Consider the following 72,089-nt stretch of genomic DNA (forward strand, 5'->3'; position numbering starts at 1 on the left):
TCCTTAGTCAATCATTTTAATTTCCAGCATGTGTGCCTAAAGTAAACTAGTAAAATCAGGAAAGAGAGATTCATCTCAAGGACTTTGCACCTTAAATAGCCAGTCAAATATTAAATATCGCTATAATAACAGGTGGACCGTATTATAACTAGAGTCTTAGGAGTGAAATGACATCTCGCTGAAACGATGTCAAGAATTTCATTTAGTCCTTTTTATAGTGGAGACCATCAATCTGTCTTAATGTCCATTGGAGAGAAAATAATTTTCTTTTCTTCTTATGCAGTAGGATAAATAACATGAGTTCAAAGCAAAATAAGATGAGAATGTGCCTGTATTTGTTTTCTCATGGTTCAATTTCTTCTTGTTTAATTTCATGTTGAAGAAGGCACAGGTCTAATTAAATTAAGACCATTTCTGTTTTTAATGTGCATTCTTACAGTCAAACCAGCAAAATGATTTTAGTTTTCAAAGTTATTATATTCCAATTGATCTTCCAGGCGTTGGGATTATGATCTGATTATGAAGATGTATGCATTTATCAAAAGCCGGAGCCATCTGTCTCAATTCTATGTAATGTCATTACAGATTCATCATGTATCCAGTCAGAGTGTGTGACAGGGGACCCAAGTAACTAGCAGTTCTATACTTATTATCACTTTGCACTGCATATGGCTGGACATGAGGCTGTCGAATTCCACTAATCTACTTTTGAAGTAAAAAATCATCATCCTGGGCTAATCCTCCAAACTCCTGAATAACCAGGCAGCACTGATACCTACAGTACAGGCACAGGCTTTTCCACAGAGAAACCTACATCATTTTGCCAGCCTGCAGACAGATTCTGCCCTGCAGCTGCAGCTGCTGAGTGGAAGCATAAGTATATTGATATGTGGCATACAAAGGGCATTGCGCAGGAGCAAGGGGTAACCATCTGAATTGGGAAATGAGCAGGGTTTAATGTACATAATCAGGAAGCTTTCTAATTCAGAAAGACAATCACAAGTCCTGCAAGGTCCAGTTTATTTAGAGATTAGAGGCTGCATCAGACCAGGCCCAAATCTGAGGGCATTTATCCTCGGGCTTGTCAGAGTAATTTACAGTGGCTGATTACTTTACAACGGTAGTGCGGAGAAGTAGCTAACTACACAATAATATTCGAAAAGGGCTTGATTAAATAACCAATCATCACTCTTTATGCTTTGTTTATATGCTGTACCCTTTCCCCTTTCCCTTTTAGCCGTTGGGTTAAAATCGCAAGATCTCTGGGACAAAGCCTGGGAACAGACCCTCAGCTAGTGTAAACTGGCTTTGCTTCAATGATTTACTGGGGTAATCCTGATTTACACCAGGTGAGGATCTGACCCTGTACCTTCTCCTATGTTGCTCTGCACATTCCCGGAGCTACTAAAAGCAAATAAATTATTAATACTAGCAAAGCAATGAGCCTGCTAGCCTGCTCATTATTATTATTATTATCCATAAATATTGAATCCGTTTCACTTGCAGGATCAGGCCCAGGTGAATACTCCATAAATATTAGTAGAAACTTTGACATTCATTCATTTTGACTGTGTCCATGCCCATTGTGGTCTATTCCTTAAATATTGGAGTGAGTACATTTACAGGCAGGACTAATTGTCACAATGGGCGACTATTGAAGAATATTTGAAGAAAATGATTTTTTTTTAATTTTAGGGGCAGGAATATTCACATTGGCACCCTAGGAGGTAGGCTCATCCTGCAGGGGAAGCACAAAAAGGTTGTGTGATCTGTCTATCAAGTGAAATATTTCAAATTGTACTTTTTGCATATCTGAAGCAATATTAGAGAGACAAGGTGGGTGAGGTTTTATCTTTTATTGCACCAATTTCTCTTGGTGAGAGAGACATGCTTTCGAGCCACACAGAGCTCTTCTTCAGATCTGAGAAATTTACTCTTGCCTGGTCCACACTATAAAATTACATCAACCTAACTTATGTCGGCATACAGGCAATGCAGATATTAAATCACTTGTGTGTGTGCATACTTGGCTCCTTCTATCAGCAGTGAGTATCCTCACCAGGAGTGATTGTATCGATTAAATTGTCAGTGTAGGACATTGTGGGATGGTTCCTGAAAGCCAGTAACAGTCAATGTAAGCAATGAAGTGTCTACTCTGACACTGCATTGACCTAACTATGTTGACCTTGACTCTACGTCACTTGTGGAGGTGGAGTTATTAGGTCAGCATAGCTGGTCAGTTACATCGGCGGGAACAAACTTAAGTGTAGACACTTCCATAGGTATGTCAGCGTTAGCTGCCTTGTGTTGACTTAACTCTATTGAGTAGACCAGGAAATAGAGAAGCAATTACATCAGACATCACAGTAATTAAATTGGCTGTTTATGTCCACATTACCCTCCTTCTGCTGGCAATGTGCATCCTCACCAGGAGCGCTTGCATCTGCTTTAGCGGGGCCTTGTTGGGGGCTGACCAAGGCGTCGGGGCTCTGGCGGTCCGATCCATGTGAATCTGAAATCTTCAGCTATCAGCACCAAGTGGCGGGCTCTGGTGGTCAGCCCAGAGTGGTGGCAAGGTTGACAGCTCAGGGTGTCAAAGGCAGCAACAGGTGATGTAAGAAACACAGTGGCTACACAGACACTGCATCAACCTAACTACAGCGACCTGAGTGTTACACCTCTTACGGAGGTGGAGTTATTAGGTTGGTGTAGTGGGTGACTTACATTGATGGAAACTACATTTTAGTGTAAACACTTCCAGAGTTAGATGGATGTAAGTGTCTCACATCAGCCTAACTCTGTAGTGTAGACCAGGCTTTAGAGTAAGTTTCCCCCAGCTGAAGAAGAGCTCAGTGAAAGCTTGTCTCACTGACCAAGAGAAGTTGGTCCAATAAAAGATATCACCTCCTGCGCCTTGTCTCTCTGAAATCCAGAGACAACATGGCTACAACAACACTGCATGAAGCACTATTAGTCATTTGGGAAGGGCGTGGCTGCTTTGTAGCACCCCTGTTCACTGTTGGCACTGCCTGCCTCAGTTTCCCTTCTGAAAATTAGTCTCCTCAGCTCTCCACACCAAGTTTTGGTGTAGCTGTGGCCTAGCCCACCAGCCAAGTCACAACAAACATAGCCCTGTCCAGGGTGCAAAGAGTCCAAACCGAAAACTCCCCAACAAAGGAGCAAAGTGCCCTTCACCTTGCCCTGGGGGTTTTCCTTCCAGCCCCTCTTTGGTGCTCTGTGCCTTGTGTTCTATCTGGCTGTATAGAGCCATGGACTGGTGTGCCCTTTTCCTTGCACTCCTTGGCTCAGGGCCTACTGCTCCCTGTGGTTCCAACTCCAGACTGATCTCACTCTCAGTCCTTTGATAAGGCTCAGGTGTCCATCAAGCTATCACCAGATACTCCTTAGTTCTGCCCCTTCAGGCTGGGAAGCAGCTAATTAATTATGGCATAGGTATGACTGACTGTAGCTACACTTAAAGGGGCCAATCATGTTGTGACATGCAAGGAATCCTTAGGTCACTAGGAGATAGGATTTATGCCCAGCTTTGCTACTAATTAGCTGTGTGACCTTGGGCGATTCAATTTGCTACATTGTCTCAGTTTTCCCATCTATAAAGTGCAGATAATGGAACTTGCTTACCTTTGTAAAGAGCTCTGTGATAAATGGACAAGTTCTATATAAGAAGTATTAATTATTAATTATTTATTATTATTATTATTATTATTATTATTATTATTATTATTAACTGACTCATAGAAACCATGATGCTTTATGATTCAACAGACAATTCATGAATAGAAAGCAGAGCTAATTCTAACAAACAGATGGCTGTCATTCATGGTATTACTAGTATCCTCAGGATGAAGAGTAACATGGACCTCTCAGACTTTTATGAGCTGTGACCTAAACAGGTATCATAAATGAAGGGCCTAAACAGGTGAAAACCCAGGTACTTCAGAAAGTCGTAATGTTGCATTAGTAGGTTGCACTCTTCTCTCCCCGTTAGTACAAACCTAAGGTCCAGTCACAATATAAGGGGTCTTGTGTTATAGAAGAAACTGGATAAAATGTTGAACAGCACCTATATGACCTTAGGCACCTAGGTGCCTAAGTTTATTTGACTTTCAGTGGGACTTAGGTTTCTAAGTCACTTCAAACCTTTTGAAAATGTTATGCACCATCGTTCAGGTGAGATGTAAAAACAAGTCACTGCCCACTTGTTGCCATGAAATGCCCAGTGACATTTTCCACAACAGTCAGGTTAACCATAACATAGCATTCACGTTCCAACTTGTATAACTGCATTCCCTCTGCTTTTCCAGATCAATGTGATTTTTTTTTTAACCTCCTGCACTAAACTGCTGTACAGCATGGTTCTAAATTGTCAAACATTTGCCCTCTTTCCTCCCAAATGTAACTACATTTTACTGGCTGAGCAAGTTATCCTGTGTATAGTTTGCACATCAGTTCCTTGACTTTGCAAAGTGATTCCCATTCTTCTGGGTGAACGGCCCTAGACATGTTGCAGCATTAATTAATTTTTTTAGCTAAAAAATGTGGTTTAAGTTTTGCCCATCTGTGCACTGCTCCTAATGAGTTTCTCCTTCGATTAAACATTGCAATGAACCCTTTGTGTGCCTTCAGACCCAACACCCACATGGGTCAGACTTGCACAGCTGCTAGACACTGACCTCTTTTGAATTTCTGAGCCCTATTGTGGGTCCTGAGCACCTTTGAAAATCTGCATACAGACTAATAGAATCATAGGGATGTAGGGCTGGAAGGGACCTTGAGTGGTCATCAAATCCAGCCTCCAGCACTGAGGCAGGACCAAGTAAACACACACCATCAAGTGTTTGTCCAACCTGTTCTTAAAAACCTCCGATCCTGGAGAGTCCACAACCTGGAAGTCGATTCCAGAGCATAACTACTCTTATAGTTATAAAGTTTTTTTTCCTAATATCTAACCTAAATCTCTCTTGCTGCAGATTAAGCCCATTACTGCTTGTTCTACTGTCAGTGGGCAGAGAATAATTGATCAAACTCCCCTTTATAACAGCCCTTAACATGTAAAGGCTATAATCAGGTCAACTCTGGGTATTTTCTTTTGAGACTAAACATGCCTGTGTTGGCCTTTTTTTAAAAAACAAACTTTCCTTATAGGTCAAGCTTTCTAAACATTTTATAAGTTTGATTGCTCTTCCCTGACTGGTTTTTGAATGTTATAATTCTTGGCGTCTGATTTGGACACAAACCAGTTGGAAACACTTCAGTCTCCCTGGTCAATCGATTACAGACCTAAAAGTCACAATATTACAACAAAACAACTTCAGAAACAGACTCCAATGAGAGACTGCTGAATTGGAATTAATTTGCAAAATGGACACCATTAAATTAGCCTTGAATAAAGACTAGGAGGGGATGGGTCATTACACAAAATAACAGTAGTTCCCCATGTTTATTCCCCCACACACACTGTTCCTCACACCTTCTTGTCAACTGCTACAAATGGACCATTTTCATTACCACTACAAAAAGTTTTTTTTCCTCTCCTGCTGGTAATAGCTCACCTTAACTGATCACTGTTGTTAGAGTGTGTATGGTAACACCCATTGTTTCATGTTCTCTGTTTATATATATCTTTCTACTGTATTTTCCACTGCATGCATCCGATGAAGTGGGCTGTAGCCCACAAAAGCTTATGCTCAAATAAATTTGTTAGTCTTTAAGGTGCCACAAGTACTCCTGTTCTTATTGTGAGACTGTGTCAAAAGCCTTACTAAAATCAAGATATAGCACATCTACTTCTTCCTCCCCATCACTAGGCCAGTAACAATGTCAAAGAAGGAAATTAAGTTGGTTTGGCCTGATTTGTCTTCACATATCCATGCTGGCTATTCCCTATGACTTTATTATATTCTAGGTGCTTACACACTGATCTCTTAATAATTTGTTACAGTATCTTCCCAGGTGTCAAAGTTAGGCTGAGAGATCTCTAATTCCCTGGGTCCTCTTTGTTCCCCTTGCTAAAGATAGATACAAAGTTTGCTCTTCTACAGTCTTCTGGGGCCTAACCTGTCCTCCATGCCTTCTCAAAGACAATTGCTAACAATTCCAAGACTGTTTCAGCCAGTTCCTTATGTACCCTAGGGTGAATTTCCTTAGGCCCTGCTGACTTGAATACATCTAAATATTCTGTAACCTGTTCTTTCCCTTTTGTGACTTGTGTTTCTTTCCCCTTATTGTGAATATTAATTGGGTTGGGAATCTGGTCACCATTAACCTTTTTAGTGATGAATGAAACAAAATAGGCATAAAACAATTCACCTTTCATGACGTCACTAGTCATTAGCTCCCCTTCCAAGCTAAATAGAAGACCTACACTTTCCTTCATCTTTCTCTTGCTCCAACTGTATTTAAAGAACCTCTTCTTATTGCCTCTTATGTCCCTTGCTAGGCATAACTCAATTTGTGTGTTAACCTTTCTGATTTTATCCCTGCATCCTTGTGCTATTCTTCTGTACTCCTCTTTAGCAATTAGTCTGTTTCCACTTCTTGCAGGATTCCATTTTGATTTTCAGGTCATTAAAGAGCCTCTAACTATTCTTATTTTTCCTTCTCATTGGGATATTTCACAGTTGTGCCATTAATATTGTCTCCCTGAGAAACTGCCAGCTCTCCTGAACTCCTTTATCCCTTAGATCTGGTCTGTGATGGGATGTTAGATGGGGTGGGATCTGAGTTACTACAGATAATTCTTTCCTGGGTGCTGGCTGGTGGGTCTTGCCCACGTGCTCAGGGTTTAGCTGATCGCCATATTTGGGGTCGGAAAGGAATTTTCCTCCAGGGCAGATTGGCAGAGGCCTTGGAGGTTTTTCGCCTTCCTCTGCAGCACGGGGCATGGGTCACTTGCTGGAGGATTCTCTGCAGCTTGAGGTCTTCAAACCACAAATTGAGGACTTCAATAACTCAGACATAGGTTAGGGGGTTGTTATTGAAGTGGATGGGTGAGATTCTGTGGCCTTCATTGTGCAGGAGCCCAGACTAGATGATCATAATGGTCCCTTCTGACCTTAAAGTCTATGAGTCTAGATTTACTAACCTTACCTACCAGTGCTCTGAATTTGTTAAAGTCTGGGTTTTCTTGAAGTCCATTGGCCTTATTCTCTTGCGCTCCCTCCTTCCTTTCCTTACAATCATGAAATCTATCATTTTGTGTTCTTTCCACCAGATTGCATTCCATTTTCATATTTACAACCAATTCTTCCCGGTTGGTCAGAATCCAGTGTAAAATGGCTGTCCTCTGGGTTATTTCCTCCACTTTCTAACACAAAAAGTAGTCCCCAGCACATTCTGAGAACTTACTGGAAATGTGTTTTGCTGTATGCTGTATGCTTGCCTTTAATTAAAATAGAAAGATTTTCCCCCTCTTTCCTGAGCTTTTCTGTTCCTTCTGATAATTATAGCTAGTACATACTAAAATTAAGCCACACAAGCACATCTCTAAAATAAGTGTTTGAGGCAAATTGTAACATCTCCTTGTCACTTTATGGATATCTGTGTTGTCACTCAATTTATGTTCTAATACTACATTATTACCTATTACCATAGTTGTTAAAAACCTTACTTTTCATGCCAGTGAAAATGAAGAAAGACAGAGGTTTTGACATAAATATTGTTATAAGAATCATATTAATTTGACAGAATATTACTTCTATATGACAGACTGTGAAATCCTGAGTGACCATTATAGAAAGATCTGTTAACAGCATGCTCATCCTTCCCTTGTGACTTGGAGGTACAGGCTCCATGCCAGTGGCTGGAGAGAGACAGGAAAATCGGAAAGAGGCCAGTGATTGTCATCATAAAAAGAAATGTTTCCCAGAGTGCAACACTTTTGAAGGGACTCCGAGCCAAGATTTTCAGAAATAGGATGCTAAAAACTGATGCTTTGTCTGTTTAGGCACCTCATTAAGTAACCGTGGGTGAGATTTTCAGAGCAAGCTACATGATTTAGGATCACAAGTGCTGAGTGAATGGGACTTGTGCTTCTACGTTAACTAATTCTGACTAAAACGTACATCCTGATCTTCATAATGCAGTTGGACCTCTCCTACTGGGGAAGGTCCAGTTACCTCTGTGAAGTAGGATACACATCTAACTGTGGGTGAAACCCATGTCCCACCATTGTCTCCAACTCAGGCAATGAATAAACTTGTTCTGCATGTTTGATCAAGTATTTCAAGGATGTTCATGAACAAGCAACTAATAGATTAAGACTGAGCGAAGGCATGAGGAAGGTTGTAAGGTGTTTCCCATTAGTCAACTGTTGCTGAATCTTTATTTTATTTTTCTGTGACTTAGTCTGATAACATTGTTGCCAATGCCCTGTGCCCCCATACATTCTGAGTCAGCTGCAGGTACAATCTCTTTATTGGCATCTTTCATAGCGCTGCTGGCAGGACGCTGCTGTGTTTTGGTCTGGGACAGTATTCTGCAGTAGCAGAGGGATAGCCCTGGTGTTCTACAGCTATCTACTCCTCTTCCATCTCCATTTATCTCTTACACTAGTTGTAAATCAGCATGATTCCCACGGACTTCAGGAGAAGCACTGGTATTTTACAGCAGTGAAAGAAAGATTAGAAGTGAGTCCTATGATCTTACGCAAGAATTTGTCCCCTCTCACCCTGTCTGCTAATGCCTCAGGAGAGGGCTTGGGAACAGTTTGCTCAGTACTGCCACTCCAAAACTTCAAAAATCAGGTCTGACAAAATCATGAGATTGGCTTAAAAATCATGAGATTTAAAAATAATAAATCTAGGATTCTTTTTATTTGCCTTTTTGTGCTAGAATGATTTGGGGTCCTGTTTTCAAGCTGATCATTGCAACCAGGAAGGACAGAAATTTCCTTTTTTTTTTTTTAAATGAAAGCCAAATTTTTCAGGTAATTAACCAGTTTCATTAGCTGAGGCTCAAACAAAGCCATCCAATAGTGTGAGACAAGAGTTGTATATACTGTAGCCTTCCATTGATCTAACGGTACAAATGAATGGCAGACATTGGCCCTGAGATAGTGTTGGGGAAATAATTTTGTAACATGATCTTTGTTTTTTCAATTTTCAAGCAGAGTCCTCAGTTTGCAGCATTTATTATTTTTTGTACTGTGGTATCACCCAGAGGCTGCAGCTGAAATCAGAACTCTTTTATGCTGGGCGTTGTTTTTGTGCAGATTAAGAGCCCATCCCCTACCATGAGAAGTTTACAATCTGAAGAGAGAAAGGTTGGAAACAGAAGCACAGAAAGAGGAAGGTCACACAGAAGAGGTATATACAATCATGAATGGTGTGGAGAAAGTGAATAAGGAAAAGTTATTTAATTGTTCCTATAATATAAGAACTAGGGGTCACCAAATGAAATGAATGGGCAGCAGGTTTAAAACAAATAAAGGAAGTTCTTCACACAGCACATAGTCAACCTGTGGAACTCCTTGCTTGAGGAGGTTGTGAAGACTAACACTATAACAGGGTTTAAAAGAGAACTAGATAGACTCGTGGAGGTTAAGTCCATTCAGGGCTATTAGCCAGGTTGGGTAAAGAATGGTGTCCCTGGCCTCTGTTTGTCAGAAGGTGGAGAAGGATAGCAGGAGAGAGATCACTTGATCATTACCTGTTAGGTTCACTCCCTCTGGGGCATCTAGCATTGGCCACTCTTGGTGGACAGGATACTGGGCTGGATGGACCTTTGTTCTGACCCAGTATGGCCATTCTTATGTTCTTAAGATCATAGATAAGACTAGAAGCTAGATCTCCTAATTCTGAATCCAGGGTCCAATTCACTGGACCACATAGTGCTTGTGATAAATGCCTTTTCATCTGTGTTAGGTAGGTCTCCCCCCTGCATAGTAGTACAGGGCTTGGATTATCCACATTTCTCCAATCAGTGGGTATGCGGCTCGGTGTTATTCTATTTCATGCATCCTCATTCACAATGTGATGCCACAAAGTCAGCAAACTTTGAGAAAGCTAAGAAATATAGATCCTTGACTGGCTGTGTTGTTAGTTGAGACTCGTGGCAGTTATTCATTGGGGAATTGGGCTCTGACAGTGATTTATTTGTCAATGCACTGCCCTGACAGCCAGATCAGTGAGCGAGCAAACAAGAAATAAAAGACCACAGGGGAAAAAAAGGTTGGGTTTGAAATTGTTCTCAGAATTTTTAATAAAAAAATCAATTGCTAAGCAAGGAATTATTGTGTAGTGTCTAGGGCTAGGCACATTGAGTTGAGATGAGAATCAAAGTCATTTATCTTCACGTCAGCAATTGTGAACGAAAACAGGAGAACAATATTTTTTACTTGAAAATTCTAGGCCGATTGGATGGCTAATTTGATTTCAGCACTAACAACAAACTGCCTCAGTTACCAGCACTATGGGTTTGCAATTTCAATTTGCGCATAGCTACATGGCCTACTTCTCAGAAAAGTTTCATTTCACAAGCTCCCGCTACAAGCGATGAAAACAACTAAAAACTAATAGACAGCTGTGGGTAAGAAAGATGGTCTTTCTGGAAAGACCCTGGGCTGGGCCTCAAAAAAGCTGTGTTCAATTCTTGTCTCTGTTGCATTGCGCCAAGCATTTTAGCTCAGATCCACAAACTACTGAGGCTCTTACCTCCCATTGATGTCAACGGATGTAGTGTTGTAGCCATGTCGCTCTCAGGATATTAGAGAGACAAAGCAAGTGAGGTAATATCTTTTATCGGACAGACTTCTGTTGGTGAAAGAGACAAGCTTTTGAACTACACAGAGCTCTTCCTCAGATCTGTAGAAGAACCTGACGAAGAGCTCTGTGTAACCTGACAGCTTGTGTCACTCATCAATAGAAGTTGGTCCAATAAAAGATACTACCACACTCACCTGGTCTCTCTAATTGATTACTCTGGAAGTTAGACGCTTCAGTATCCTTGCGGATCTGGGCCTTGACCTCTGAATTCCCTACCTGTAAAACGAGGGTAATAATACTTCTTTTGTCTATTTTGGCTGTATACTCTTTGGGGGCAGGAATTGCCTCTTATCTAGTAGGTGTTTGTACAGTGCTTAGCCCAATGTGATCTCTAGATGCTCTCGTCATATTATTAATAAAAAGCGGGGCAGGGTGCAGTACCACAAATGTAACCTCTTTGGAGCAGATATGATCTTTGAGTTCTGTACTTGTACAACCCCAAGAACAATGAGTGGTCCTGGTCCATGATTGGGGCTCCTAAGCGCTCCAGTAAGACAAATATATAATAATACTAATAATTTAAAACTGATGTGAACAGAAATTGCCAACAGATCCCATCATCTCTAGCCATCAATCAAATCTGGGATAGTGGGACATGCTAAGATCACATTTGCTACTCCTGAGTCTCTGACCAGTGTCACTGCACACGGCCCATCAAATGAACACTTCCTTAAAAAAACAGCCTAATTATCTGAACCTAACTACTGGCACCTTTTGCGATTCACCTACAGGTTTATAGATTTTAAGGCTATAAGAGACCATTGTGATCACAACACAGAGCTGAGAATTTCACCCAGTGAGTCATGCATCAATCCAATAATGTCTATTTGAACTAGAGCATCTCTTTTAGAAAACCACCCAGTCTTCATTTAAAGACTTCAAGGGATGGCTTATCCATCTCACCCCTGGTACCTTGTTTCAGTGGTCAGTTACCCACACTTCAAAATGCGTGCCTCAGGTCTGATTTGAATTTGGACCTGGCTACACCTACATAGAAGTTGCATCAGTTTAGCTAAAGGTGCAACGTTAAATCAATTTTACCTTGACAGTTGTAGTTTTGTGTGTGGACACTCATGCACCAGTTTAAATCAAGCTTACATCAGTTTATTGTGCCCCTTTCATTTAATAGGGGCAAGCTAAACAGCCAGGTTTAAACTAATGTAAGGGTGTTCATACACAAAGTTGTTCTGGAATAACGAAACCAGTTTAACATCACACCTTTATTTAAACTGGTGCCATTTCTGTGTGTAGACCAGGACCTTGTCTAATTTCAACATCCAGACCTTATTAGGCCTTGGTTTGCTAACCAGGGCTGTCAAACAATTTTTAAAAAAATCACAATTAAACACAAGATTAAGAAAAAGTCACAATTAATCGCAGTTTTAATCGCACTGTTATACATATAATAAAATACCAATTTACATTTAATATAAGTATCTTGGATGTTTTTCTACATGTTTAAATATATTGGTTTCAATTACAACACAGAATACAAAGTGTATAGTGCTTGCTTCATATTATTTTTCATTGAAAATATTTGCACTGTAAAATATATAAACAAAAGAAATAGTATTTTTCCGATCACTTCATACAAGTACTGTAGTATAATATCTATATTGTGAAAGCGCAACTTACAAATGTAGAATTATTATTATGATGATTATTATTTACATAACCGCATTCAAAAACAAAACAATGTAAAACTTTAGAGCCTACAAGTCGACACATGAAGGAGCATATGAATGTTTAACATATCTGGCATGTAAATACCCTGCAATGCTGGCTACAACAGTGACATTGTAAATAAGAAGCAGGCAGCATTAACGCCCATAAATGTAAATAAATTTGTTTGTCTTCACGATTGGCTGAACAAGAAGTAGGACTGAGTGGACTTGTATGAGGTGAATTGAAAAATGCTAGTTCTTTTTTACAGTGCCAATATTTGTAATAAAAAACAAATAATATAAAGTGAGCACTATACACTTCATACACTGTGTTGCAACTGAAATCAGTATATTTGAAAATGTAGAAAAGCATCCAAAAATATTTATCATAAATGTATATTGGTATTCTATTACTATTTAACAGTGCGATTAAAACAGTGATTAATTGTGCCTTTTTAAATATCTAGTTAATTTGCTTTGTGTTAATCACGTGCATTAACTGTGATTAATAGACAGTCCTACTGCTAAATTAAAGAGCCCTTCAGGATCAGAAATCTCCACAAGTAGGTACTTTTGGACCTGATCAGATCACTGCTTAACCTTCACTTTGATAAGCTAAATTCTGCGCTTCTGAAGTTCTAGTCACAGACTCATTATTTAACACATGGGCCCCTAAATCCCCTAGGCACGAGTTGCTGCACACATAGTCCAAAGAAGTGTGCTATGCACCAAACCAGGCACACCACAAAGCTGACCCTGTGTGTACTGCAGTGTAGGCAACACAGAAGTTGAACTTGGGACAGCCATAGTAGCCTGCAGAATGAGGGAGCTGCCAAAGATACAGCAATCCTGCTGTCATTCACACTTGGTGTAGATCTGGGGTGACTCCACTGAAGTCAGCGAGGTGGCTTGAGAATGACGCCAGTGTAGCTGAGAGCAGATTTTAGACCAATATGTCCAGGAGATGGAATCCAGCCAGCATATAGAACCAAAGTGCAAGGAAAGCATAAATGAAAGCTGTCACAGCCAGATGTTAAGTATATTGTGTTGTGCACGTGCACTATTGTTACTATGGCAACAGTGGACTGCTGAGGGGGCGGTGCTTATAAAGGGAAGCTAATGGGACTGTCAGGCAGGAAATCTCTGATGCAACAGAACAATACTGGCCTTCAGACATGATAATGTAAGGGGCTGGATGTCCAGAGCAAGCACAATTGTGCCACACCGTGCATAGATTGTGTGTTGGCAGACAGTGGGAAGGGAAACGGGGCATCCGACACAACCCATCAGCCACTCTTCTGTGGGGAAGGTACATATTGAGCGTAGCATGGGACATGGCTTCTCTTTCCAAGACAGCTATTGTTAACCTCTCCCCCATGGTTATGGGCATTGGTCACTATATCTCCCACAGCAGTTGGAGACTAGCTCTTGCTGTTACATAAAGTCGGCTAGGTGAGAGCTTTGCCACTTGTCCCAACAAAACTATCCCTGTCCCGAATCCTTCCAGCTTCATCATCACTGTGGCTTTTGTGCTGTGTTAGTAGAGTCAGCCTGTGACTTGAACAGTAATGCACCTTTTCAGTGGACTCTGTATATGTTCTCTTTGAGATTCCCTGCCAAAACATGCCCATAATGTGCTCTCTTGAGTCCTCCAGTTGCTACCTGTGCATTGGTTATGTACACTGTTCTGGTGCGATGGCTGAAAGTAGGTTACACACACCTTGGCTGATTATTGTACTGAAACTTTTCTTCTGGTATGTCGGCTTTTTTCTGTTGTTTGTTTTGTTTACTTTGGGGTTTTTTTGTTCACAGGTAGATGATCAGGAGAAGGCAGTGGGTTGGTTGGCAGCAGGCAAGTTGAGAGAAAGGTCTCCACATCACCGTCAAGAAATAATTGAGTTTCCTCCCTGTTCATTTTTATATTCTCCCTCTACATTTCAGTGGTTCTCTTTTCTCATGCTACAGCAGTGGTGCTGAATGCTAATAAAGGCTATTGCCAGGAAATCATTTTAATATACTATATCTGAGCACGAAATATTTAGCCTACTCTGGTACTTATTTCAGGCACCTAATCAGTCAAACTAATATATTAGCATAAGGAATTTTTCAGGAACTTATGGATACTTAAAAGGCCATAGTTCCAATATAAAGCACACCTCTACCTTGTTATAACGCTGTCCTTGGGAGCCAAAAAATCTTACCGCGTTATAGGTGAAACCGCCTTATATCGAACTTGCTTTGATCCACCGGAGTGTGCAGCCCTGTCCCCGCCCTCCCCCCGAGCACTGCTTTACTGCATTATATCCAAATTTGTGTTATATCGGGTGGCGTTATATCGAGGTAGTGGTGTATAACTAGAGGAGTGGCATAGTCATTAAAATTTGGAATCAAGAATGTTTTGCATATACAAAAACTTTATTTGAACCTTCTAATTTATGAACAAGACTACATATTCTTATCTACCAGTAGATGGCACTTCTCATATTAACTATCTACTGCAACTTGTTAAAAAACATTGTCAAAATTTTGTTTTGTTTGTTAAAGAGAAATGGCTTTTTTTCACTGAAGATAGCCATTTCATTTGAAAATTTTCAGTTTTTCAACAATTATTTTTCATTTGGGAATACTGAAAAAATGACAATTTTTACCAAAAACTTGAAATGTTTGAGTTTTAGAAGGGAAATATGGGATTTCACTTTTTGGTCAAATTCTAGAAAAGTTTCTTTCCAGTTTTTTCCCCAGAAAATATCATTTTGACCACCTTTTATCTACACAGGCACACATATCTCCTTTATGCAGCACTCAGTCCCATATCAATAATCAAAAACCTCAGATAGCTAATATGCCAACTCCCTTGAACAACAGATTCAATTGCCAACAGAGCAGACTCAGTTCTGCGGGTGATCTGCCAGTCCTGTACCCGCTGCCGAATTGCCACCGAAGCCGCGGGACTGGTGGACCTTCGGCAGAAATGCTGCTGAAGGCTGCCTGACTGCCGTCCTCACAGAGACCATCACGCCGCCCCTCGTGGCTTGCCGCCCCAGGCACGTGCTTGGAGCGCACACTGGTGCCTAGAGCCGCCCCTGTTTTGAGTGCACTTAGTTTACATTTCAGCCTTTTTTGTCCCTAGGAGGGCTAGAAATTTACTTACAGTTAGGTGATTCCAGGAGCTGGAGGGTTCCAAAAAACCCAAAAAACAAAAATTTCACAAGACTTGTGATAACATTATAAGAGTTAGCAACACTGCATGCATATCTGTGCAACCCCCCTGAAGCCAATGGGAGTGCACAGGTATCACTGAGTCCTAGATCTTCCAAAGCTTTAGGGAATTGTGCTGCTGTATGATTGAAATATGACCATTTAGATCAGTGATATTGCCACTGTTAGACAATTGCAACCAATCTTTTACAAAGAATGTCATGCAAGGTGGCAATGGAAAGTTATGCTTTGGTAAGTATGATTATCCTGGTTATATGCATGTATCGCTCTTGTATCTGAAGTTAGGAATATTGGCTATATACATGTATCACCACTGTGTTTGTTCCTGGGGTAACACCCACAAGGTAGTTTACATTCAGTCTAGCCAGCACATTGTGAATGGACTTTTCAAGCTTGATTGGCCATTAAGGGCACTTCACTCTCACAATGAGCCATAAAAGGAACTCGTTCCACTCAGATATCTCTTCCTGCTCACGCCTCAGCCTCCAAGGAGCCAATGGCTGCCCCCTGTGAGTCAGCAAGCCATGTAAGGATATTTGATATTCCTATGGAACCCTGGACTCCATCCTGTGCCAGTAACTTTCCACAAATAGAGGCTGTGAGCTGTGTTTTGAACTATTGCATTTCCAGGCACATGGCAAAGGATATAAAAGACCCCTGAAATCACTCAATTTTGCCTCTTTCCTGCTCTGATTCTCTGAACTGTGGATTTACCACTAAAAAGGAGTATATTGGACTATGGCTAGAGGGCCTTCCAATCTTTTGGAAGTTACCTTAGAGTTTACAAGCCAGCAGTTTATATCAGGTTTGTAGCAATGATGTTGTAAGACTATTGTCATGATTGTATGTATTACAACATACAATAATGGCACACATTTTATACATATTGTATGGATCTATTAACCATTTCAACTCTCTTCTTTTCTTAATAAGCTTTTAGATTTTAGTTACTAAAGGATTGGCAGCAGCGTGATTATTAGGTAGGATCTGAGATATATCTTGACCTGGATGTCTGATTGATCTCTTGAGATTTGAAGCACCCCTATATGTGATTAAATTGGTTTTCAGTAACCACTTATCATAGAGTTCAGTGTCTGGGTGGTGAGATAAGAGCTGGAATGCCTAAGGAGACTGCATCTTTGACTTCTTGTTAGCTACTGTGGTGAGACAGAACTTTACTTTCATTCCTGGCTAATGATAGAATAACCTCCAGTTCTGGAGTGGATCTGCCCTGTTTCTCAGTGGTTTGTCCCGAGTCTGGTATTCTCAGCTGTGACCCACTGAGACACGAGGATATTTGCTGTAGTCGGCAGGATCTACATAACCAGGTCAATTAAGTTTTGGATCAGAACCCCATGTTATTCAACATTTAATTTTGATATTAAGAGTGTAAAAGGGTTAAAGATTAGTTACAGTGAGTGAGCCATGACCATATGAGGATCTTGACAGAAAACCCCTTGAAGAACTGTGCTTACAAAAGGGGTTATCCTTGAAGAAGTAAGCCCCAGTGTCAGAACTAAGGAAACTTGCTAATGACAAGTGATCAGAAAGCAGGGGATCCACCTTCACCTGTACCAGATGCAATTTCAGCAGAACCATTAGAATGCACACGCTGGCAGACAGGCAGCAGTGGGAGCATGAAAAAGAAATGATAGAACTTCGATTAAGGGAGAAACAAGAAATTGCTGAGATGATAAAAGCTGCTCACCAAAGATGAATGCTGCAGGTAGAAGCTGGGAAAAAAAAAAAAAAGCTGCCAGACTCAGCTCCAAGTCCTGGAAGAGCAGAAGAATGGCATGGTGACAGGTACAGCTAGCCAGCAATAAAAGATCCATGGCACGGCCACAGCTGGCCCGGGTTGGCTACCTTGGGCTCTCGGGGTTTTAATATTACAGTGGAGACATTCAGGCTCCTTTGAAAACACACACACGTACACCCCTTCTGCTCTGCTCCCTTCACCAGCAGTGCTCTAACCATGGGCTCCTAGGCAGTCAGTCCTTCTCCCTAGCAGGCCAGGGAGAAACTCCACCCTGCTCTGTTGAGCAGCCCTTTATATATGGCCCCTGCTGGCCCTGATGCACGGCTGCAACAAGCCGCCTCCCGACTGGCTCACTTAGTGAGCCCTCCTCTAATTGGAGGGTTCTGCGCAGGCTGCCTTTGGCCTGCTTTAACCCTTCCTCTTCCTGGTGTGGGGCAATCACCCCACTACAGTCACACATCACTGACAACTGTTCTCAGACCTGACTGGATGGCGGTCTGAGGGGGTCTGCGCTTCACTGGTAGGGCTGCCATGCTTGGCTTAGCAAGCTCTGCACCTGCTGAGAAGAATGGTGCCCCCAGTTTTGGTTGGAACCACTAGGTTCTCCTGAAATATATGTAACCACATGGACACTCATTCAACTGTTCTCATCTTAATTAAAATCCTGAAATATAGTTTGAAAGCGCCTCTAAATTAATCAGTGCCTTGAGGGACGAGCATTGTAGTTAGTTATGTCACCTCTCAATGAAGTATTTCCATATTTCTTCTCAGCGGGATTACACTTTGTTCTGTTTATCTCTTGGGCTGACTGAGGAGACAGATTGCTCATTGATCCTCTGGGTGGAAGCTATTTAATGCTTTATACCTTTAAGGCTTTTTTTTTTAATGTTATAAACAGTTTGCTATTTAAAGAAAAAAATAGAAATGTGTCACAAGGACTGCATGTCCCACTTGCTCAATACAAGAACGCAAGAGGAATATCATGAAGTCTGCTCCTCTCTTCTCCCAGCTGGCTTATGAGAGCGCGACGTGAGATTCTAGAAAGAATGTAATCCTGTCAAGATCACATCTGTTCAAATCACTGGCTTTTTAGTTCCTGTGCAGAATAGGAATGAAGGCTCCCAACTTTGACTGATTCACAGTAGAGTCTATCCTGTTAAAATTTAATGTAACTCTTTAGTCAAATGCATTAGTTTCGTATGAACTGGATACATAGTTGCCAACTTTAACGTGGTAAATAAGCCTCCAGACTTTCACAATAAGCCAAAAATCAAGCTAATCCCATTTCAAAACCAGGCCAAAACAAGCCAATCCCTAGGAACCCCAACGCTCTGTGTGACTAGGTCCCCCCAGCGTTCAGTCTAGGACTGTGGTAGGCTAGGGAGAAGGACTGGCTGTCTAGGAGCACCGTGGCTAGAGCAGTGCTGGGCACGGTAGCAGAGCAGAAGGAGCTTCTGGCCAACCGCTGTCAGACTTAGGCCCTGGAGGAAGGAAAGATAAGGTGCTAGGGCTGCCCCCACTTGTCCTGAGGGAAATAGCCAACACAGACTGCAGTTTGCCCCGGGAACAAGGGACTAGACTGGTGACTGCAGCTGGCCACTCAGGTGAGTGGCTGGATTACAGCCTGCCTGTTCCCCCAAAACGGAGAGACAGTGGGACAGGGCACAACTGGAGGACTCTGTCCAAAAGAGGATGCCACAGAGCAATGCACGTCACAGGGTGGTGGAGACAGCAAAGCAGAAGTAAGGGTGAGCAAGACACCACTGGAGTAGGGTGTCCTGCGGAAGGACTTGAGCTAATTCCAGAATGGCCAGCAGGAGGCACTAGCTACAGTGACATTATCTGTCTTTGGCCACAGCTGAGGATTTTCTCATGAGCCCCAGTTGCAAAGGCTGGTTGCACATTGAGCCTGGCTTACTCTAAATTGGTTCAGGAGGGCCCATGTGCTGCATGGCAAACCAAAGCCAGGTACACACATGGCCAGATCATTTACAATAGATGGGTTTCTGATGTCAGCTGCGGACCTTCCTTCACATCATACCAATGTCACAGAGTAAGGTATTGGGCGAGTGGGCCCACAGCAGTTGTCTCAAGGATGAGTGCGCTGTGGGGTGGCAATGCATTAGGTGCTGTACAAACACATAATAAGACACAGCTCCTGTTCCAAAGAGCTTTATGTTTTCAAAAGAAATGACAGCCAAAGGTTGGGAAGGGAACCAGAGGCACAGAGGGAAGGGACTTGCTCAAGATCACTCAGTGAACTGGCGGCCAAGCCAAGAGTAGAAATCAGGTCTCCAGAATCCTAGTCTAATACCCTAGCCCCTGGACCACATGAGTGATAAAACCTCGTTGGAATATGTAAGAATGTCATAGACTCAGGGTTTAGGGCCAGAAGGGGCTCCCAGATTATCCAGTCTGACCTGGATATAGCACAGGTCACTAACCCCCAGCCAGTACTCCCATACTTCCCCAACAGTCCAAATGAAACCAAAGTATTACAGCTCCCAGGATACTAAAATCTGTGTGCCACAGGCAGAGAACTGGACAGGGAACCAATGCTTGAGGCCCCTACAATAGCAGGGAACTGATTGAGTGAGATCTACCCAGAGAATCCTGGAAAGTGATCCATGACTCATACTGCAGAGGAAGGCCAAAAAAACTCCTCAAAACACATGAAAACCAAGACAAGCAAACAAAAAAACAATATCTGCCAATCTGACTTCTGGGAAAATTCTCTCCCAACCACAAAAATGGCAACCAGACCCACAGCATGTGAGCAAGAATCGCCAGCCAAGCACTTGAGAGAGAGCAAATTCTCAGTACCACCAGCCCCACCTGTCCGGTGGCCCACTTCCAGTGTTACCTCTCTGATACATCAGGGGAAGGAGACGAACCTCCCTCCCTCTGAAAAGTAGCCTCTTTGTAAACAAAATGGTGCTGTACTTGTAATACAATGATATTTCTATTGGGCTGAATGGTGAAGCCCTGGTAAGGAAATGGCTCAATGACATTGAGGATTAGTCCTGCTTTGAGCAGGGGGTTGGCCTAGATGACCTCCTGAGGTCCCTTCCAACCCTGATATTCTATGATTCTATGATTACAGAAGCACCATTTTCATATAATCTCAGTGCAGTGAGGAAATGCCTGCATTCCCCCTCCCCCGCGTATAAAGCAATTTCCTGCTGAAACTTCAGACACTAAATAAAGCCAATCAAGTCTTGATTGCAAACTGAAAAGCAGAAGCACTGAGCTTAGGTGATTTCTTTGAGATTCCATTCAGGAACTCAAGGCATAAAACAGTTGCTTCACTCATGTCAGGTATGTTACATGTGAATCATTTTGGGCGACTCAAATGAGAACTTTTCCATTATTTTTTTGCAACCCCAAAAATTAAAACAAAACTAAAAAGGTTCAGTTCCTACAAAATATTTTATTTGACCTGAGATGAAACATTCATTTTCAATTTGAGGATTTGGAGTTTGTTTTTTTACATTTTAAATGTTTGAAAAAATAAAATGGAAGGAACTTTCACAACAAAAAGTCCTTTAGAATTGGGCTTAAAACACTGAAATGAATTACTTGGAATTGCCACTATGACGGACAATTAATAGTCACTGGCATAGGGAAAATGAGAATGACTCTGGAGCAGGGTCTTTAACCTGAACCACCAGGCTACAATGACTATTTAATGATTTATAAAAAGTGGAACAACTTCAACAGGAGAGACTGAGAGAACCCTGATGCCAGATAGTCCATAGCCAAGTGATTAGGGCATTTGCATATACAGAAGGAATCCCAAGTTCCTTCTCCATACCAGGCTGTGGGGGGAATTAATTCTGTGTCCCCCACATCCCAGGTAAGTACTCAGGGGCGGTTCTAGGTATTTCGCCACCCCAAGCATGGCAGGCAGGCTGCATTCAGCGGCTTGCCTGCAGGAGGTCCACCGTCTTGCGGATTCAGCGGCACACTTTCAGGAGGTCAGCCGAAACCGCGGAACCAGCGGACCCTCTATAGGCATGCCACCGAAGTCAACCTGCCTGCCACCCTCGCGGCGACCGGCAGAGCGCCTCCCGTGGCTTGCCGCCCCAGATACACGCTTGGCGTGCTGGTGCCTGGAGCCCCCCTGTAAGTACCTCAGTATCTGGGCTGAAAGTTATAAGGAAGGCACCCCCTCCACTGGCAATTTTGTGAATGGCATCTAGGTCCTAAAAACAAAATATTTTTAGCCAAAACTGCTCAGCAAATGTGTGTCTAATTTATGAATACTTCCAGGTCGACCAAAACTGCATTTTTTGGCTAAAGAAACTATTAATCTAAAAAAAATTGCCCAGCTATCATGAGGTGCCTTTCCTTTTTTTGTGGTACTCCCCTCAATTTCCTCTTTAATGAATTCCACATCCTTGCCTCTGCTAAAGTACAGTACTGAAAAAGAAATTCAGTCTTAAGGGGCCACTTAATTTGATACCCAACATATTTCATTTTAAACTAAGGTAGATAATTGTTGCAGAAAAACAGCCTGTTTTCTTTAAACAGGCTCTTACAACCATCTCCTAGGATTAGACCCCTTTACAGACCCTTACAGAATATGCAGATGCAATTACTTTGCACGAATGTGAAGATGGAAAATTAGATTTAAACTCTGCACCCAGACAAGACATACTAAAGAAATATGTCTTGAGTCTGCATGGTTCAGAAAGGAAAAGCGTTTTAAAAATTCTAAAATTCCTAATCCTTTTACGTGTTACCACTCTAAGGTGTCAAAGTTTCAAAGTTGCAGAGACTACTTTAAGCCTTTGTCGTCACTATAAGGTACACTCACTCCATTGGAGAACTGAAACAATCCCATGTGATTTGGGTGGCCAATCACCTCTGACTAACATGGCTTGTACATTGAACATCAAATTTTCACAGAGAACTGGGAACATCCATGTTTTGGTTTGGTTTGTTCAATCACCAACAAAATAAATAATTAAAACAATAACTCCATTTTAGGAAGCTGCAGTCTGCCAATGAACAGCTCACGAGCAGAAAATAAAAGAGTAGGCCCAGGTTTTCAAAAGTAACTGCATATTATGAGTTATTTCATTTATGTGGGCCCAGTTTAAGAGACCTAAGAGCTCTAAAATAACTCGTCACTTCTGAAAATCTTGCCCTAAATTCCTTGAGTACGTTGTTTGCTGGGAAAGATTCACCCTGTTCTCAGAACTTTGATTAAAAGCACTGGTAGTTTATAGTCAGGGTACACCAGGTGGATTAGGACCCGAGCCCTGCTGATGGAGCATTAGTGTGAAGAGTTGGTACAGTGGCCCATAACCGAACGAGGTCAGAGTAGCTGGCAGAACGGTCATGTCTATCCTTAAAATGTATGAATACTAGAAAAGCATGAGCTTTGAGGTCTCATTCTGATCTCTAAAAAGCTGGAAATTCTTCCTAGAAGGCAGCAGAAGAGTCTAATAAAGAAATATGCTTTACTGTTTTGGAAGACTTAAGGACAATTTACTGCCTCGAAAATGAAGACCCAGCTTCGGCTTTGCAGTCTCTTAATATTTCTCTTTGTTAGTCAGCGTGGGAGCAGGCTTATTGTTCTGATTGTAATCAAGGAGAAAAATTGACTGCTGCCTTTCCCAACCACACTCAGAAGCCCTTCAGACATGCCACAGTGTAATCCAAATGTGTCCCTCATTAAAATGCTTCCCTTTGTATTAGCCTTAATGTGGATCACATTTGTATAGGTAGGGGGTCTTGTCTGAGGGCAGTATGATTCCTGAGGGCATCAGAAAAGAGAGAAATAGAAAGCAGATTCTCACTGAAAAAGAGGTCTGAGCAACTAGCCTTATAAAACCCTAGGCTTCTAACATGCTAACTTTCGTTGTCAGTAGATTTCTAGTTTATATGGCTTTAAGCTTAAATATCTGTCAGGAAATTATATAAATCTAATTGCTTTTGTCAGAGCCAAATAGGCTTTGGCTTTTCAGACTTCCCAGAAATGATGTCACTTATCCTTTAGAGAAGAAAGTGGTATGTTGCAAGACACCTCTGGCATCTCATTACAGACCCCAATGCAGTTAATGCTATTTTGCAGCAATGCTGGACTTCTGAGATTGGATCAAGGACAACGGAAGTACACTTGGTTCGAGGTACAGGAGAACAGCTTGATTCTTGACCTAGCTACTGCTGTATTTTAGAGGGATGAAAAATACAGGTAAGGCCCCAATTATAATAGGAGATATACCTATCTCCTAGAACTGGAAGGGACCTTGAAAGGTCATGGAGTCCAGCCCCTTGCCTTCACTAGCAGGACCAAGTACTGATTTTTGCCCCAGATCCCTAAGTGTCCCCCTCAAGGATTGAGCTCACAACCCTGGGTTTAGCTGCAAGAGGATCTAGACTGAGAGATCTCTATGCCTGTGGTGAGCCCCATTGACTTTATTACAATACTACCTAGCGCTACAAAGGAGGCCAATATCATATCCCCATTTTACAGCCAGGGAAACTGAGGCATAGAGAGGTGAAAATAGGGGATCTTGCAAAATCTGACCCAAAGCACATTCCCATGGCAACTATGGCCAAACAAATAACACTTGTACTTGCAGGTAATAGCTGGAGTTGGTTGCAGAAATGATAAGTTTTTTTACGCAAAACATTTCAAAAGAAACAAACAACTGAGGGGATTTTTCAACATTTTTTTTTCCTGGAAATTTTCCAACTTTCACCAAATAAACAATTTTTTTGGTAATTCATAATAAAAATTTTCCAGTTTGCACTTTTTTGGCTCACCTCTCCCTTTTATCCAGGGGAAAAGGTGCGTGCGGGTGGGGGAGTGATTCCCCCAAAAGCGTTTGCTTCATTCAAAAAGCTGCTTTTCACTGAAAAATAAATAAATAAATAAAGCTTCTTAAAGAAAAAGTTTTGACCGGTTCTACTAATACATAGATCGGCTTGGGACTTTGCTATTAGAATGATATTGCAACAGAAAAACGTTTCCACACATCTGAAATTTTCCATAGGAATATTTCAATCTTGCCTGAGAATTTCATCAGGAAAATCAAAATTAAACCTTCCAACCTCTGGGGGGGTTCCCATTTCCCCAGCTGCCTGGCTGCTGGGCTGGTAGTCTTCCTTGGATCCCCAGCAGCCTGGCTCTCAGGGCCTTTGCTGCTCAGTAGGCCAGCTCCCAGGGGTGATGGGTGGCCGGTTGGTAAGCTCCCAGGCTGACTGGTTCTCTGGATTCCCAAGGATGGTCAGGCAACCCAGGAACAAACTGAAAACTTCCTTTGCAGTTCTCCCCAAATGGAATTGTTTGAGATTTTAGCTCCTGTGGAGGAAAAAAAATCAGACTTCTGACTTTTTATTTTTATTAGATTTTTATTAAACTTTTTTCTGAAATTTGTCACACGAGCTAAATTCTGTTTTCTGGCCAGCTCTACCAATAAACATGGCCTGGAGACAGAGCACTGGACTCACAGTCATCTCTGCCCCGGGTGTGCTAGGTGACCTTGAGCAAGTCACTTCCCTCCTCTTTCTCAGTTTCCCCATCTGTAAAATGGGGATAATCATGCTGTTAAGTGATATCTCTGGATACAAAGTGCTAGTTCTATGCCCAGCTCATGAGACAGCTCATGGTGTCCAACACCATCCAGTGGGCCAGAGACATTTACACCGAACACATCACTGGACACTGCCAATACCACACCGGGTAATAGACTCATAGACTCATAGACTAATAGGTCAGAAGGGACCAATCTGATCATCTAGTCTGACCTCCTGCACAAGGCAGGCCACAGAACCCCACCCATCCAATTTTATAACACCCCCTATCCCAGGATCGAGTTATTGAAATCTTCAAAACTGGTTTGAAGACCTCAAGCTGCAGAGATACCACCAGCAAGCGACCCGTGCCCCATGCTGCAGGGGAAGGCGAAAAACCTCCAGGGCCCCTGCCAATCCGCCCTGGAGGAAAATTCCTTCCCGACCCCAAATATGGCGATCAGCTAAACCCTGAGCATGTGAGCAAGACTCACCAGCCAGCACCCAAGAAGGAATTCTCTGCAGTAACTCAGTTCCCATGTCATCCAACATCTCCCCGCAGATCATTGAGCAGACCTATCTGGTGGTAATCCAAGATCAATTGCCCAAATTGACAATCCTATCATAACATCCCCTCCATATACTTATCGAGCTTTGTCTTAAAGCCAGGAAAGTCTTTTGCCCCGACTACTTCCCTCGGAAGGCTGTTCCAGAACTTCACTCCCCTAATGGTTAGAAACCTTCGTCTAATTTCAAGTCTAAACTTCCTAATATCCAGTTTATACCCATTCGTCCTCGTGCCTACATTAGTACTAAACTTAAATAATTCCTCTCCCTCCCTAACGTTAACCCCCCTGATATATTTATATAGAGCAAGCATATCCCCCCGCAGCCTTCTTTTGGCCAGGCTAAACAAGCCAAGCTCTTTGAGTCTCCTTTCATAAGGCAGTTTTTCCATTCCTCGGATCATCCTTGTAGCCCGTCTCTGAACCTGTTCCAGTTTGAATTCATCCTTCTTGAACATGGGACACCAGAACTGCACACAGTATTCCAGTAATCAAGACAGCCGACCAGGCAAATAACCCACTTACTTCCCTGACGGACTAAGGGATGCACCCCACCATGTACCTATCCGCTCCACCAATACTGACTTGGACTACTTATTCATTCTATGGGGGGATGTATCCGAGCCCACTTATCCACTGACACTTTAAAAACCCTTGCACCCCAATCTGCGTCTATACCGGTTATGCAATATGAATGTATCTTTTCATCCTTGCAAACGATATCTGTAACCCCCCATAACCCAAGCCTGACCCCAGATGTACAGTACCCTCCCTCTCAACTGGTGTATATTTCATTTCAGACATTTACTTTCATAACATTTTTAATTCTGAATGTAGGAGCAAAATTCTGCAGCAGGGCCTGATGGTGTCTTCTGCACCCTGGAGATCAGACTTGAATTTCTGCCACAACTTTCTTTACATATTAAAATGGTGGGTTGTTATTGAAAGCAATGGGACAACACAGTACGGACCTCCTATGTTATTTCTTTTGATATTCAAATAATTTACTGTTTTTTCCACATCTTTAGCTTTCATGGGTTTTGTCCTGATAACACATAATTGCATGCAGGGGGAAGTGAAGGTTTTAGCAGCTGGATAAAGGGAAGTTGGGGTTTTTGGCAACCGAGACAACAAGGGAGTTGGTATGGGATTTTGAAATAAGCATATTGGAACTTGATTCTGGGAAAATGAACAACCATAAAATAATTAACACAGCTGACATTTAAAGAATCATCATTATGTTTCAAAGTCAACATTACATCGCGATAACTGGGACAACTGACACCCTGTTCAGACCTTTCATTTCAGGCTTCCTGCAGACTCAGGAAGGCATTGGTTTACATTTCATTCATGACTTTGAATAAAATTTTTAAAAGCATCTCAGTGATTTAGGAGCCTAAGACCAATAGAAATTCTTTACCATTTAGATTTTCTTAGCAACCATAATTAGAAACAAACATACAAAAAAAAACCTCATTAAAAGATGTTAAAGTTGCAAAATCAAGCACTGAAAAATTAAGAATGCCACAATCAAGGAAATCTGTACAACCTTCATTTCCCCCCCCTCCCCGTGCATGTATTATCTATAGTCTTTAATTGCAGAACAACATGCAATTTCTTTCCATAGGGTCACAAAATATTAGCAAAATATTTGCCCACCTTGCTACTTTTTGGTGGAATGCTTTATCAAGGAATATTGGCTTGTTAAATAATTTGTTTAAAATCTGGGCTTAAGACTTACTTCTTTGCCTGCTGCATCTGATTACAATAACAATAAACCGCAATAAGAGCAAAGGATCAACATGTGAGAACATGGTCCTTTGAAGAAATCAATAAATAATGAGACTAATAATACAAATAATGCTCTAATAAGGTACGTTCCTGGGACTAGATGTAATGTTAGCTTGTATCACATGCTGTGTTTTTTAAGCATAGTTTTCCATCTTAAGTAATGGCTCTGGGATAAAATAAAACTGCTAATTTTACTCTCTCAGTTGCTGTGTCTACCGGAGACTATATTTCGCTATGTTTCAGAACTACTATGAGGGAAACACAGTGCCCCTACAGAGCTTTAAAGTGCTCAGAAATGTTATTGTCCCTCAATGAAGAGCTTCATCCCATGAATTCTCTGCATGCTGGCACAGCAGCTGCTACAGCCTATTCAGTCATTATTTAGTTCTTCTTTAAGATGAGATGAAAATGCCTTAAGTTTTCAATATGGTTCCAAGAAAGCCAGTGATTTTTAATATGTAAACACAGTGGCGAATGTATTAATAAAAGGAGGCCTAGGAACAGTGGCCTTTGCTTTCACATAGAGGCAATAAGTAAGATTACACATAGGCAGATAACAATTTGAGATTTAATCTCAAAGCTCCTTTAGTCTTTTAAACAGGTTCTCAGGAACGGTTAAAACAGACTTTTAATCTCACTGTTATTAGCGCATTCTAGAGTATGTAAATGGTGGTTCCATGATTGTTATCTGCTTCTAATTTCCTTGGCTTAATTTAGGCCTAAAAATAATAGTTCCAGAGCCATAACGGCTCTTAAATATTTCCCCATTAAGTAAAAAGCCAATTTCTGATCTCATTCCAGGGGCAATTAAATTCAAAAGGCAATTATGATTTCAGAAATCCCTGACGGCAGGAAATGTTCAGCCTAATATCCATTAGCACATTAAAATAAAACATATTTTTAGGATTATTAGGAAAATACAGTCTAGCTCTGTAGCCAGGGACTCCTGAGGACAGGGCTACATAGAAGGGTGCACGGTGACGCCATGTAAGGCACATTTCTGGATTGAGCCTCACAAAGGTCTGGCCAGACAAACCACTAACTAAGGACTGGATTAAGATACTGATGCTGAGTAAATTCATTGCCAGCATTCAATCCTGAGGCAAGTAGGCTGGCCAATTGTTCGGGTGAAAGTAGGTTTGGACATAAAGATAAGCACCCAAAACTGCCGAACCTTCCCAATTGGCTAGACCCCTTGGGCTAAGATTCTTGTGAGAGCTGGCTTTCTTGTGAGCTTTCCAGTACTTCCTGCTACTGGTCAGGCCACTGATCCTGGCAGGAACCTGGAAGTGCAGATGCAAACCAAAATGAATAATGATTTAAAACAATGAGAATAATCATCCACAACGATGACAGGTTTGGATTCTGTCCAGATTTAGGTTTAAACTATTATTACAGCACAGCCAAAGGTTGCAACCAAAATCAAGGCCCCATTGTGACCAGCACTGCCCAAACATTTAGGAAGAGATGTTCCCTGCCCAAATGGTTTACAGTTTAAATAGACAGGTGTGACAAGTCCTCTGTCTGCCCTAATAAAGCTCAGAGAGGCTCCTAGTTCTGCAGCACCTGTTTCTTTATTTACACAGTGTTCTCCCACCACCAGTGTTATGCTAGGCACAGAGCTTGCAGGCCTAACAAGCTGCTTTCCTATACAGAGTCTGCCCTCAGCCTGGAGACTGACCTTCCCCTGGGCATTCCCCCTTCCTCTGGCTGCCAGCCAGACTTTATAGCCCTTGAAGCCTCAGGCCCACAGGTGCAACCAGTTCTACAGGCCAGGCACCAGGCTTCTTCCCAGCCCCAATCTATTTCCCCTGACTGGGGCTGGCTGAGCAGGGGCTAATTAGGTGCCTTTACACCAGCACACTGCTACATCAGGACAGCCTAACTATCAGGAGGTGAAGTGACTTGCCCAAGGTCATCCAGCCAGTGATTGGCAGAGGTGGAAACAGAACCCAAGATTCCCGCTGCCCAGGCTGACCACACAGCCTCAGAAAAAGCACAGCTGGAATTTAATTGCACTTGTGAACATTCTGGGATAGGCACTATTAAGAAACTGGATCCTCCAACCAGACAGGAGATGAACAACAGACTGTAACTCAAACAACCTTCACCCATATACCCCCACTCTGTCCTGGAGGACACACCTCTAGGGCTGAGAGCATAGCCTCCAGGACAATCATAGACTATGAGGGTTAGAAGGGACCTCAGGAGGTCATCTAGTCCAACCCCCTGCTCAAAGCAGAACCAATCCCCAGATTTTTACCCCAGTTCCCTAAATAGCCCCCCTAAGATTGAGGTCACAACCCTGGGTTTAGCAGGCCAATGCTCAAACCACTGAGCTATCCCTCCCCCCATCTGTGGTCATTGGAGATATTTGCTACTAGCAGTTTCAGATGGGCAACCTGGCATTGTAGGCAGGCTCATCATCCCATTCCCTCAATAAATTTATCAAGCTCAATCTTGAAGCCAGTTAGGTTTTTTTCTCCCACTGTTTCCCTGTTCCAGAACTTCACTCCTCTGATGGTTACAAACCTTCATTAAGTTTCAAGCCTAAACCTGTTGATGGCCAGTTTATATCCTTTTGTTCTTGTTTCAACATTGGCACTTAAGTAACTCCTCTCCATCCCCAGTATCTATGCCTCTGATATATTTATAGAGAGCAATTATATCTCTCTCAGCCTTCATTTAGTTAGGCTAAACAAGCCAAGCTCCTTGAGTCTTCTCTCATAAGATTCGTTTTCCATTTCTTGGATCATCCTAGTAGCCCTTCTCTACACCTGCCCCAGTTTGGATTCATCTTTCTTAAACATGGAGAGACCAGAATTGCACACAGTATTCCAGAAGAGGTCTCACCAGTGCTTTGTGTAATAGTACTAACACTTCCCTGTCTATACTGGAAATATCTTACCTGATGCATCCTAGGATTGCATTAGCCTTTTTCATGGCCACATCACATTGTCTGCTCATTTTCATCCTATGATCAACCAATACATCCAGGTCTTTCTCTTCCTCTGTTGCTCCCAACTGATTAGTCTCAAGTTTATGGCAAAAATTCTTGTTGTATTGTCCCCGAGTGCCTGACGTTGCCCTTTGCACTATTTAATTTCTTCCCATTTCTTTCTCCAGTTTTCAAGGTTGTACAGATCTTTGTGAATTATATTTGGGTCCTCCTCGGTATTGGCAATACCTCCCAGCTTTGTGTCATCTGCAAATTTTATTAGCACACTCCCAACTTGTGCATCTTCCCTGAGGTCTCATGCTGAAAATGCCAGATGAAGAGGAATTGTTAATGCTAGTAGTTGATAGAGCTTCTCTTCCTGCTAGCCCCTGAACTGAGACCATCAACACATTTCCCATATGTCAAGCTGCTGTCCCATAGGAACAGCTTTCAGCTGTTACTAACATGGACTGGCTTTGATTTATTGACTCCAAGACTCTGTTATTACTAATCTCCTAAGCCAGTCCTCCTTTAACAAGTTTTTAACAATTGCTAGCATGTAGCTTTAGGCACTGATCAAAGCCATGCTCTAATTGGCTGGCTGAGCTTTTAAGGTGATGTCACAGTTCCAGACCAATAATGCCCAGTTTCCAGCAGTGCACAGCATGGCCCTTGTGATAGAAAATAGACAAGAATGACCTGAAAAGTACTACATGGTGTTCTAATTACCAGCACAATTGCTACCCCTTGCCCTGAATGGTATAACTCTTTTCCAGCACCCCATAAGTTGTTTATCCCTCCCTGGAGTGTATCGTAAATTACCCCTACTGGCAAATGATCTCATTATATTTCTTTCTTTGGGACTTTCTCCTGGCACAGTGGTATATAGACTAGTTCTTTAATATTTTGTTATTAAAAACTCTACTGTTAATACCCCTAATGCTGTCATTTTCATACCAATAAGCCATGCCAGGCTGTGCATGAGGAAGCTGTTTGGTGCGCTTGTGTGGATAAAGACATTGGCCGAACACATCACAGACGTGCACTGTTGCCCAAGTAACGCACACTATGTTGTGACTTATTGCTTAAGCACAACCCCACAGAAATGACTTGAATGAAGCGATAACGCTGCACCTCAAGAATAACATGGTTGATGGATCATAGCACTGGAAGGGACCTCGAGAGGTCATCTAGTCCAGTGCCCTGCATTCAAGACAGGACTATTATCTAGTCCATTCCTGACAGGTGTTTGTCTAATCTGCTTTTAAAAATCTCCAATGATGGAGATTTCACAACCTCCCGAGGCAATTTATTCCAGTGCTTAACCACTCTGACAGTACGGAGGTTTTTCGTAATGTTCAGCTTAAACAGCCCTTGCCGCAATTTAAGTTCATTACTTCTTTTGTCCTATCCTCAGAGGTTAAGAACAATTCTTTTCCATCCTTCTTGTAACAACCCTTTACGTAATTGAAAACTGTTACCATGTCCCCTCTCAGTCTTCTCTTTTCCAGACTAAAAAAAAACAAAACAATTTTTTCAATCTTCCCTCATAGGTCATGTTTTCTAGACCTTTAATCATTGCCAATGATGATCCATCTTCTCTAATAGCATTTTCATCCACTGAGCAGATCTGATAGTCCAGTGAGGTTATTATGCATCATTTTTAGCATCGGAAATCAATAGTACAATTGTTGTCTTCAGTGCAATTTGATTCAGCTGAAGCTCACGGTGTAGGAGATTAGGGATGTGCATTGTCAAATGTTAAAGGGGAACAGAAATAATTGTTCTACGAGGGTGTCTTTTATGATGTCAGTTGGTCTGTGAGCAGTTTCCCTATTTCAATATTTTGGATGTCTTGCTAGTATGCAAGAGAGCAATAGCCACAGCCAGGCTAATCACAGTTAAGGATGGAGTTACTTTTCTCACACAGCTCTGCCAGCTCACCTCACTTCTGATCTGCTGGAATGGGGAACTAGCAGTTCAAGCTCCACCTCCTATTCCCCAAATATCATGTAAAGTCACCTTGGCCTCTTTTCACAAAGAGATAAGAAAGACACTCGGTCGTGCTCTCCCCTGCTTCTCAGGGACAAGACTTCCAACCACCCCTTCACCTTCCCAGCTGCCAGAAGACCTAGCTGTTAAAACCTCAGTCTTTCTCCTGACATCTCTTACAGTGCATTTATGTCATTTTGAATTCCACAGCATATTGAGAAATGAGCAATCGGGGGCAGCACAATATAAAAGTGAATGAGGGACCTGCTGTTCTTTTACTGCTTAACTGAACAAAAAATCCTCAGGTTTTTTTCATTCTCCCACTGTTGCTACCAAATTTCTCATGTGCTGTACCAGAGTGTTGTGAAATTCAGGGGGCCTGTCCTCAGAACTGAGGTTCATCTTTCCCTGGACCCCTGGCATAGAAGGAACGGGTCACTTATTTTCTGAAATACAGTGAGGTTGCACCAGTCAAAGCGTGGCTGTCAAGCCACTTACTGATCTGACTAGTCTAAAGACCTTCTGCCCTGCATTCAAGCAGTAGTGAGTTTCTATGGCACGTGATCCATGCCAATATCAGTAACAATGCGGCTGATACACGGGGCTTGGTGTGGATGCACAACCCCTTCCTAGACTTCCTGGGGGTAGGCAGAGAACTAAAAGTCGTGACAGTCTGAAGCAATAAAGATAGCGTGGCCCTAGACTCAGGAGCGGCGCCAGGGTTTTTGGCGCCCTAGACGGGGGTCCTTCTGTGCTCCCAGTCATTGGTGACAATTCTGCAGTGGGGGGGGGTCCTTCTGCGCTCCAGGTCTTCGGGGCACTTCGGCGGCGGGTCCTGGAGTGAGTGAAGGACCCGTCACAGAATTGCCGATGACGACCCAGAGCGCGGAAGGACCCCCCCGCCGCCGAACTGCCGCGAAGGGAGGCAAAATGCCACCCCCCTAAATCCTGGTGGCCTAGGTGACCGCCTAGGTCGCCTAAATGGAAGCGCCAGCCCTGCCTAGACTATCACTTTGTGTTAAGGGCTGTGTAATCTGGGAACCATTTACAGTCAACATCAGTAACTTTATTGGTCCTACACATGTATTAATATTACAGTTCCCTAAATAGCAGTAGATGGTGCTCTGTTAACTAACTACTTGCAATAATATATATATAAATGACATCTATGTTATGTATAAAATCCATCACATGTGCTAGTCTGCACTGAATAAAGGGTAGTACATGTTTGCCCAACAAGTCAATTTGGTCCCTGCTACTCCTTGCATCATGAGGGAAATAATCTAAGTTAACCCTAGAGCAGGCTCAGGTTAACTCCCCCTCCTCACTGCTTAGCTGTGCTGGCTGCTCCATTGGGTCAAGTGTCCTGCACCTTTCCAACCATATGTGCATGTGAGGGAGTAATGCCTCCACCCAGTAGTTCTTCCCCTTGTGCAGGCAGCTCGCATGGGGAAGGAAGGGAGCTGGCGCCGTATGCCCCCTTCCTCCCCCATGCAGTTGCCCAGGCTGGCTAAGATTGAGCCCTGAGGGAAAAATTCTGCCATTTGTGGTTCCAAGAGGAACTGACAAGAAGAAGTTACAAGGTGGGATGCTATTTAGGGTCACCATCACTGTGTTCTAAACACACCCCCAAACCTAAAGAAAGATGGTCCCTGCTCTGAGGAGCAACCAGCCTGAGAACAAAGTGACTTTTGCTAGGAAGGATGGGATCAGACAGGCCCCAATATCAACTCGTGACTTCCAACCACCAAATTCTAATACGCCTCAAACCAGCCACCAAATCACTCTACCGGATGATCTTTTACTGGACTGACATCTGTTGGTGGAAGGGATATGCTTTTGAGCTTTGCTGAGCTCTTCCTCAGGTCTGGAGAAGGTAACCAGAGTGTACATACTTAATACAAGATAGGACAGATAGTTTTCAGCATAGCGCTTCACACACGTTGTAGAATGCCAACCTCTTACAGAGCACTTTGGAAAGGAGATCGGTATCATTCTCCCATTTAACAGATAGGGAAAGTGAGGCAAGGAGCAACAATAGCACTCAGGTCTCCCAATCCCAGTCTAGTGATCTGTCGACTAGTTGGGTGGGACTGTGTGTTCAGTTGTCTTGGCAGCTGTGTGTGAGTTCAGGGGCTTAAAAACATGTTAGAGAGCATGTGATGGTCCTCGCTTGGGGTGGAATGGTAGGGGAGAGCCACCTCGTGGTTAGGTCTTAGACCAGTGATGTGCAGGGGGATTGCTGGTATGAAAGCCCAGGCCTTCGCTTTCACCACGAACTGACCCAGGGCCTTTTGAGAGCTTTCAGTGCTCTGACAGCTGGGAATATTTAAGGCAGCTCTGCCTAGGCCACTTCCTATCGTTTCAATTGTCCCCAGGTCACCGTCTGGAGTAAGGTAGCTTGAAGATTGTCTGCTCACCGCAAGTAAGGGGAGAATATACAAAAAAGGAAAAGGGGAAAAAACCCTACTGAATATGCATCAAACATAGTGATATTGGCATACCATAATATAAAAGTTGCATCCCATCTTAGGAGCAGTAGGAGAAAGAGAGGTTGTCCTTGGGAAGTGTCAGAATGAGGGCCACTGGTGATGACGAGGAAGGTGATGGTGATGAGGAAGATGATGACTAGCATTTCAGGTTGTTTTTCAAGGGATGGTGTGAGTATATGGTTGTGCAAATGTACATTCTGTAGTATTTCTGTTTACCTTCTGAATTAGAGTGTTTGAGAATGTGCTAAATGTATTAATAAACTATTTGTAAATATAAAAGTTCCTATAGTGCGAGTGTTGCAGTTATGAACATTGGAGTTCCCAACTATATAATAATTTGAATAATACTGGGCCTGATCTTGAGACAAGAACATGTAAACCCTCAAAGTGATAACTAGGAATTGGTTAAGTAACGAATATAATTAATACATAATTTATAGATTGGACTACAAATTTGGCACGCCCAGATGGGACCCCCAAGGGGTGCGCAAGGACAGACACTCTCCATAGGGTAGGAAACTAAGTAAAAATCTATGTTGAAATCTAAGTAATGTGTCAGTCAGAATTTAATGCTGGTCAGAAACACTGCAACTCCCTGAGAACTCTTTTTCCTCGGCAGTTTCTGTTTCTTTGCTCTAGTATGTTATTTCTATTTTTCTTCACTGATCAGCTTTGTAACAGAGGAGGGGATATGCCCTCCAGGGAGAAATAGTAGATATAGACACAAACATTTCTATTTCAAAGAAAGGCGTGTTCAAGGTCTTGACCATCAGAGTATGGCATGTCTTGTGGTGACCGCCTGTCCCCAACCATTAGGTCTCCATGGAAATTGTAACTGGACAAGGATCCCACATTGCATTCGGAGGGCATCCTCATTGGATATTATTTACTAGTCATTGAGGTTTAAAATCTTTATACATATGTTAAGACGGTTTTCTAAGTAGAACAATGTTGTAATATTGAAATACCTGAAGCTGATACTGTAGTAGCATTGGGGCCCGGTGACCCACACTCTGAGGTGGCAGGAGAGTTGATTTATGCTTTAATTGTATGGCCAAAAAGGCCGCAGTAGTACAGTCCCCTCCGCTCTCTGGGCTGTGCCCAGATTCATCTACTGCCAGCTTCTCGACTGCTCAGTAGGTCCAGACTGGGTAACTGGCTCTCAACCAGCTAAAGGCACATTAGTCAATGAGGGCAGAGAGAGGGACCAGAACCTCCTTCACTCCTTCCTTTTAACTGAGATTTTTTAAAGTAATTGTTGAAATCAGTTAAGGGGTTCATTATTTAAAGAGCCATGCCTCTTCATAGATATAGTGTTAAATGCAGATGGTGTAGTTTTAGAATGAAGCTAGCTAGTAAAATTTAATCGAGCTCATTTGGATTAGGAGTTGGAGGTGAATTGAGTAGAGTCAATTGAGAGTGCTGAGAACCCAGCTGTGGTCAACCAAAACACAGCATGAAGAAATGTTAGAGATCATGGAGGAGATTTTGTATGAATGCAACATAGCGAGGCTATTTTTAATCACTCTAACCTGTGGGGGTTGATCATATGATCATGTGTATAACGTAATATTTAATCTGTGGTATGTTATAGTTGGGGAAAGTACAGAAAACTAGATTTACAAGGATCACAGACAGCTAATGCTTGTCAGGTGGGGGTAATGAGAAGGAATGGAGGAATGAGAAGCAACAAGATTGTCTAAACGTAGCTGTAAGTGTAAGCCCAATTTACAAAGCAGAGCAATAACAATCCAGAATCCTAAATCAAGTGGTAATACAAAGGAATGGTTAAATAAAAAGTATCAAGAGAAAAATTCTTACTGACCAGAAAGTACGGAAAGATCAGCTCCCTCCTACCCTCCAGGTCTTAGAGACCTTGTAACTCTGCATTTTGCTCATGTCCTGTAATCTGTTAGGCTATCAGTGTCTGTGCCTTTAATTTGTAATTTCTAAACCAGTAAGAAACAAAAGTCACAGAGGCTTTGACCGGCAGCGAACATGTTGCTGTAAAAACTTCAGGAGAAGTGCTTTTGGGCACTCTCTGTCTGGGAGGAAAAGGGGAAATAAGCAAACTAAATTGCTTCTGACAGAATATTATTATTATTGGGCTGTGTCTAATGTGCAGGTACATGGTAAAGCAAACCCCGTTTACTCTCCTCTAACCTGTAAGAGTAGGGGAAGTAACAGAAATAGTAGTGAGGGTAACACCCTTAGGTGAAATTCAAGCATTGGTATTGTTTTTTTACTTGCATTAGCCAAATTGCAGCCACAACTCCAGTAGAAATCATAACCTCTGCAGCGCCTAGCACACTGGAGCCCTAGTCCATCATTGGGGCACCTTGGTGCTACAATACAAATAAATAACAAACAATAATAACCACTGTGACGGGTTCCCCCCCAGGGTGGCACCTTAAACTGAGGTACCACTGAGCCTGCCTGACCCACCAGCCTGGGTTCTCTTTACACTGTACTGCTGTGACCAACCTGCCAAGCCTTCTCCCAAGTTCCAGCCTGCACCTTCACCAACACACATACAGGGAGGGGCACACCCAGCTGCAGAAACATACAGATGCTGTGATCAGCTGTGCATGGGAAGGCTTCAGCTAAGGAACTTCCCAGCCACTTAGGCACCCACCTCACTCTGGAGGGCAAGCTCAAAAACATACCATCTTGTGCTGCACAGAGAACTGTACGTCGTAAGCTCATGAAATTCACCCCCTCCCTCAATGCGGAGAAAGATATGCAACAGCTTTCTCCCTCAAGTTATGATTTTTGCATAATTTTAGACAAACCAAAACAAGTTTATTAAATAAAAAAGATAGATTTTAAGTGATTATAAGGGATAGCAAAGAGATCATAGCAGATTACCTAGCAAATAAACAAAAACTCAATCTAAGCTTAATACACTAAGGAGCAAATTCTCACCCAAAAGGAGGATTTGAGCTTGTTGCAGAGATTCTTAAGGGGCCAGCTGCTTGCATATTAAAACCCCAGGTATTCCTTTCACAGGCTAGAAATTCCTCTAGCCTGGATCCAACCCTTCCCCCCAGTTCAGTTCTTGTTCCTCAGGTGTTTCCAAAAGTCTCCTTTGGGCAGGGAGTCAGTGAAGAACCAGAATAAGGTCATTCCCCTGCCTTCAATAGCTTTTGCATAGGGCAGGAACCCTTTGTCTCCAAGCTTGGTTCCTACACTTTTCCGTGCAAAAACACTGGTATTCCAAGATGGAGTCCAATACCAGGAGTCTTGGTAACATGACCCCATAGAGTCATAGCAGCCATGAGTCAGAGTCTGTTGTAGCATCCTGAGGAAGGCTCTCTGGTGAGAGATAAACTTCTTCTAAGGGCTATTGTTTTCTCGAATGGCCCTTCCCAGCCAGCCATCTAGACTGATTGCATTCTGCCTAGTGGGCGTTTGTAAATGTATTTGTAATACAGATACACAATAAATATTCCTACCTTCAGATACAAATATGATACAAGTATACAAATAGGATAATCACATCAGTAAATCATAACCTTTTAAATGACATCTCACATGCCTTTTCTTGCACAAAATACATCATAATTATGCCATACTCATATCATAATAATAGTACTATGAAGAATATGGGGCTTAATGCCACAAGCACCTCTTTTTACTTGTAAACTTAGCATACTGGATCTGAAAATCAGTGCAAGGTAGTAAAACACTGAACCTCACAATGCCACTTTCCCAGTCATTTTTCTTAGTAGAACCCCATGTTATGAATGCAATGTCACACAAACAACCGCATCAGTTGCCATATGTTATCTAATTACATAAGGGCTGCTGTATGCCATGAATATGCTGCAGATTAATAGCATTCCTTGTTCCTGGGTTGAAAAATGAGAAATTAATTTGGTGAACGTCAAGTTCAGTTCATGTCATGATGTTCTTGGTGTCATGATCCATCAGGAAAGATTAAGCAGAGAGGTCCTGCTAACTAGATTCATTTTTTAGTCTCCAGCTGGGATACAAATTCTTTCATTTGGTGAATTCACCACAGCTGGGTCATGGTAGATTGCTAAAATTAGATCTGTGTGTTATGGGTATGTTTGCATTTCCTGTTCCCAATCAGCTTAGAATTGAATAAGGGTGTGTAGTTACCAGACAAAGCAAGTGTTAGGCACCTGCTATTGACAAAAGGAACAATAACTGTGCAACCCAGCAAATGAAAACCAAAGCAAAGATGTTAACCCTGGGTGTCTCCAATGTAGCTATTTCTTAATGTGAAGTGGGACAGGCTCATAAATGATTCAATAGATGATGTGGCATTATATAATTTAAGTACCGTACCTGGAATGCAGGAACAAGGGCTGGAGTCAGCAGCATAGGCCATACCCCCCTCGAGATCTGTAATAAACTTCTTACATTATCATCTGTTGTCAAAAAATATGCAGGTTGTCATGTTCTATACACCAGAGGCATTCTAAGTGGCTTGCCACTGGTTCCCCACTGGATGATAATGCTGTCCAAATTTCTCATCATTTTACACTTTCTCTCCATAGCTGTCTGCTTGTTACGACTTCTGCTGTAAAAAATGATTCTTAACGGAAAAGATCTGACAGGAACTTTATGCTTCTTTGACAAATTTTTTATTGGGCTGAATCCTGCAGTGTAACTGATGTCGGTCTGGACAAGCAGCGTGAGCTGAAGAACTGCTCTGGAAAAACTTTAGATACTATTCCTTGGTAATGAGATGCTTACAGGCCAGTGGAAAGGGCTGGCATTTTGCTCCCCAAAGGACTGACTCATCTCTGGGGATTCATCGCCACCCCTTTAGCATCAGGATGGTGGGGAAAAGGCTGCCAAATTTACCGGTATATAAATTTCCTCATTAGGCTTAAAATGTGGCTTTATCTTTAAAAAGTTTGGTTTGGGATTTGTATGGTTCCCCATTACTCTAGCAGCTAAGTGCCTCACAGTTTTTTATATTTTTATCCTCACAAACATCCTTGTGAGACAGGGCAGTGCTATTATCCCCATGTTGCAGATAAGGAAACTGAGGTACAGAGATACTAAGCCCCAGATCCTCAAAGCTATTTAGGCCCCTAGCTCCCATTGAAATCAGTGGTAGCTAGGGGCCTCTCACACTGACACCCCCATGGACCCTCCCGCTCAGCAGAGACACTCCATAGTCCCTCCCTTCACATTGACACTCCCAAGGAGCCTCCCCCTTACAGCCCCTCCCCCTCACAGAAGTCTGGCCCAAGGTCACACAGAAGGAATTGAATTTCCAGTCCTTGATTATCATTCTGACTAATGCATCATCTTTTGGTTCTTCTATGTTGGCAACACGTCAGTAGCGTACCCAGAAATGGGCGGGGGGAGAACCAGCTAAATAAAAATCATGTGACCCTCTGATCCCCCAAGCAAATAGCCAGCAATTCCTTTTTAGAGCCTCTGACCAGAGAATGAACAATTGACTCGCTTAATAGAGGCATCATCCCAGTTACATGGTGTATTAGCAGCTTCTGGTTGATCCATTATGGGCAATAAATTCCCCAGTCATCACAGCAGGAAAAAAAGAAATCCACCAGTGAAACTAGCCAGAGATTGTTATTTGCCATCCTCAGTTGCTGTGCAGCATTGGTGTATTCTGTAAACACATCTAGTGTGCCAGCTCTGATGCAACGCTGCTCATCCCAGACTGCCCTTCATCTCAAGAGATATTGAGGCTGATGTGAGAATCTTCTAAAACCAATCTTATCCGGTAGCAGGGAATTCTTCTAAAGACACACCTGTGGGATAGGGAATGTGGTGGCTGACTGAAACGGTCTCAGGGTGCCAGTTTGTGGTCTGCGAGAGAAATCCAGGCTACTAATTTAGGTCTGAGGCCAGTTTCAAGGCATGATGGGCTGGAACTTTGTAGTGATAAGAACATAGGAACGGCCATACTGGGTCAGAGCAAAGGTCCATCTAGCCCAGCATCCTGTCTTCTGACAGTGGCCAATGTCAGGTGCCTCAGAGTAATCATCAAGTGATATATTAAACTGTGGCCACACACATTCAGTTAGCCTCTCTCTCACTAGATCAGAGAGTAAAGCAAGCTGGGAGTTGTTGCCTATAAAACAGTCTTTGGCCGTGCCGATATTGTCCAGGTTCTGGCAAGGCCTTTCAGGAAAGCGGCTGGGTAAAAGGAGCTTCTTTCCCTCAAAACAGCATGAGAATTGGAGGGAACTGGAGATCCTGAGGTACCTTGACTACAAATGTGAGGTCCTTTGTTTGGCCTGTCACACAATGCATGTGTGAGATTAATCTAACTGCTTTATAACTTCTAGGAAAATGGCCATGACTATAGTGATCCGTTAAACACGGTCCGTCAATAGCAGCAGCACAGGAGCAGTAACCTACCTGTTTACAACAGCGGAAGAGGTTGAATGAGCTGTTACATTAGCAGTTTCTTGGTATTTTGGTATCATCTTCCTTCATTTCAACAGCACAAGCACCGCTGAAGATTGGAGACAAGACTTCCAAAGATAAGGACCTGCCGCTGGGCTCCTAAATCCTTATTTAGGCCTGATTTTCAGAAGTACCAAGCACCTTGCAGCTCCCATTGACCTCATTAAGAGCTGCTGGGCATCCAGCACTGTTGAAGATCAGGGCATTTATTTAGCTGCCTAAATATGGATCTAAGGGTCAGCTTTTCAAACATGCCTAAGTAAGTGTCTGAAGATGCAGATAGGTGCTGGAGCATTCTAAAGCACTGGTGCTTAACGCCCATTGAAATCACTAGGGTGCTCACCTGAGAGATGTCAGGTACCTATTCAAATCCCTTCTTTCCTTTAAATTGAAGAGGAACTTGAACCAGATGACTGTCACATCTGAGGTGAGTACCCTAACTACTGGGCTAAAAGCAACCAACTTGTCCATCTGGGCCATTTTATGTAATTGCATCTATAGAAGCCTCTGATCCGGTAGGTGAGGACTGAGCAGTTATCAGGGCAGGCTCAGAAGGTGAATTAAGTGGAGAAACACCTCTTTCCTCCCAATTTGTGCATTGTTCTGTGACTTAGGTTTCCAGCTGCCTGGTGTGATGTTCCAGTGTGCATGCTCAGAGGCTGAAACGTAGGCACTTAGGAAACTTTTACTGCAAAAATGAAGGCATAAAACAACTTTAGGGGCAGATTTTCAAAAGTGCTCAGCATCCAACATGTACAGCCGAAAATAATGGGACCTTAGCTCTGTTAGCCCGGTTTTAAATCGGGCCTTGACATAGAATCATAGAATATCAGGGTTGGAAGGGACCTCAGAAGGTCATCTAGTCCAACCCCCTGCTCATAGCAGGGCCAATCCCCAACTAAATCATCGCAGCCAAGGCTTTGTCAAGCATGACCTTAAAAACCTCTAAGGAAGGAGATTCCACCACCTCCCTAGGTAACCCATTCCAGTGCTTTGCCACCCTCCTAGTCAAATAGTGTTTCCTAATATCCAACCTAAACCTCCCCCACTGCAACTTGAGACCATTACTCCTTGTTCTGTCATCTGCTACCACTGAGAACAGTCTAGATCCACCCTCTTTGGAAGATAGTTGAAAGCAGCTATCAAATCCCTCCTCTTCTTCTCTTCTGCAGACTAAACAATCCCAGTTCCCTCAGCCTCTCTTCATAAGTCATGTGCTCCAGCCCCCTAATTATTTTTGTTGCCCTCCGCTGGACTCTTTCCAATTTTCCCACATCCTTCTTGTAGTGTGGGGCCCAAAACTGGACACACTACTCCAGATGAGACCTCACCAATGTCGAATAGAGGGGAATGATCACATCCCTTGATCTGCTGGCAATGCTCCTACTTAAACAGCCCAAAATGTCATTAGCCTTCTTGGCAACAAGGGCACACTGTTGATTCGTATCCACCTTCTCATCCAACATAATCTCTAGGTCCTTTTCTGCAGAACTGCTGCTTAGCCACTCGTCCCTAGTCTGTAGAAGTGCATGGGATTCTTCCTTAAGTGCAGGACTCTGCATTTGTCCTTGTTTAACCTCATCAGATTTCTTTTGGCCCAATCCTCTAATTTGTCTAGGTCCCTCTATATCCTATCCCTCCCTTCAGTGTATCTACCACTCCTCCCAGTTTAGTGTCATCTGAAAACTTGCTGAGGGTACAATCCACGCCGTCCTCCAGATCATTAATGAAGATATTAAACAAAACCAGCCGCAGGACCGACCCTTGGGGCACTCCACTTGATACCAGCTGCCAACTAGACATGTAGCCATTGATCACTACCCATTGAGCCCGATGATCTAGCCAGCTTTCCATTCACCTTATAGTCTATTCATCCAGCCCATACTTCTTTAACTTGCTGACAAGAATACTGTGGGAAACTGTATCAAAAACTTTGCTAAAGACAAGGAATAACACGTCCACTGCTTTCCCCTCATCCACAGACCCAGTTATCTCATCATAGAAGGCAATTAGGTTAGTCAGCCATGACTTGCCCTTGGTGAATCCATGATGACTGTTCCTGATCACTTACCTCTCCTCCAAGAGCATCAAAATTGATTTCTTGAGGCCCTGCTCCATGATTTTTCCAGGTACTGAGGTGAGGCTGACTGACCTGTAGTTCCCTGGATCCTCCTCCTTCCCTTTTTCAAAGATGGGCACTATATTAGTCTTTTTCCAGTCATCCGGAACCTCACCCGATTGCCATGAGTTTTCAAAGATAATGGCCAATGGCTCTAGTTTTCGTCCTAGTGTTCACGCTTTCTCTGCTCTATTCATTTTTCCAGATAATGTTAGTGCACAAAGGAAACATTCCCACTGTTATCTTGTTGGCAACTGCACATTAAAAGCAGTGATAAATATTTATAAGGTCTCCATTGCTCTTAGAAAATAATGTGGAAATTTTTAATAAAGCAAGAACCAGCATAATTGAAGCTATGTACTTAATCAAAGACATTGTGCAGGCCAGCATTCCAGGTTCTTCCTCTCCCCCATGTGTATCCTGGCCCAGTGGAAATTAGCAGTGATTGAAGTAAAGGTTAATTAAAACTTATATGAAGAATTTACAACAGTTAGTAGTCGTCAAGTGGTTCCTTAGTTGTATGAAAAGTGTCATTTACAAAGAAAAATATTTGGGAGCATTAATTTAAGTGGAAAAAAACCAATCAGCCTCAGTTTTTTGTTCAATATTTAGCTCTTGGTATAAAGCTATGTAATAGTAGGCAAAAGGCCTAATCCAGCAAAGACTCACATATGAGTAACTTTAGACTGAAGCGTGCAGGTTAGAGTCATGGACAGTACTTAGTAGTCTAGGCTGGTTAGAGGGCAGAAAATATTCATTAATTTGAGCTCTGCTTTCCTTAAAAATACACTGTTTTCCTCAGGTGAACATCATCACAAGTGTGTTTTCTCGTTCTCTGGGCCACATACCGTGAAAGATAACAGCCTACAACTGGTGCCACCTGTAGGAGCTACTCCTTTATTTTAACTCTGAGGGGCTCAGCAACTAGTACCTCCCATTGTTCTCTTTGGACTCACACAATTACTGTATAAGGAAATTAAATTTCAATTCTGCATCAAGCCAATGGGAGCTGATGGATGCTGTGTAATTTTGAGAAGATAGCCTCCGAAGCATTGCAGAGGTGCTAAATGCTATGATTAAAATGTCCCATTTATGCAGAATGTCTTAAAGAGCCATTCTGGAGAAACTGGAAAAGATATATGATATTTGATCAGACGTGGAAGCCCTGAGTTCTTTCCTCATATTCCTTTCTTTGAGCCAGTGGTCCCAGCCTGCACTTTCCATGCAGGAGATCTAGAGGTCTGAGGCATTATGGGTAGCAGCACAGTGGTGGGATAAGGAGACTCCAGAAAGTCATGGTTTCCCATCCCTTTCATGTGTGTGGGATGTAGGCAGACAGTGGTGGGGAATGCCAACATCCTTAGCTCTGCCCCCCAATGTACTGGGTAGCACAACTTCAATGATATGACAGAAGACATACGCTGCACAAAGTATAGGGCTGATGAAACATAGATCCCCTGGAGCAGTATGGGAACTTTGAGGCAGACAGTGACTTTCTGCATCACAGTCTGCTTTCCAGGCCACTCCTGGTGCATTACAACAACCTACAGCCCATCCACAGGGCTTGTGGCACAGTCTTGATCGACCCCTCTGCTTTATTTCATCTTTTTTTTTCATGAAAGGGTAGCTTTATAGAGCCTTCCTGTGATTTGCTCTACACTGTATTTACATAAGGGGAGGAAACAGTCTGTAGTATTTTCAGTTTGGCTAGTGACACTGTATGTTCTGCCCTGCTGCGTCTCTGGACTTGTTAGTGGAAAAGCACACAATGTCAATTAAATAACAATAAAACCATTAAAAATATGTTCCAGACTGTAGCCCAGATCCTGAAAGCTATTCTGCCTTGGCAGACTTCTGCAGCCACACAGAGCTTCAGTAATTTCACTGGAGCACTGAGCCTGTCTGAGGATTTGTCTCTACTGAGGAGCCTGGAAGATCACGACCCAAGTCAATAAAATAGCCAATACTATAACGGGGTTCAAAAGGGAGCTAGATAGATTCATGGAGGACAGGTCTATCAATGGCTATTAGCCAGGATGGGCAGGAATGGTGTCTCTAGCCTCTGTTTGCCAGAAGCTGGGAATAGGCAACAGAGGATGGATCACTTGATAATTACCTGTTCTGTTCATTCCCACTGGGGAACCTGGCATCGGCCACTGTCGGAAGACAGGATACTGGGCTAGATAGACCTATGGTCTAACTCGGTATGGCCGTCCCTATGTTCTATGTTCTTATGTCACTATTTTAGACAGAGGCCCATTCAGATGTTCCATTGTACAGACTGAAAGTTGGGCAGGAAGGAAAACAGCGAACGACAAAAGAAAACAGCAGTGTTATAAAGCCGGAGAAACCTGGAAATCCAGAGGGATTTATGTTTTCATTTGCTATCATAGTGTCTTTCCTTACCTGCCGAGAGATTGGAAATCAACTACGTGCTTAAGTGAAATACTGAATGGATCAGGTGTTTGTGTAGTGAATATAAGATGGTGTCCATTTCATAATGCTCCAGAATATGAAATGCTAAAATAAAACCTACCTTCTAATTTCCACATGCATGTTCAACTGGAGGCAATAGGAGCAAGATGTGCAAACCAGAGAGCAGAACGAAGAGTTTTCATTCAACTTCCCCATATCTGTTTCTGCTGAGATAATTCTTACTTCCCACATTCTGCAGTGATAGGCCCTATAGCTGGTCTATTGGCTGAGAAGTTCGTTAGCCACAAGTAGTATTTTGTCCCAATTGTCCCAAGCATCAAGCCAAAGCCCATGTGATTTGACTCACAGAAAGACTGGCTGAGGCTTGAGATGTGTAATGGGCTACAGAGCCAGTCATGCAGGTTAGAAGTACCCAGAAGCTATTAGCATACAATGTTTTTTTTGGTGGGCTCCGTGTAGTTCCTAGGGGAAGTGTCTACATCACAAAAAAGCCACCCCAACAAAGGGCAAATCACGGCAAAGAGACAAAGGACCAAATGGAGAGAATGGATCATCCTGGGTGTGATTGAGGCACTTTGTGTAGAGCTCGGGCAAATATCTGCCATTTTGTGGAGTAATGGAAGATATCAGGGCTCGACTGTCTCATCGTATATAATGTAACCCACTCTAGGAAATTATGAATCTTCACCCTCCCTCTACTAACCAGTTCATATAAGACACTTCTGAGCCTGACTGCGTCCAGCCAATGACCTTTGCCCTAGCGCTGAAGTGGTAGCAGCTAATGGTCCTGTATTCAAACCCTGCTGTTGAGTTGAGCAGGCTAGTTACAATTTGTCTGAAAAGGCCAGAGTTTAATGACCCATCTGGGCAGGCTGCAATGCCAGTGATTTGAGAGGGCTGAAGATATGTTCTGAGAGATAGCGATGGAAAAAAGCTTTTTTTTCCCATAGCTGATTCTCTGGCTGAGTTAATTTGTTCCTGATGAATGGGTGTTTTTCATTTCTACTGGATGTATTATGCTCTTTTAAGGTTAAATGTCAGCGTGCCTGGAGCTCTTGTGCAGACATCTTTTATTATCTAAAGAAAGAAGAACAGAAATGGCACTCAGTACAGGTCTCCTGCTTGACCAGCTGAGCTAATCCAGCACATGTTGACATCTGCAGACGTGTAACAGCATGGGAGTGTTTTACACTCACTCCGTACAGGTGTAAATGGCTACACAAGGCATAGGCGCTGACCCCATGGGTGCTCTGGGATTGGAGTACCATGGAAAAAAAATTGTGGGTGCTCAGCATCCACCAGCAGCCCCTCAGCTCAGCGCCACCCCGTCCCCCTCGGTGTCTCCCACCAGCTGGCAGGCCATGCCAATCAGATCCTCCCACTCCCTCCCACCACCCAGGGCCAGCTCCAGCTTTTTTGCCACCCCAAGCAGCAAATTAGGAGAAAAAACAAACAAACAAAAAACAAAGCCGCAATCGGTGGCACTTGGCGGCAGCTCTACCGTGCAACTTCATTCTTCGGCGGCCGGTCCTTCCCTTCGAGAGGGACGGAGGGACCTGCCACCAAAGACTCGGACGTGCTGCCCCTTCTCCTTGGCTGCCTCAAGCACCTGCTTCCTTTGCTGGTGCCTGGAGCCGGCCCTGCCACCATCTCCCATAGGTGCTGGAACTTGGGGTGCAGGAGGTGCTGCCGCACCCCCTGACTTTAAGTGGTTCCATTATAGACAGGGTTTACAGTTTAGTTCAATGGCTCTCAGCACCCTCACTATAAAAATTGTTCCAGCCCCTCTGCCATCTCCTGCCCATTGTGATCAGCTGTTCAGGGCATGTAGAAGGAGCAGGAGGTGTGGGGGCAGGAAGATATATGGTGGAGGTGGAGTGTGGGTGGGGATGGAGTGGGGGCAGGAAGAGGTGGGGGAAGGAAGATGTATGACGGACGTGGAGTGTGGGTGGGGGTGGAGTGGGGGCAGGAAGAGGTGGGGGAAGGAAGATGTATGACGGAGGTGGAGTGTGGGTGGGGGTGGAGTGGGGGTGGGAAGAGGTGGGGCAAGGGTGGGAGATTGGAGAAGTGGTGGCATGGGAGTGAGGCCTGGGGCAGAGCAGGGGTCAACCACCTCCTGGGATCTGAGTAACTCAACACCTATGGGGTATAGAAGGATCAAGCCCATCAGATCAGTCCACACTCTCCACAACAGAAGCAGGCATTGCTTTTCTGGCTCACCTGAATCTATAGAGATTTTAGGATGTGATAGAGCAGGGACTCCCAGTGCTTGGAGGGGGAATTATCCCAGTTTAAGACCTAAGCTGCACCCACCAGTGCTGGCTACCTCCCATTCAGCTAGGCACACTCTAATCCATAGCAGTGAACATGGAATCTCACATGGCCCAAGCTCAACTGAAGAGTAGGAGATGCACAGCTGAACTGCAGGCGGACAGCACAGACGCCCCACAGAGGGCTCAGGTGAGGAATAACAGTCCTACCAGTGGCTGGGAATCATTGATCTAAAGAACATGAGAGTAATGTGGCTTCCACTACCAAAAAACTTACGTGGAGCATAACTACAGTGACTGTTCTAATTCAACATAGGTGCTTTAGAAAATCTCCCCCAGAAGGAATTAAGTGCTTTTGAAAATATCACCCTTTAAGACTTCTGAAGCACCTGTATGACTTAACTTGTACTCCCCAATCCTCATTTTTAAAGCCAGTGAATCCTCCTAAAAAAAAGTTTTGAAAACAATTTTTTTTTTGCTAAGGGTCCCCAGAGGGCTGCCTTAGACATGTGATGGTTTTGTACATTCAGTCTCATTGTGATGTGGATGTGTGTGTATAGCAGAGATTGGCAATCTTTGGCACCGGCAGGCTGGGCCAGTTTGTTTACCTGCCGTGTCCGCAGGTTCGGCCGATTGTAGCTCCCACTGGCCTGAAGTCTGAAGGAATTTGTAGCAGACAACATCCTACCCCGTGGGCAGAATATGACACTGCTGGGAAGGGGTTAATCAAGTGACTTGTTACTCCTCCCAGATACAAGGGGAGTGGGAATGGTTCTCCAGGGAGAGAGGATACAGCATCTGGGTTGAGCAGCACTTAGTGAGAAATGCCACCAGCATCTAAGGCTAGGGAGAAGACTTCAGCTGACCTCCAAGTTATGTTACTGTTCATTTCTTTGTTAATGAAGCCAGAACCCCAGAAAGGGCCTGAGTTTTTGACTTTGATGCAACATGTGGCTTGTGTTTCAGAGCAGATTGGAAAAGATAATAACTTTCGCTTTTTGCTATTCTCGTTAGCTTATGTTGCAAAGAAATTGTATTTTTCCTGTATTTCTATTTATTACTCATTAAAAACATTGCTTGAGAACAAAAAGGTAAACCTGTGATAAATGGAGGAAGCTGACAAGCTGGATATCTGCTTTTCCACCTATCACTCTCACCTCACAGCTCACTTCCTTTAAGTGTCATTCATAGTACATAGTAAATGAGCGTTTCCAGCTGCTCTAAATTACCTTTGCAATGTGGAGGTAGCATACACTTTGGATGCCTGGGCTATAAGTGCCTCTTTCTCTCTCTCTGAATAAACGTTTTCTCAACATTTGGATGCTATGTTAAATAATTGTGAAGGAACTGATCATATTTATTATTTAGAGGTTGGGTTTAAGACATGCTGGAAGAACTGGATAATGCCTAATTCAGGTCATGGCAGGGGGAGGTGCAGGGCTGACCTTACCATGAGGTGAACTGAGGTGGCCACTTCAGGAGCCAGACTGTGTGGGGGGGGTGGGGGCCCCACTAGGACCCAGAATGTAGAAAATTGTGTCTGCTGCTGGTGCATATGTATTCTCTCTGCTCTAGATGCACAGAGATGGTGGAGTGCTGTGCTGGAGGAAGGAGGGCACAAGAGACATAACAGGCAGACAGGAGAAAAGGTGAGAGGGAATAACAGAAAGCAGCAGGAGCTGCAGGGAGAGAGATGAGGAGGAGCCTCTTATGTGCCTCTCCAGCACCCCCAGGAGACTGGACTGATTCACACCAGCTTCTCAGTGAGCTTCCTGTTTCCTGCTGCTTCCCTGAACCCACTTGAGGAGAACAGGCAGTCAGCTGAAGTAGTAGGAGCCAGTTAGGCCCTTAATATGCTGATATCTTCCCTCACTCAGGCCCCTGCTACCAGCCTGCTTATTTGTCCCCTTCAATTGAGTGTTGAGAGCCACTATAGCTGGCACAGCACAGCAGTCATGAGTGAAAGAAGAAAACGCCCCTTGGGGCAGCATTCAGAAAAAGCAAGCAAGCAAAGGAAGCGTTTCTGTCTAAGCAGGAAGGAGCTCTCCTGAGATACATAGACACAAATGTTCACACTGAGCCTTCCGGCCCCAGTGAGGATGTGAGTGGTGAGGAGATGCCTGATCTTCCAGTTAGTCAGAGTGCAGGTGACCTGGCAGCTACTGCAGCATCCATATCTCCATCCCAAATGGATGTAACCATGCACATTCCTGAAGAAAAGTGTGGATCAGAGAAGAGTGTGGTGAAGGCAAGAAACAGTTGCTGGTGAGTTTAGTTCCTTAAGTCTAGATGATCCAGGACTGTGGACCCACTTGAGCATTAACCTGAGATACTTCTTTGTACTGCATGGGCCACAGCAAGTGAAAAACTTCATGTTCTCCAACGACAATGAAAATAGAAGTTTCCATCCAACACATCACTGGCATGAAATCCCCAATGGTGACAAAGTGGAAAGGCCATGGCTTATATCCTCAGTCCCAGAATGCTGCATGCTGTTTTTGTCGGAAACTCTTCCAGTCTAATGTTCCAGCCACATTGGGTTCTACAGGAACAAAGGACTGGAAAATCTGGCTAGAAATCTGGCATGCCATGAGAAGGCAGCAAATCACCAGAGAGCATTCCATAGGTGGAAAGAGCTTGAGATGAGACTAAGGTTAAAGGCCACCATATATGATCAGCATCCGAGTCTCTAACTAGCAAATGTTCTGAAAAGGCTCATTGCCATTGTGAGAATGCTGCTACCCAAAACCTAGCACTGCGTGGCACTTCAGATCAGTTGTATGTGCCAAACAACGGAAACTTCCTTAAAATTGTGGAGCTGATGGCTGAGTTTGATGCTGTACTCCAGGAGCATCGAAGAAGAGTCATCACCCATGAAATGTACCTGCACCACTACCTTGGAAAACAATTCAAAATGAGATCATAGAGTTACTGGCAACAAAAGTCAAACAGAAGATTGTGGCAGATCTGAAATCAGCAAAATATACTCTGTTATTCTGGACTGCACACCTGACATCAGCCATACAAAACAAATGACTTTAATGGTGCATTTTGAAACAACAAAAGAACCTAGAGAAAATGTCTCTGCAATGGTGATTCTCAGAGAGCATTTTCTAGAATTTATTGACATTGATGATACTACAGGAGCTGGTGTGACAAATGTGCTTCTTAAAAAGCTAGAAGATACGAGAATTGCAATATCTGACATGAGAGGTCAGGGCTACAATAATGGTACCAATAAGAGAGGAAAGAACAGAGGAGTGCAGACACAGATCCGAGAGTTAAACCCTTGAGCTTTTTCGTCCCATGCAGTTCTCATTCATTGAACTTGGTGGTCAGAAATGCAGCATTAGCTTCTAGTGAGGCTGCTGAATGTTTTAATGTAATTCAAATCATCTATGTATTTTTGCTCTGCATCAACTCATCAATGGCAAATTTTGAAGCAACATCTGGGAACATTCTCTCTGACATTGAAACCACTGAGTGCCACATGACGGGAAAGTCAAGTGGAGGCAATAAAGCCTATCAAACACCAACTTGGGAATATACATGATGCCATAGTTACCATTATGGAGGATAATGCTATGACAGGAACTGTTCATGGGAGAAAAGTGGCAGAGGGAAATGGAATCACCAGAAACATACATAACTTCAAATTTCTGTGTGGCTTAGTGTTGTGGCATGACATACTGTTTGAAATAAATGTTGTAAGCAAGAGACTCCAAGGTGTTGACCTGATATATCTGGAGCAATGGAACAACTGGACAAAGCAAGTCATATCTACTGTCTTACGGTCAGATGAGGGATTTTAAATGTTCTGAAGAATGCACCAAAGTTGGCAGAGGAACTTCACTCTGAAGCTATTTTCCCATGCATTCAAGAATACAAGAGAGTCACCGAAGAAGTATGAGAGGGGTAGCCGTGTAGTCTGGATCTGTAAAAGCAGCAACGAATCCTGTGGCACCTTATAGACTATAGACGTATTGGAGCATGAGCTTTTCGTGGGTGAATACCCACTTCATTGGATGCATGTAGTGGAAATTTCCAGAGGCAGGTATGTATGCAAGCAAGAATCAGGCTAGAGATAATGAGGTTAGTTCAATCTCTAGCCAGATTCTTGCTTGCATACATATACCTGCCTCTGGAAATTTCCACTATGTGCATCCAACAAGTGGATATTCACCCATGAAAGCTCATGCTCCAATACGCCTGTTAGTGTATAAGGTGCCACAGGACTCTTTGCTACTGAAGAAGAAGGACATTTTGATTACAAGGCATGGGATAATCCCATAAGAGACCCCAACAACAATTCAAGTTGGATTCTTTAACCAAGTGCTAGATTGTGCAATACAGACAGTTGAAGAATGTTTCATGCAGCTCAAGGAACACAGCAGTATATTTGGGATGCTGTATGATATTTCAAAACTCTTCACTATACCTGAAGACGACCTGCACCAGAAATGCAGGGCACTAGAGACAGTGTTGACACATGATGACATGTGCGATATTGATGCGAGTGATTTAGGTGATGAACTGAAAGCCCTTTCAAGATACATTTCAGCAGGATCAACTCCAAAGGCTGTTCTGGAATATATGTGCACAAATAAGATGACACCCTCTTTCCAAATGCTTTTGTTGCTCTGCGCATACTTCTAACACTTCCTGTAACAGTTGCAGTGGAGAGCGCAGCTTCTCCAAGCTGAAGTTAATGAAAACACATCTATGCTCCACAATGACACAGGAAAGGCTGGTTGGCCTTGCAACCATCTCAACAGAGCATGAACTGGCCCAGATTGTGGACCTTCAGGAAGCGGTTCAAATTTTTGCAACCAAGGAGGCACAGAAAGCACCACTTTGAATATTCAAATAGATAAAAATGCCATTGTTTACTATGCAGACAACAGAAGTTACCTTTGCTGTTCAAGCATTTGAAAGTTAAGTGTGACTTAAAATTTTTGAACAAGGCATTTTAAATTGTTAGTTCTCATTATTAGAGTAGGTAGCAAAGCAGTACCATGAGAGGAGTAGAACAGGAAGAAGGCAGAATTGAGACCTTTCAAAGTTTGGCCCAAGTGAGGGGGAATGGGGGCATCATCTGAGCTCTCACCTCAGGTGTCAAAATGTTGTGGACCCAGTCCTGGGGAGGAGCATCACTGCAGTCCTGAATATATCTAGGTTCAAGATAGGCTTGGGTCCCTTTCTAATCAGCCAGTCCACGTGGTTCTGGGAATCTGGACTAATTCAATTCCATGGATAACTAGATTTCACTGTTCAGTGGTATCAGTTCAGCACATTAACCACATTTTGCTCATTGCAAACAAGTAGCAATAAATCCATTTAAACACTCATTTCTGTGGAGGTACCATTCTTACAGAGCAAAGAATCCCTGATTTGGGCTCACCTGGTGCTACCACAATGCACAAAATAACTATTGCTGAAACCAGGTGTTTTGGTATCTGGTTATACATTCTAAACAACAGGATTGTCTTCATTGGGGGAGCATTTCCTTTCCACCATGGACTGTACCTCCTACTTTTACTATTTAATGATTAATTAATTATTATTATTAGCAGTGCAAAAGCATCAAGAGGCCCCAACCTAGAATGATGCCCTATCATGTTAGGCTCTGTACAAAGACACAGTTTGAGACAGTCCCTGCCCCCAGGAGCTTACAATCCAAACAGACACACACTTTTTAAAAAGTAAAAGTTTTAAAAGTAGGACTGGGGGAAAAAAGTCAGTGGACAATCAGGGACAATAATAAAAAGGACATTTTCCCTCTATGGAATATATAGGAATGCCCAGAGAGAAGACTGCTTTGTTGTATCACTGTGCCTTTTGGTTTTATTGTTCAGATGATGGAACAATCTACTCCAATCTCATGAGGACAAATCATAATATCAACAATCATGAGGAGTCATATCTTACTTCTTTAACTGCCCCATCGATTTCCTGGCAGAATCAAGTGCTGCTTCTTAATCTGAGTAAGAGCAAAAGAACCTAGTTCATAACTATTTCCCTAAAGAACTGTGCAGATCTCAATGAGTTTGATCAGAGAGGTTTGCATGAACCTCTTAACATTTACCTGGTTTCAGTTTATGTGAGGGTCACCCTTCACCATCCCTTGATTCAAGTAAACCCAAAATGAAAATCAGCTGCCTTTGTTGTGTTTTTCCTTGTCTTGGATGCGACCTTACAAAACCACCCACTTTTATGTAATTTCGGCCTAGAGCCACCCAGTTTCTCAGACTCTGCCCTGGCTTGACCAAAACTGGGCATAGGTTCCCCAAAAGTTCATGAAACCATGTCCTGAGATAGAATCCCATCTGCTTTGGAGGGGATCCTCTTCTGAATGGGGTGCACATTTTATGCTACTTAAATGTTGTCACTTGCTGGAAAAATTCTCTTTGGACATGCACATGCTGGTACAGTGGTGACAATGTTGAAAACAGTTAGGCTGATTATATTGCTTAGGATGGCACCTAATATCTCAGCCCCTTTGCAGTATTTTTAAAAGTAACAGCATGAGCTTGATTAGTTTTGAAATATCCTGGGAAGATGACTGATTTGCAGGCACTTCATCCTCTCCCTTTCCTTAAACTGTCAAACTTTTTCCTCACCCCACTTAGAATTTCACTTCAAAGTAAAACACAGTTTTACTGATACAGAAAAAGAAAATGAAACTCGCTTCCTACTGGCACATGTAATGGCCTGATTTCCAATCTTTTCATCTCAAATGCAGGCAAATGTACACTTCCTATCATATCACTTCACCCTCATATAGCGCAGCAGCAGGAATGCCTTTGTAGGAAAACAGCAGAAGATACACACACTCCTTTGAACACATTTCAACCTGGCCAGATTAAAGAAATGTGATCTTAAATTAATTCATTAATGTACCCTCAAGATGACTGTTAGCAGCTCTATATGGGGATATCATGTTACACCAACTTATGGAAGACAAATGTTCAAAATTCTAGGAAGTGTCATGAATGAATCTTTGCTTAGATGTCCCAATGTTTATTCCTACATTGATTCACTGACTCCTCAACCACATCAATTATTTTGTCCATTGTTTTAGTGTATGTGTATTGGGCCAGATCCATCCCTATGACATGAAGCCATATTTAAGGAACGCTGAAGTGGTGTAAAACCAGCTTCAATATTCAGCTTCAATCCATCTCCTCCTAGCATTCTTGGGGCAAGAGGCCACATAGCTGGAGCATGCTGTATTCTTGTGGGCATCCTTGCCACCGTTACAGCCCCCAGGGGGGTTCACAAACATCCTAGAGGCCCCTGCAATTTGTGCACCAGGTTGAGGCAGCTCCCAGCTGCCCTGAGGTCAGAACAGGGGGTTGGAAGATGGTACAGTGGCAACGTTGAAGCAAAGCTCTGATTCATGTAGGGGAGAGCACTGTAAAGATTTATAGATGTGACTCTTTCAGCTACTCATTTATGTGCCCACCTATCTCTGTGCTCAGAAAAGAGACACTCTCACAACTGCTGAATGAAAAATATGCTACTTTGACTTGCATCAGCTATGTAAGGATTTGAAAATAAGCATCAGTGTCTGAAAATATTTGGATTATGTTCCTGCACTTAATTGCTGCACAGATGCACTAGGGTCAGTGCAGTCATTGTTCTTTTACATATTAAGTAAGATTTCTTTTTCAATCAGGAAAGCCAAATTAGATGGGTACATGACATTTACATGAGCTTGATGGTTTGGATGGTTTACTGCAGTGCATTTTGTTGTTACCAAGGGTATGTTACCTCTGTATTTGGCACTGATGTGACTGCCACTGGAATCCTGTGTCCACAGTTCAGGAAGAAGGTTGGTAAATTGGAGAGGGTTCAGAGATGAGCCACGAGAAGGATTAAAGGATTGGAAAGCATGCCTGAGAGTGATAGATTGAATCCCTAGAGACTATTTAGCTTAACAGAGCTTGATTACAGTACCTACATGGAGAAGATAAATTTGATCTTCAATCTAGCAGACAGAGATGTAACAAGATCCAATGGCTGAAAGTGGAAGCTAGAAAAAGTCATAGAGGAAAAAAGTCCTAACCTTTTAACAGTGAGAGCAACTAGCCATTGGAACAAGTTACCAAGGATTGTGGTAGATTGTCTATAATTTTAGAGTACTGCAAGTAAAACTTCATACTATTTTAAATACGCATCCAGTAATTATAGAGGTATCCATCATTAACACATTAAGCAGATTATTAGTGATGGGTGATTTCAAAATGTTCATAATCTGCCTTTGGTTCCGAAAAGCCTCCAAGATTTGAAGGCCAGATTTTTCAAAACTGCTAAGCTCCCAAAAGCTTCTGTGCAGGCACCTAAATATATAACCTGACTTGGGTAGTGCATACTTTTGAAAATCAGGCTCTGAGCATTTGAGCTAAATCTTATCCAAATTCTCCTAAACTCTCTTTTGCCAATAATGTCGAGGATTAAAAAGGATGTTACAAAATCAAGCACTCTGAAGTCAGGAAGTGCCAGAATGAACATTGCCCATACAGTCTTCGTTCAGTCCCTTGGTGCATATGCATTACGATAAAGTCTTTAATTATAGATCCCATATTCTGGTGTTATTTACATCAGACCTCATGTACATTCAGCACACAGGACATTTGTCTCATTCACTGCAGAAATTGGAAGGCATATGCTATTTGAAAGCCCCAGGATTGGGCGGGTTTGAGTCCCTGCAAAACTAAAGGCCCTCCCACCCAGCTAAGGGGAGGAGCCAGTGAGTCCAGGCTTCAGCTGATTTCCTGACAACAAATGAGAAAAAACAGGAGCAGGAGTGGGGGCTGATGAAAGGATTCAGGGATCCAGAGTGGGACACTGAGAAGAGAACCTCAGACAGTGCCCATTGCTCCTCAAAAGGCATCTAACAAGTCAGTGGACATCACTCAGAGAAGTGTTCAGATAAAGTGACAGAAATAGGCCCCACAGTCACAGAGAACCCTCTGTCATCCAGCTTTCTCTTCCTGGTATGTTAGATGGCTGACTTGACCATTGCAAGGAGGAGGTTGACGAAAAGGTATCACAGCTTTGTGGGGCCATGGACGTTGTGTGAGTGGATCAGAAGGTGCAGTGAAAAGTGCAGCCAGAACCTCATTAGGAGACAATAGGAGATACAAGGTGAGCTGGAAGAAGGGCAGGAACATGATGCATTCAGAGTAGATGTGCACCAGGGTCTCCCTTGCATTGCAAAAGGGACAGGTGTTGGGGGAGTTTGTGAAACACGCCAGGTACACACCAGTGCTCATAGCTCTGTGGAGGAGCTGCCAGATGATATCCCCAGTGGGTTGTGCAATTCATTAGGCAGGGGACTCATAGAATATCAGGTTGGAAGGGACCTCAGGAGGTCATCTAGTCCAACCCTCTGCTCAAAACAGGACTTGTCCCCAACTAAATCATCCCAGCTAGGGCTTTGTCAAGCCTGACCTTAAAAACCTCTGAGGAAGGAGATTCCACCACCTCCCTAGGTAACTCATTCCTGCAGAAAGATAAAGGGTGGTCTCAAGGTTAGGGCAGTTGAATGCCACCCTGGAGACCTAGATTCTATCCCTGCCTCTTTCACTGAGTTTCAATGTGATGCTAAGTTACTTACACGAAACTTTTCATGAGTGGTCACTTCTGCATACTATTACAAACTGTATTATAGTGCATACTCACAAGGGGGCTGAATTAAGGTAGCCTGGGCAACAATCATTCTGGCATTTCCTAACTTGAGAGTGGTTAATTATGCAACTTTTTAATCCTGAATTTTGTATTCTGTATGGTTCAGTGTATTGAAACTTAACTAGTGTTAAATAAAGTTGTGTGTGCAAACTGCACATAACCCAACATAGTCAGGCTGCAACGCAGTGTGAGAGGTGAGGGGTATAGTATTATATCCATTTTTCCCAGGTTCAGTTTTAGTTTCTCACTGTAAAAGCAGTGTGTAAAGTAAATTACACATTCTGTAACCTCATCTTTAACCAGGTTAACATCCTCCAGCGTTTAGCTGCTTTATTTCCTTGAGGGGTAATCCTTAAATAGAAAGCAGCCTTCCATTCAGTTGGGTCATTCCAATGTTTCTTTTCAGGGGCCATGTCTTGTGTCCATGAATGAAGAATTGTCTTCCTTGCTCTAAATAAAATGAGTTACAGGGGGAGTTTTCCAAAGGTGCCTAAGGGGTTTAGGATCATTAGTCCCATTGAAAGTCAATGGAACATGTGCTCCGAAATCCCTTAGGTGCTTTAAAAAAACCTGCACTGCAATTATTTGTATGTGCTTTTCTCTGATTAGTAACAATTCCACACAGCACATAAGCATCAGTGAGATTTTAGCGATGGACTGTTCCCCACTGTATGGTGCAGTGTCTTCCCAGAGTATCCATGTTAGTTAGAGCAGATTGTGCAAAAAAGGAGGTCTCGCTTGTTGATACTGCTACATAAATTTGACATGATCCCAAGGCTTTTGTTTTATCCAGCAGAGGTGGAGAAAATACAATCTGCAAATTGTAAACAGCTGCCCTTGTCTTACATAATTACAAGTAGAGAAAGCAGCAACCCACTTACATGCTTCATTCTGTACTTTGACGGTTAGATAATATATGGGGAAAACCTTTATTCCAAATCCTTTTGCTCCATGCACAATATCCTTTGTGTTAGCTGTAATTAAAATCAAGCAAATAGCTCATGTTTCCTCTTGAATATTCACTCAGATAGAAATCAGAATTTGCTTTGGCTGTGGTAGTGTTCCCTTTGTGTTCCCTTTCCACGAGTATTGTGGTGAGTAAGTTTCCTGGTTGGAATGTTATTGGAAACAGCAGATTTTAAACTAACATGGGAGAATACTGACAAAGTGAATGTTAAGGTCATGAAGACGACTGACAGCAGATACCCAATTTCAAGAGTTACCTGCATTATAGTCCCGAGTCAGGAAAACATCCTCATTCTGAAAACAACTGAAGCACACTCTGAACGTTAAGTATGTGCTTAAGTTCCATTCAAGTCATGACTGTAGTGTTTTCCTGAATCAGGGAAGAGAAGCCTGACCCTGTGGTGATGTGTCCAATTAAAACTAACCAGTGTGGTTTTCATTTCAAATACCTACTGTTCATAATGAATTGTCTGCAGACAACCTACTGATCAGGAAATAGCCACCGAAATAGCCACACACATTATTTGTGAAAAGCTTCAAATGAATACAACTAAGAAAACTTTAAACTGTTTCCACACAAATCATGAAGAGGAGGTTGAAATCTTTGCATAAATTATTCCCTGCAAATATTTTGCTCAGTTCCAGCGACAATAGAGCTACACAGCCTAAAGACGGCTTTTGGTTGTTTGAATAAGTATGTGTGCAAGCAAGTCTACCCTTAAAATACTTTGCAATAAAATGTCTTCTTTGAGCATATTTGTATTCACCAGCAAAAATCTTCATTACCTGTTAGTTCATTGCTCAACATGAAAGGTAAAATGAATTCACCACAACTGTTACAGTAAAAATTAAGCATGAAAAGCCTGGAAATTAACAGGTAAGGGAAGGCAGATAAATATTCCAATACATTCCCACTTCAAGCAATCTCTTGAAAATATGTAAGAATGTAAAGCATTGTTATTCCTTTTTGACCAAAGCAGTTAGCCAGTTTTCAGTGTTTCTGTTAGGAGAAGATATTAATGTCTCAATCAGGTATTTCTTTGATGCAACCCTGTTTAGTTACTGTGTACAAAGTCTTGTTTCCCTGAACACATTAGGACTCAAAAAGCAGGAGATAGATTCTTTGCTCATTGTTCCAAGCCTATTTCAGCCAGCACTCCACCCCAAAGTTCTTAATATTTTCTCAGGCTCACATTGCCAAGGCCTCTCTGTCTGCATCTAGGACTTCTTTGCTCCTCTTACCACCCTGATACACATGACTCCACTAATCAGTGCACCGGCCCCTGTGTTTGCTGTATTAGTCTCCAGAGAAACCTGTTGGGCCACATGGCTTTGCCTCTACTCAAACCTTGCCACATATCTGTGTTTTGGGTGGAGGTTGATATTGTTTCAGATATCTGGTTCTATAAAGGAGCTTAATTGTTTCTTACATTTATCCTGAATGACCAACTATGGTTAAGCTCACGAGCTTCAATGAGGTCTCACTCGACACTTCCACTTAACGGTATAAAATTGTCCATTCTAAAATAACCATACAAAGATATCCCTTAATTCTACTTACTGAATTGCAGCTCAGAGGGGTAAATATCCTATGCGGAAATTTTCAAAGGCACAAATGAGAGTTAGGAGTCCAACCTCCATTGAAAATGAGATGCTTTAGATGCCTACTTCCCAGGTCCCTTCTGACCTTAAAGTCTATGAGTCTATTTGTGTCTTTGAAAAATCTTCCCCTATACTCTTAGAAGTTGTGTAAATAGTTGACTGCAAATGAAAACACAACATGCTACAGCCCTAGTAACCTACAGCTATTAAGTTTCCACCTGGAATATTGAATAGAGATTGCAAAAATATATATAGATAAAAATAGCTTTTTGAAGAAACTGATCTTTTACAGGAAAATTTCCATTTCTATTTTTTTTAGCTTGCTTTGAAAGACTGAAAACCAAAAATAATTTCACTTTTCATCAACTAAAATTGGACACATTTTCAATGTGTGGGTTTTTTTTTTTTGAGGGGACAACGGTTTATAAATGTTTTTAAAAAACAAGATTATTTGTTTTCTTCTATTTTTTTCCCCACAAAAAAATAAAATACATTTGACTGGCTCAAATACTAGATCCCTTATTTATAGCTTTAGCTAGGTAAAAAGCAGTCATGAGTTAGCATGATTAAGGTATCAAAAATCCTTCAGCTCTAAAAGTTCAGAATCTCAGCAGGTGTAATTCAATCAAGGCCTACTGGCTTCCAAGAGAGCTGCTGGTGGGTGCTCAGCACTTTTGAAAAAAAGGCCACCCACTATTTTAGGCACAAAAATAAGGGTTAAGGTGACTTTTAAAATAAATTTTGGACCTGGTATCAATTGGGGTAGCTCCACTGAAGTTAAGGAGGCCATTAAAGTCACATGAGCTGAGGATCTACCTCTAGATTGCATCCAAACATATCTTACCACAGAGAGATGAAGTTATCTGAAGGGTGATGTAGTTGGGGTTGGTCCTGCTTTGAGCAGGGGGTTGGACTAGATGACCTCCTGAGGTTCCTTCCAACTCTAATCTTCTATGATTCTATGTAACCTAGGATTTAAAAGCATGAGCCTCTCCTGCCTGAGGTAAAAGACCCAGCTGTGTAGCAGACTGTCGGGGAGGGGAGAAGCGCCATCAAATTCCCTCCAGACTCTCCTTCCAGTTCTTTATAAAGTCTTTCTGCCCCCACAGCAGATACCCAAGGTGGAGGGCATTCTTCAAGCAAACAAAAGAGAAGTCCTCTCCTCTCTTCCCTCCCTTGTAGGGAAAACAGAAGTAAGAGCGACCTGGATATCAGGTGGTCTTCCTCAATCAGCCCTTTGGGCTTCATCTAAAAAGGGGGTCTATCTCCAGCCCTTCCTCTTGGGGCTTACTGCTCTGAGGCTGGGTTACACCGCTTTGGGAGCAGTGAGGTCTGCTGTTGTCTCCCTCTCAGCCAGCTGGTCTCTGCTGTCTGAGGTGGGGAAGGTTTCTCCCTATTCTCCCCCAGCCCCGCCCCCAGGCAGAACAAGCCTTACAGGCGTGCTCCGTTGGTGTTGACCAGGCCCAGAAGAGATCCTCCATCTCCTCTCTGCCAGAGTGAGGGCGTGTCCCTTCACATGGCCTCAAACCTGTGTGTGGCTCCACCACTAGAGGAAGACAGAGCCACACTGAGTAAGCAGGGTCACTAGAGCTAGTCGGGTTCACCAGAATCTGCTCATTCATCCAAACTGAAACATTCTGCTGAGATGTTTTGATTTCCCTGATGGTCCCTCAGAACCCATCACAGCTACCTGGCTCTTTGCCAGGCCCCCCTCAATTCCAAAGCTCCCCCACAGCTTGCCTGACAGGCTGCCATGGAGCACTCTACTTGGGATCTGGGGCTTCCAGGAGCCTTCACAGTTTGCCAGGCAGGCTGATGGGGAGTGGGGAGGCTCCAAAGTCACAGCTCCTCAGCAGCCCACAATCCATAGCTTTAGGGCAGCTCAGGTGGTGGAATGCCCCTGAGCTGGGTCCCCAAGGCTTCCAGGGTCCATGGCTCCAGGGCAGTCCCTTTCAGGAAGAATTTTGAAATGTTTGGTTTTCATCCACATCAGAATGAAACCAAAGATTGAAATATCAAAATCCTTCACAAACCGAATGACCTTTCTCCACACAGCTCTGTGAGTTACAGTGTCCGGCATTGTTCAGTGAGCTGCTATTTCGGGAAGAACGCTGCCAGCAGATGGATGGGATATCTGGGCATTCAGTCATCTTTTGCACATTCCAAAGGCAAACAAGCACATGACTGGGTGTCTGTGCGTGAGTGAGAGATTTCATTGATTATTCAGAATCTCTTAATCATCTGCAAATGGAAGCAGGTCATAAAACATCACAATCATCTTGTCATAACGTTAAAAACCAGACAGAACATTGCAGTATATTATATTGCAAAATGTATGAGACCTGCACCTTCAGTTCTATTGATTCTCTACCCTGTCATCTTACAACCCTGCATCATTTATTCCTACACTATTTCTTTCCTAATAGCAAAATATCTTTATTATTAAGTAGGTGACAGGGGCTTTAACATCTTTTAGGAAGGGAATGAAATTAGTGGGAAAGGGAACTGGATAATGGGTGTATTATTCATAGGGACGCATATCTAATTTATATAGTGCTGCTGCTATGCCATCTGAAATTGCTATAACTCCAATTAAGCCAGTTTAAGTAATAGCAGGGACTATTCTACTGTGTCGGAATATTAATTTCATGGTCTGTTTTATACCCTAAAAAGTAAAATGTATTCCTAATTCATCTAGTCATTTTACAATAATTATGGACTAAATTTTCCAAAAGGCAAATCTGCACCCACAGTCCTGGGTACAAAGACTCAGGTTATTAAACCTGGATAATCTTCTATTCAAATTGAAACATTCTTGGACAAAGTGGTCAGTCCAAAATAACTAGTCCACCTGATAGACTGGGATCTAAGCAAAGGATCACAGGGTAGGAGACTGATTGCCTGATGAGGCTGACTAGGGGTCCTCCAACTAAGGGGACTGGCCATTATATTCTCCCTCTCTCCAGAATGGCTGGTGAGAAGAGACTCCATGTTCCAGAGAAGGCATGTGCCAGATGTCCAGAGGGAGGGGGGAAGATCTTGGACTTTTTAAAAAGCTCAAATCTCAAAGAGCACTCTAGAGTGCTGAGAAAATGGAGGTGGACAGGTGTTTATTATTTTGGCTATATCTATAAATCTTTTGTGCAATCTAATATAGAGAAGAATTGTGTTAGACTCCTCTTTGCAGAGTTTGTGTGTTATGTACTCCAACTATCATGTGTCTCTGGAGAGGTGACCTGCAAGCCAGCGCCTACAAAGTTGGTGCTCTTGGAAAGGGTGTACTTAAGTTACAGGGGTGTCTTGAAGGGGTCTCAGCAGTGGTCCCAAGACTAGGGCAGCTGTATCATGGGGTAGCACTGGGGCTAGCGCAGTCTCTGCAGGCACTACTCTCCCTCCTATGCAGGTGGGTAGGGAGTGGCATGGCAGGAGTGAGGACTGGGCAGAGTATTAGCTATCTCCGCCCTACGTCATGCCAGCCACTGGAGAGCACCTAGGACATAATAGGAGATAATCTGCTACTGGTATAGGCCTTCTCCTGGAATATTAAGGGAGTAATTGTCACGTGGAGCGACAACACCCTCCCATGTCTGTTCACGGGACCATACCCCACCAGCCCCTGAGGGCATCAGACCACATACCACGAAGGTAATTTAATGACTCAGGTCAGGGTCATAATGAGTTCCCTCTTGCTCCTTAATATGCAGGTTACCACAGTGGTGGGCAACAGGATCCTGACCCTGTGCATGCAGACTGGCTTCCTGGCGCCTCCTTCAAACTCCTCCCTCCAACTTCCATGTGGGATGCTGCAGCATGGGATGCCTTCCTCCATCTTTGTGAAGTCTAGAAACTGAACCTTCTCATCTCTGACAAAGATCTAGCCATAGTGGCACATTCTGTCACCGCAAGGATAAATTACTGCAGTCTCTAATTCCTGGGGTTCAATGACACTTCCCCAAGGCGAATGAAGTTGGTGCAGCTGGCCTCAGAACTAGCAAAAGCCAACATGATCACATCCTAGGATTCCCAGCCCTCCAGGATTGGCCTGGGGTCTCCAGGAATTAAAGATCAATCTTTAATTAAAGATTATGTCATGTGATGCAATCTCCAGGAATACAGCCAACCAAAATTGGCTGGCAAATGTCACTGACTTTGTCCTTTCAGAACACACTTTAGTCAAAGTCCTAGTTCTAATCAACAAAGCCTTTACCAAAAAAGAACCTCAAAACCACTTCGCCACAGGCACCATCCATCTCTTCCCAAGACATATACCCCTCATGGGGATGATACAGCTGGAGAAACGCATGTTAGCATGTTCTTTGTGCTGGGATGCTGCCTCTGGACTTGATTAAAAATAGTGCATTTTGATCCCCACTTGTCTATGTTCAGAGCAAAGTATATAATGGCCCTTCATGTAGAGACTTTCCCGTCTACAATCCTCATTGTAAAAATATCCTGGCCCAGCACAAAGTCAGACATTCTGTACCCAGGGGAACAGAGAAGTCGTCCAAACTTCATATACTTCAAGAAATTTTTGCTCAACACTTTAATACCAAGGAGATAGGTGCCTTCACCAAGATTTTCAAAGCAACTAGTGGTTTTTGGCCCCAACTAGAGATACCATAAAGGACCCCTGATTTTTAGAGGGTGGATGCTCAACGCTTTCTGAAAAATCTTTAAGGTGTTTCCAAGCTTAGCACCCAAAAACAGTCACCCAAGCTCACTAGTCTCTGAAAATCTTGACCCTTGTAGATAGTTTAGATAGGCAGACAGTTAGATGAAAGATGTGGCTTTCCTCTCACTTAACACAACTGAAGTCACACCAGTTTCACACTGATGAAACCTGGTTATGTCCCCTTTTCTCCAGTATGAAGCAGAAGAGACCACATTTCAAAGACTGGGGAAATGGGAATGTTCTTCATGTGGAAAGAATTTTTGAAAATGGGAGAAACACAGTGTGTTGGGAAAGCACGTTATAAGGAATTCGATCAAATATTACATTAGACTAGTACTTATTTCCGCTGATTGACTGCTATAGAATGCACATCCTATTACCTTCTATAGGCTTGATCCTGCAAAAGATACTTACAGTTAACCATATGCATAAATCTTTGCAGCGCATAAATCTTTGCAGCATGGAAGCTGGTGTTACTGAAGAGAGGCAAATTTTAAATGTAACAGGGATCTCTTCATGTATCTAATGATCCCAACTGCTGTATATCACATTCAACTCAAGTAGGAGCTAAGACAGCTGCTATCTGTATCATTATTACTCACACACTTAAGACATTTGCACCTCCTTTTCCAATTCATAAGCTCCTTGGTAAGTAATATGCAAGTAATTTTCTTTTACTTCCCAGTTTCTTATTCCTAATGCTATCTCTAACAGACCATTTCTCTCTGTTTCGTAGATAGCGAAGGATACAGGATAAAGAGATTGCTCCTGAGTATAGTTATGATGACATTTCTGAAAGCTTAAAACTTGCTCTGGTGGATATATCACAGCAATAAATTCTGGCATCTGAATAGAATTTAATGATATCAGTAGGCACAGGGAGGACTCCAGCTGAGGATAAGTGTATTGTATTAGTTAACTTAATAATGTGCCTTTTACAACTGGTAAAAAATAGCCCTTAATTAAATATAAAGGGTTAGGGAGCTCATTGTCTGGATCTTTTGAAATTCAGAAACCTTTCGTTTGATTTTGCTTTGACAGTTCAGGTCATGTTGAACCTTCATAGCAAAGCATTGGGACCAAGGATAGCCACTTATTGAAACACACAGCTTGCTCCAGTACCTGCTGAGCAAGGGGTTATCCGAGCCCACAAGAAGAAGGCTGGGCAGGCTTTTTAAAGATGATGGGCAAACTCTGGCACCTACACAGACAGCCTGGAAATATGGTAAGAAGGGTATTTCTCATGAAATTTCTGGCACTTTTGGTCACAGCTAGATATGCCACAAGGACAGCCATTCTCATGACATTTTAGCATAGAATCATAGAAGATTAGGGCTGGAGGAGACCTCAGGAGGTCATCCAGTCCAACCCCCTGCTCAAAGCAGAACCATCACCTACTAAATCATCCCAGCCAGGGCTTTGTCAAGCCTGACCTTAAAAACCTCTAAGGATGGAGATTCTACCATCTCCCTATATAACCCATTCCAGTCCTTCACCACCCTCCTAGTGAAATAGTGTTTCCTAATATCTAACTTAGACCTCCCCCACTGCAACTTGAGACCATTGCTGCTTGTTTTGTGATCTGGTACCACTGAGAACAGCCGAGCTCCATCCTCTTTGGAATCTCCCTTCAGGTAGTTGAAGTCTGCTATCAAACCCCCCCTCAGTCCTCTGTTCTGCAAACTTAACAAGTCCAGTTCCCTCAGCCTCTCCTCTCAACCATATTCAGTTCCAGTCATGCTAAGGAGACAGAAGGGGAAAAGTTCATCCCAACATTTCAGACCTGTATAGAAAGCTTCTGTCTGAGTTCACATCTAGATATGGGTAAACATAATGGATAAATACATTTGGTCTTTTTTCAAACCAGTCTAGTCCACCACTACCAAATTCTGCATAATGAGACAGACCCCTCAGCCATTTTTTGAAATATTTAAATGGAACTACATTGATTTACATCAGCTCTACATCTGCTCCATTGTCCCCAGAATGTATGGCCTTGGGCAAGGTACCTTTGCACAACTTGCTATCATTTAGCAAGTCCCCTGAGCCCTTTTCTGCACAGCCTGCAATGTTCCCTATTACTCCTGCATGTTATGAATGCACTCTGGCCCCAAAGCCTTGTCAGAACTCCTCTTAGCCTCATGTTTTCTTGTTCCCCTGGATGATGGTTTAAATGTCTCTACTCAGCCTGCTGAAATTGTTCTATAATTACATGTAAAGGATAAATCAATACCGTCTCTAAATAGAAGCCAAAATCTTTAGCCGTGGGGCCTCTAAAGCAGGTGCCTAAGGACTTGATCCTGTGCCAGTGAATTTAATATGAGTTTTGATACTGAATTGTATTAGAGCCGTAACAGCCCTAAATACTTATGACTAGATGGTGCCTTGGACTCCATGCTTCTGCAGAGGAGTAAAAAACTTCCCGTAATTCCTTCATGCGAGTTTCCTGGACTTTGAGTTCAGTCACAATGGAGTGAGAAGTGGTACTTGCCCACATATATTTCCTCCTGGAGCAGGTGGGCAGTGAGTATGAACAGAGTCTTGGCTCCGCCCCTTTCCATCCAGTTCAGCTGAACCAGCAGGGGTGTATGTGTGTGTGTGGGGGGTGCGGGGAGAGATGGTGTATGTGTCATAACTTTCTGTGGGTATAGGCCATCAGCAAACAATTAGCCTCTCAGAACAAGGGGCAATCAGAGAAGCATGTCAGTCATGGCACCTTCCTGGACCTCCTTCTGTTTACACAAAACCTCTTGCTCAGGACTGTCTCTGAAGGCACAATCTAAGCCTAGACACTAGATCTAATGAACCCTTCTGGTCTTAACCTGTATGAATTCTTATTTGCCAAGGGAAGATTTCCAAAGGAATAAATAGGAGTTAGTCACTCAACTTCCATTGATTATCAGTGTGAATTAGCTACTTCCTAATGTTGGATACCTCCCCCAGTAAATGAAAAGAGACCGCTTTCCAGAATTGTCCTGTTGGCTTCATGCAGATCAAACTGGTGCTTTGCACTTGCCTGTCTGTGGGTTTAGGCACCTAATCTGATGTATCAAAATGTTAAAAACTGCAGCCAATGATGGGTGCATCTTCACAGCAGAATGAACTAAGTGGAGTTTTCCAAAACCTTACAGCATTCTCCACTCTGCTATGGGTATTCAGAGCCAAAGAAGTGTTAAGAAAAAGTAAAGGATGGTTGACTAACGGGGAAAAATGTCTTTGTTAAAAATAGTAGATTTAAATAGCTACAAAACCCACATTTTAAATGAGCAGACACAGTTACTCAAACTGCCAAGTAATGCAATCATTTCAAACACATGCCAAGAAAGTAGTTATATTATACCACACCGTTCTGTACAATATTAAATATATAGAGATGTCAAGAATCAGATGCACACATTTATCTTGGGATAAAGGGATTATAAATAGACATTTAACATGGCAATAAAACCACTCATTAAGCTTTTTAAATAAAAAGTTACAGTGAAAAGCAGCCACAAGAATAACTGCTATGAATATCCACAGCTGGGAGGCAGCTGGATTTCAAATGGGTTTACCCAAACATCAAAAAAGCTCTAATTCAGTGCTGTGACTTCAAGAATTACAATTTTTATGAACACTGTCTATTAGCATGATCTACACTGTAGGGCATATTGTATTAATCAGAAGTATGGCAAGGCAGAGGGGAAGGGTCTGGGCTAAATCAAAAGGCATCTCCTGAAATATAATTTCAGAGTTCAGGGACAAATTCATTTCTGGTGTAATTCTTCTGACTTCAAAATGGAGTTAGACCAAGAAGGAATTTGGTCCAATAAGAGTAATTCTTGTAAGATAATGGCAGTAGCTGAGCTCTAATGAGAGCAGAAATCCAGAGTTCAACTCTTTAAGGTACATCCCCACTCTTTGAATTAAGATCCTGATTTTTTCAAAAATCTACAACATTGTGCACCTAAGCCCAGAGCCTGAGCTGGTGTAAGTCAGGATAGCTATATGGATGTCAACAGAGCTATGCTGATTTACACCAGCTAAGCATCTGACAACACTGAATTAGTGTGAACCATGTTGGTTTATGTTTAAAACTTTTACATGTTACTGCAAGCTCTTTGGGGCAAGGAATGCATTTTCCTACATGTTTGTACAGGACCTAGCACAATCATGCTCGAATCCTCACTGGGGACTTTGGACCTGACCCAAAGTCCAATGAGAGGCTTTGGATTGTCTTCAGTGGGGTCTGAATCAGGCTTTCCATGTGTTCCTGCAGTATGGCTACTAATAAGAATCCAGTGTGATTCATACCAGTTGAAATTTAACTATTTAACTGTCACAGGGTCCACTCACCCTGAGGACTCGCCTCACCCCAGGAACTGCAGCATCTTCTTCATGTCCCATCCGCGTTTCCCCCCTTCCAGGGTTACCCATAGTCCTTCTACACAAAATGTCTCTGGCAGACTCCTCTTAGGCTGCCCTGATGATGCCACTTCCCCTGTGGAAAATAGGGGAGCCCAGGCCCACCCAGTGCAGGGACTCTCAGCTCAGCAATTCTGGGTACTACCCTCTCAGCCCTCATGCCTTCTCCCCAGACCGCCTCCTCCTCTTCCAGGTCCCCTTTTCTCCGGGAGTACCAGTTCCAAACCACCCTCTCCCCTCCCTAGGGAGTGACTCCAGCCTGCCTTCCTGCAGACTTTCCCAGCAGCCCTGTCCATTCTCAGCTCCCGGGCTCTATATACCCCACCTATCCCCATCCATCTGAGCCTCCTTTAATCAACTCCCTGCTCCATGGCTCTTCTTCCAGGTGCAGCCAGGGCAGTTCATTGGCCTTTCTGGCCACTTTAACCCCTTCTAATCCTGTGTGGGGTGAACACACCACCACTTTAACCTACAACAGTGATGTACTAAATCTACATTAGGGCCAGATTCTGATGCCCTCACTCATGTTAACTAGCAAGTTACTCCACAATCGTCCCATTGGCTTCAGTAGGACTATTCACACAATAAGATGTTACTCAGTTAGAGTGAACGGATCAAAACCTGGCCCGAAAATGAGTACAGCAGCTAGACACTGTGCTTAACTAACTATAGACTTGCTAGTGAAAAGTTCATGTACATTAACACGTCACCTGTGCTTCCAGACATATGACTGCCATTCAAAGTCAGTATTTGCCAATGGTTTTCGCATAGCAGTATCTGAGATGCCATATTCCCTATAGTTACAGTAATAAATATCTGTGGTCCCTGAGAAGTGACAAGAGCCAGGAATTATTATTAATTAATAATAATTTTTATTACTGACTCTGCCACTGGTTTGCTGTGTCACCATGTGTTCCCCTCTGCAGGCCTCTGGTTCTTCTCCTAGCTCACATGTATTGCGATTGTAAGCTCTTTGGGGAAAGACTGTTTCTTACTATGCATTTAGACAGTCCTTATCACAATGGGGTTCTAATCATAGTTGAGCATCTAGGTACTATTGTTATTCAAATACTAAGAAGAATATCAGCTGTCTTTTAAATACAGAGCACGGACACTTGGAAAGTGTTGCAGTGCAGCATATCCTGGACATTTGCCAATTCTAAGACAACCTCCACAAAGGCTGGGATTTGATAAGCCAAGAAATACTACTAATTGGCCTCTCGCTTTTGCGATTATGGTCTAAATCTCAGCCTGACCAGTGTGATGGAAAATCATGCCTCTGATTACTACAAATGCCTTGAGCAACTTTCCTTTTGGGGTTGTCACTGAAGTTTCAAAACTAGTGAAAACAGTCCATATCACAAAACTAGCATTCATTTATCATAATTACATGCAGTTGGCAGCCTCTCTCCAAAACAGACAAGGTGAAATAATGAGTGTAGGAACCGAAATGCCCTTAGCTCCGAAAATAATATGATTCTTGAGAAGTTAAAACCATAACTTACAGATGCAGACAGCGTTCTTTGTCTACAAAGGGCTTAAAACAAGGTATGATGTCTCATTCCCAGCTATGATACTTATGACACCTGTTATCTGAGGGCCTAATGCTCTTTAAGGCACTTATCCGCACAGCATCTCTGGGAGGAAGGGCAGCTCTATTACCTCCATTGTGCCGATGGGGAACAGATGCAGAGAGATGCTAAGAATCAGATTTTTAAAAGGTATTTAGAAGCTTTACGTCATTGATTTTCCATCACCCAGGAGGTCTGTAACAGAATATGGACCTGACTCAGGCCTCCTGAGGCCCTGGGCAGGGCCCTAACTTCTGGGTCACCCTTCCTCTCTGAACTCCTTGGTCAGTATCTTGGTGTTTGTGCCAGACTCTCCTAGTAGACTACTTATGAGTACTCCATTTACCTACAATGATATTCATGGAGATAACAAAGGTGGATCCACACCAAAGCTCCAGCTCCAAACCCTTCCTCCCCCGGCCAAACTCTGGGAAGGTTCAGATCTGGATTCAGATCCAGCCGTGTGGTTTAGATCATTAATACACAAGAAGTTTATTTAACTTGTGGGATAGAAAGGAGTCATTTTAAATGGTTATCTTTAATCAAAAGGCATATTCATAGATTCTAAAGACAAAAGGGACGATTGCGATGTTCTAGTCTGACCCCTGTATGACCTAGGCCAGAGAAATTCCCAAGTAATTCCTAGAGCAGCTATTTTAAATAAAACATCCAATCTTGTTTTTAAAATTGCTACTAGTGATGAAGTATCCACCATAGCCCTTGGCAAGCTGTTCCAATGGTTAACTACTCTCATTGTAGTAAGGTAATTTAGGCAACACATTGGCCAATACCAAACACATTGGCTAAATTGTGCCTTATATTCGACTGCCACAAAGACACAGGACATAATTGTCAAGAAAGAATTACAATCCTACAGCATCTCTACATTCAGAGCCTGCATATTCAGGAGCTGTAGTATCACCTCAGTCAACCCTGAAGGCATGGAACAAATGAAAGAGTTTGAAACTAAATGAGCCTGAAAGGTGTGTTTTCCTATAATTTCAGGGAAACAAGGACAAGGGCATAAAATTCTAAAATGAATGTGCACATGCACACACATACTCTACTAGCCTGCTCATACAGCACGTATGCCACAATTCACCCCATCCATCTCTACAAGTAAGCTGCCACAGATAGCTAAGAATAACAGAAGACTTAAGAAGAAACCAAGCGAAGGAAAATCTTTCCAAGACTTCATCATGGA

This window comes from Gopherus evgoodei, chromosome 5 (assembly GCF_007399415.2).
Source record: "Gopherus evgoodei ecotype Sinaloan lineage chromosome 5, rGopEvg1_v1.p, whole genome shotgun sequence".
NCBI lineage: Eukaryota > Metazoa > Chordata > Testudines > Testudinidae > Gopherus > Gopherus evgoodei.